Below are 69,651 nucleotides of genomic sequence, written 5' to 3'. Positions count from 1 at the left end.
GAGGCTCGCCTCCCCGCCAGCTGTTCACTCGGCTTCCAGGTGGGGGCGCTCTGCGCCTCCTGCAGGTCTTGGCTCAGGGGCTGCTTGCCCTGAGCTGGGGCTGTGGGCGGGAGCCCAGGCACGCAGGGGCAGGCCCCAACCAGCTGCACACGTCTCTGCTGGGGAGGAGAGCGCTAGGGAAGCTACGTGTGTGAGGCAGCTGCTGGGCGCCCAGGGAGTCAGCCTCCGGGTGTGCGGGGCTGCAGACCCCAGCCAGGGGCCCTGGGAGCCTGGTGCACTCCGTGCGGCGCTGAGCCTGGGCGGCCAAGCAACCGCTGGAGGAGCCCTGCACTGGCCCTTCCCTTCCCTCGCACAGAGCTCTTCCTGCTGGAGCCCTTGGCAGTGTGCAAGCCACCGGCCCCTAAGCCCTCCCCAAGGACGCCTGGGGCCTAGGTGCAAAGGCAAGGCAGGAGCGGAGCTGAGGCCAGGAAGGCGCCAGTGGCGTCTCCCAGCCTCGCGCAGCCTTCTCCTTCCTGGGCAGGAAGCCTAGCAGCGAGGCAAGTCTGGGCAAGGCTCGCCCAGGGCAGAGCAGCCTCGCGCCAGCAACTCTGCCAGATCGGGCCTCTGAGCAGAGCTGGAGCTCTGCCGTCCTGGAGGCGCACTCGGCTCCAGCCAAGTAGGGCTTGAGCCAAACGAGGCTGGGCTGCCTCTTCTTCCCTCGAGGAGGCTCGCCTCCCCGCCAGCTGTTCACTCGGCTTCCAGGTGGGGGCGCTCTGCGCCTTCTGCAGGTCTTGGCTAAGGGGCTGCTTGCCCTGAGCTGGGGCTGTGGGCGGGAGCCCAGGCACGCAGGGGCAGGCCCCAACCAGCTGCACACGTCTCTGCTGGGGAGGAGAGCTCTAGGGAAGCTACGTGTGTGAGGCAGCTGCTGGGCGCCCAGGGAGTCAGCCTCCGGGTGTGCGGGGCTGCAGACCCCAGCCAGGGGCCCTGGGAGCCTGGTGCACTCCGTGCGGCGCTGAGCCTGGGCGGCCAAGCAACCGCTGGAGGAGCCCTGCACTGGCCCTTCCCTTCCCTCGCACAGAGCTCTTCCTGCTGGAGCCCTTGGCAGTGTGCAAGCCACCGGCCCCTAAGCCCTCCCCAAGGACGCCTGGGGCCTAGGTGCAAAGGCAAGGCAGGAGAGGAGCTGAGGCCAGGAAGGCGCCAGTGGCGTCTCCCAGCCTCGCACAGCCTTCTCCTTCCTGGGCAGGAAGACTAGCAGCGAGGCAAGTCTGGGCAAGGCTCGCCCAGGGCAGAGCAGCCTCGCGCCAGCAACTCTGCCAGATCGGGCCTCTGAGCAGAGCTGGAGCTCTGCCGTCCTGGAGGCGCACTCGGCTCCAGCCAAGTAGGGGTTGAGCCAAACGAGGCTGGGCTGCCTCTTCTTCCCTCGAGGAGGCTCGCCTCCCCGCCAGCTGTTCACTCGGCTTCCAGGTGGGGGCGCTCTGCGCCTCCTGCAGGTCTTGGCTCAGGGGCTGCTTGCCCTGAGCTGGGGCTGTGGGCGGGAGCCCAGGCACGCAGGGGCAGGCCCCAACCAGCTGCACACGTCTCTGCTGGGGAGGAGAGCGCTAGGGAAGCTACGTGTGTGAGGCAGCTGCTGGGCGCCCAGGGAGTCAGCCTCCGGGTGTGCGGGGCTGCAGACCCCAGCCAGGGGCCCTGGGAGCCTGGTGCACTCCGTGCGGCGCTGAGCCTGGGCGGCCAAGCAACCGCTGGAGGAGCCCTGCACTGGCCCTTCCCTTCCCTCGCACAGAGCTCTTCCTGCTGGAGCCCTTGGCAGTGTGCAAGCCACCGGCCCCTAAGCCCTCCCCAAGGACGCCTGGGGCCTAGGTGCAAAGGCAAGGCAGGAGCGGAGCTGAGGCCAGGAAGGCGCCAGTGGCGTCTCCCAGCCTCGCGCAGCCGGCTCCTTCCTGGGCAGGAAGCCTAGCAGCGAGGCAAGTCTGGGCAAGGCTCGCCCAGGGCAGAGCAGCCTCGCGCCAGCAACTCTGCCAGAACGGGCCTCTCAGCAGAGCTGGAGCTCTGCCGTCCTGGAGGCGCACTCGGCTCCAGCCAAGTAGGGCTTGAGCCAAACGAGGCTGGGCTGCCTCTTCTTCCCTCGAGGAGGCTCGCCTCCCCGCCAGCTGTTCACTCGGCTTCCAGGTGGGGGCGCTCTGCGCCTCCTGCAGGTCTTGGCTCAGGGGCTGCTTGTCCTGAGCTGGGGCTGTGGGCGGGAGCCCAGGCACGCAGGGGCAGGCCCCAACCAGCTGCACACGTCTCTGTTGGGGAGGAGAGCGCTCGGGAAGCTACGTGTGTGAGGCAGCTGCTGGGGGCCCAGGGAGTCAGCCTCCGGGTGTGCGGGGCTGCAGACCCCAGCCAGGGGCCCTGGGAGCCTGGTGCACTCCGTGCGGCGCTGAGCCTGGGCGGCCAAGCAACCGCTGGAGGAGCCCTGCACTGGCCCTTCCCTTCCCTCGCACAGAGCTCTTCCTGCTGGAGCCCTTGGCAGTGTGCAAGCCACCGGCCCCTAAGCCCTCCCCAAGGACGCCTGGGGCCTAGGTGCAAAGGCAAGGCAGGAGCGGAGCTGAGGCCAGGAAGGCGCCAGTGGCGTCTCCCAGCCTCGCGCAGCCTGCTCCTTCCTGGGCAGGAAGCCTAGCAGCGAGGCAAGTCTGGGAAAGGCTCGCCCAGGGCAGAGCAGCCTCGCGCCAGCAACTCTGCCAGAACGGGCCTCTGAGCAGAGCTGGAGCTGTGCCGTCCTGGAGGCGCACTCGGCTCCAGCCAGGTAGGGCTTGAGCCAAACGAGGCTGGGCTGCCTCTTCTTCCCTCCAGGATGCTCGCCTCCCCGCCAGCTGTTCACTCGGCTTCCAGGTGGGGTCGCTCTGCGCCTCCTGCAGGTCTTGGCTCAGGGGCTGCTTGCCCTGAGCTGGGGCTGTGGGCGGGAGCCGAGGCATGCAGGGGCAGGCCCCAACCAGCTGCACACGTCTCTGCTGGGGAGGAGAGCGCTAGGGAAGCTACGTGTGTGAGGCAGCTGCTGGGCGCCCAGGGAGTCAGCCTCCGGGTGTGCGGGGCTGCAGACCCCAGCCAGGGGCCCTGGGAGCCTGGTGCACTCCGTGCGGCGCTGAGCCTGGGCGGCCAAGCAACCGCTGGAGGAGCCCTGCACTGGCCCTTCCCTTCCCTCGCACAGAGCTCTTCCTGCTGGAGCCCTTGGCAGTGTGCAAGCCACCGGCCCCTAAGCCCTCCCCAAGGACGCCTGGGGAATAGGTGCAAAGGCAAGGCAGGAGCGGAGCTGAGGCCAGGAAGGCGCCAGTGGCGTCTCCCAGCCTCGCGCAGCCTTCTCCTTCCTGGGCAGGAAGCCTAGCAGCGAGGCAAGTCTGGGCAAGGCTCGCCCAGGGCAGAGCAGCCTCGCGCCAGCAACTCTGCCAGATCGGGCCTCTGAGCAGAGCTGGAGCTCAGCCGTCCTGGAGGCGCACTCGGCTCCAGCCAAGTAGGGCTTGAGCCAAACGAGGCTGGGCTGCCTCTTCTTCCCTCGAGGAGGCTCGCCTCCCCGCCAGCTGTTCACTCGGCTTCCAGGTGGGGTCGCTCTGCGCCTTCTGCAGGTCTTGGCTCAGGGGCTGCTTGCCCTGAGCTGGGGCTGTGGGCGGGAGCCCAGGCACGCAGGGGCAGGCCCCAACCAGCTGCACACGTCTCTGCTGGGGAGGAGAGCGCTAGGGAAGCTACGTGTGTCAGGCAGCTGCTGGGTGCCCAGGGAGTCAGCCTCCAGGTGTGCGGGGCTGCAGACCCCAGCCAGGGGCCCTGGGAGCCTGGTGCACTCCGTGCGGCGCTGAATCTGGGCGGCCAAGCAACCGCTGGAGGAGCCCTGCACTGGCCCTTCCCTTCCCTCGCACAGAGCTCTTCCTGCTGGAGCCCTTGGCAGTGTGCAAGCCACCGGCCCCTAAGCCCTCCCCAAGGACGCCTGGGGCCTAGGTGCAAAGGCAAGGCAGGAGCGGAGCTGAGGCCAGGAAGGCGCCAGTGGCGTCTCCCAGCCTCGCGCAGCCTGCTCCTTCCTGGGCAGGAAGCCTAGCAGCGAGGCAAGTCTGGGCAAGGCTCGCCCAGGGCAGAGCAGCCTCGCACCAGCAACTCTGCCAGATCGGGCCTCTGAGCAGAGCTGGAGCTCTGCCGTCCTGGAGGCGCACTCGGCTCCAGCCAAGTAGGGCTTGAGCCAAACGAGGCTGGGCTGCCTCTTCTTCCCTCGAGGAGGCTCGCCTCCCCGCCAGCTGTTCACTCGGCTTCCAGGTGGGGGCGCTCTGCGCCTCCTGCAGGTCTTGGCTCAGGGGCTGCTTGCCCTGAGCTGGGGCTGTGGGCGGGAGCCCAGGCACGCAGGGGCAGGCCCCAACCAGCTGCACACGTCTCTGCTGGGGAGGAGAGCGCTAGGGAAGCTACGTGTGTGAGGCAGCTGCTGGGCGCCCAGGGAGTCAGCCTCCGGGTGTGCGGGGCTGCAGACCCCAGCCAGGGGCCCTGGGAGCCTGGTGCACTCCGTGCGGCGCTGAGCCTGGGTGGCCAAGCAACCGCTGGAGGAGCCCTGCACTGGCCCTTCCCTTCCCTCGCACAGAGCTCTTCCTGCTGGAGCCCTTGGTAGTGTGCAAGCCACCGGCCCCTAAGCCCTCCCCAAGGACGCCTGTGGCCTAGGTGCAAAGGCAAGGCAGGAGCGGAGCTGAGGCCAGGAAGGCGCCAGTGGCGTCTCCCAGCCTCGCGCAGCCTGCTCCTTCCTGGGCAGGAAGCCTAGCAGCGAGGCAAGTCTGGGCAAGGCTCGCCCAGGGCAGAGCAGCCTCGCGCCAGCAACTCTGCCAGAACGGGCCTCTGAGCAGAGCTGGAGCTCTGCCGTCCTGGAGGCGCACTCGGCTCCAGCCAAGTAGGGCTTGAGCCAAACGAGGCTGGGCTGCCTCTTCTTCCCTCGAGGAGGCTCGCCTCCCCGCCAGCTGTTCACTCGGCTTCCAGGTGGGGGCGCTCTGCGCCTCCTGCAGGTCTTGGCTCAGGGGCTGCTTGCCCTGAGCTGGTGCTGTGGGCGGGAGCCCAGGCACGCAGGGGCAGGCCCCAACCAGCTGCACACGTCTCTGCTGGGGAGGAGAGCGCTAGGGAAGCTACGTGTGTGAGGCAGCTGCTGGGCGCCCAGGGAGTCAACCTCCGGGTGTGCGGGGCTGCAGACCCCAGCCAGGGGCCCTGGGAGCCTGGTGCACTCCGTGCGGCGCTGAGCCTGGGCGGCCAAGCAACCGCTGGAGGAGCCCTGCACTGGCCCTTCCCTTCCCTCGCACAGAGCTCTTCCTGCTGGAGCCCTTGGCAGTGTGCAAGCCACCGGCCCCTAAGCCCTCCCCAAGGACGCCTGGGGCCTAGGTGCAAAGGCAAGGCAGGAGCGGAGCTGAGGCCAGGAAGGCGCCAGTGGCGTCTCCCAGCCTCGCGCATCCTTCTCCTTCCTGGGCAGGAAGCCTACCAGAGAGGCAAGTCTGGGCAAGGCTCGCCCAGGGCAGAGCAGCCTCGCGCCAGCAACTCTGCCAGATCGGGCCTCTGAGCAGAGCTGGAGCTCTGCCGTCCTGGAGGCGCACTCGGCTCCAGCCAAGTAGGGCTTGAGCCAAACGAGGCTGGGCTGCCTCTTCTTCCCTCGAGGAGGCTCGCCTCCCCGCCAGCTGTTCACTCGGCTTCCAGGTGGGGGCGCTCTGCGCCTTCTGCAGGTCTTGGCTCAGGGGCTGCTTGCCCTGAGCTGGGGCTGTGGGCGGGAGCCCAGGCACGCAGGGGCAGGCCCCAACCAGCTGCACACGTCTCTGCTGGGGAGGAGAGCGCTAGGGAAGCTACGTGTGTGAGGCAGCTGCTGGGCGCCCAGGGAGTCAGCCTCCGGGTGTGCGGGGCTGCAGACCCCAGCCAGGGGCCCTGGGAGCCTGGTGCACTCCGTGCGGCGCTGAATCTGGGCGGCCAAGCAACCGCTGGAGGAGCCCTGCACTGGCCCTTCCCTTCCCTCGCACAGAGCTCTTCCTGCTGGAGCCCTTGGCAGTGTGAAAGCCACCGGCCCCTAAGCCCTCCCCAAGGACGCCTGGGGCCTAGGTGCAAAGGCAAGGCAGGAGCGGAGCTGAGGCCAGGAAGGCGCCAGTGGCGTCTCCAAGCCTCGCGCAGCCTGCTCCTTCCTGGGCAGGAAGCCTAGCAGCGAGGCAAGTCTGGGCAAGGCTCGCCCAGGGCAGAGCAGCCTCGCACCAGCAACTCTGCCAGATCGGGCCTCTGAGCAGAGCTGGAGCTCTGCCGTCCTGGAGGCGCACTCGGCTCCAGCCAAGTAGGGCTTGAGCCAAACGAGGCTGGGCTGCCTCTTCTTCCCTCGAGGAGGCTCGCCTCCCCGCCAGCTGTTCACTCGGCTTCCAGGTGGGGGCGCTCTGCGCCTCCTGCAGGTCTTGGCTCAGGGGCTGCTTGCCCTGAGCTGGGGCTGTGGGCGGGAGCCCAGGCACGCAGGGGCAGGCCCCAACCAGCTGCACACGTCTCTGCTGGGGAGGAGAGCGCTAGGGAAGCTACGTGTGTGAGGCAGCTGCTGGGCGCCCAGGGAGTCAGCCTCCGGGTGTGCGGGGCTGCAGACCCCAGCCAGGGGCCCTGGGAGCCTGGTGCACTCCGTGCGGCGCTGAGCCTGGGCGGCCAAGCAACCGCTGGAGGAGCCCTGCACTGGCCCTTCCCTTCTCTCGCACAGAGCTCTTCCTGCTGGAACCCTTGGCAGTGTGCAAGCCACCGGCCCCTAAGCCCTCCCCAAGGAAGCCTGGGGCCTAGGTGCAAAGGCAAGGCAGGAGCGGAGCTGAGGCCAGGAAGGCGCCAGGGCGTCTCCCAGCCTCGCGCAGCCTGCTCCTTCCTGGGCAGGAAGCCTAGCAATGAGGCAAGTCTGGGCAAGGCTCGCCCAGGGCAGAGGAGCGTCGCGCCAGCAACTCTGCCAGAACGGGCCTCTCAGCAGAGCTGGAGCTCTGCCGTCCTGGAGGCGCACTCGGCTCCAGCCAAGTAGGGCTTGAGCCAAACGAGGCTGGGCTGCCTCTTCTTCCCTCGAGGAGGCTCGCCTCCCCGCCAGCTGTTCACTCGGCTTCCAGGTGGGGGCGCTCTGCGCCTCCTGCAGGTCTTGGCTCAGGGGCTGCTTGCCCTGAGCTGGGGCTGTGGGCGGGAGCCCAGGCACGCAGGGGCAGGCCCCAACCAGCTGCACACGTCTCTGCTGGGGAGGAGAGCGCTAGGGAAGCTACGTGTGTGAGGCAGCTGCTGGGCGCCCAGGGAGTCAGCCTCCGGGTGTGCGGGGCTGCAGACCCCAGCCAGGGGCCCTGGGAGCCTGGTGCACTCCGTGCGGCGCTGAGCCTGGGCGGCCAAGCAACCGCTGGAGGAGCCCTGCACTGGCCCTTCCCTTCCCTCGCACAGAGCTCTTCCTGCTGGAGCCCTTGGCAGTGTGCAAGCCACCGGCCCCTAAGCCCTCCCCAAGGACGCCTGGGGCCTAGGTGCAAAGGCAAGGCAGGAGCGGAGCTGAGGCCAGGAAGGCGCCAGTGGCGTCTCCCAGCCTCGCGCAGCCTGCTCCTTCCTGGGCAGGAAGCCTAGCAGCGAGGCAAGTCTGGGCAAGGCTCGCCCAGGGCAGAGCAGCCTCGCGCCAGCAACTCTGCCAGAACGGGCCTCTGAGCAGAGCTGGAGCTGTGCCGTCCTGGAGGCGCACTCGGCTCCAGCCAGGTAGGGCTTGAGCCAAACGAGGCTGGGCTGCCTCTTCTTCCCTCGAGGAGGCTCGCCTCCCCGCCAGCTGTTCACTCGGCTTCCAGGTGGGGTCGCTCTGCGCCTCCTGCAGGTCTTGGCTCAGGGGCTGCTTGCCCTGAGCTGGGGCTGTGGACGGGAGCCCAGGCATGCAGGGGCAGGCCCCAACCAGCTGCACACGTCTCTGCTGGGGAGGAGAGCGCTAGGGAAGCTACGTGTGTGAGGCAGCTGCTGGGCGCCCAGGGAGTCAGCCTCCGGGTGTGCGGGGCTGCAGACCCCAGCCAGGGGCCCTGGGAGCCTGGTGCACTCCGTGCGGCGCTGAGCCTGGGCGGCCAAGCAACCGCTGGAGGAGCCCTGCACTGGCCCTTCCCTTCCCTCGCACAGAGCTCTTCCTGCTGGAGCCCTTGGCAGTGTGCAAGCCACCGGCCCCTAAGCCCTCCCCAAGGACGCCTGGGGAATAAGTGCAAAGGCAAGGCAGGAGCGGAGCTGAGGCCAGGAAGGCGCCAGTGGCATCTCCCAGCCTCGCGCAGCCTTCTCCTTCCTGGGCAGGAAGCCTAGCAGCGAGGCAAGTCTGGGCAAGGCTCGCCCGGGGCAGAGCAGCCTCGCGCCAGCAACTCTACCAGATCGGGCCTCTGAGCAGAGCTGGAGCTCTGCCGTCCTGGAGGCGCACTCGGCTCCAGCCAAGTAGGGCTTGAGCCAAACGAGGCTGGGCTGCCTCTTCTTCCCTCGAGGAGGCTCGCCTCCCCGCCAGCTGTTCACTCGGCTTCCAGGTGGGGGCGCTCTGCGCCTTCTGCAGGTCTTGGCTCAGGGGCTGCTTGCCCTGAGCTGGGGCTGTGGGCGGGAGCCCAGGCACGCAGGGGCAGGCCCCAACCAGCTGCACACGTCTCTGCTGGGGAGGAGAGCGCTAGGGAAGCTACGTGTGTGAGGCAGCTGCTGGGCGCCCAGGGAGTCAGCCTCCGGGTGTGCGGGGCTGCAGACCCCAGCCAGGGGCCCTGGGAGCCTGGTGCACTCCGTGCGGCGCTGAATCTGGGCGGCCAAGCAACCGCTGGAGGAGCCCTGCACTGGCCCTTCCCTTCCCTCGCACAGAGCTCTTCCTGCTGGAGCCCTTGGCAGTGTGCAAGCCACCGGCCCCTAAGCCCTCCTCAAGGACGCCTGGGGCCTAGGTGCAAAGGCAAGGCAGGAGCGGAGCTGAGGCCAGGAAGGCGCCAGTGGCGTCTCCCAGCCTCGCGCAGCCTGCTCCTTCCTGGGCAGGAAGCCTAGCAGCGAGGCAAGTCTGGGCAAGGCTCGCCCAGGGCAGAGCAGCCTCGCACCAGCAACTCTGCCAGATCGGGCCTCTGAGCAGAGCTGGAGCTCTGCCGTCCTGGAGGCGCACTCGGCTCCAGCCAAGTAGGGCTTGAGCCAAACGAGGCTGGGCTGCCTCTTCTTCCCTCGAGGAGGCTCGCCTCCCCGCCAGCTGTTCACTCGGCTTCCAGGTGGGGGCGCTCTGCGCCTCCTGCAGGTCTTGGCTCAGGGGCTGCTTGCCCTGAGCTGGGGCTGTGGGCGGGAGCCCAGGCACGCAGGGGCAGGCCCCAACCAGCTGCACACGTCTCTGCTGGGGAGGAGAGCGCTAGGGAAGCTACGTGTGTGAGGCAGCTGCTGGGCGCCCAGGGAGTCAGCCTCCGGGTGTGCGGGACTGCAGACCCCAGCCAGGGGCCCTGGGAGCCTGGTGCACTCCGTGCGGCGCTGAGCCTGGGTGGCCAAGCAACCGCTGGAGGAGCCCTGCACTGGCCCTTCCCTTCCCTCGCACAGAGCTCTTCCTGCTGGAGCCCTTGGTAGTGTGCAAGCCACCGGCCCCTAACCCCTCCCCAAGGACGCCTGGGGCCTAGGTGCAAAGGCAAGGCAGGAGCGGAGCTGAGGCCAGGAAGGCGCCAGTGGCGTCTCCCAGCCTCGCGCAGCCTGCTCCTTCCTGGGCAGGAAGCCTAGCAGCGAGGCAAGTCTGGGCAAGGCTCGCCCAGGGCAGAGCAGCCTCGCGCCAGCAACTCTGCCAGAACGGGCCTCTGAGCAGAGCTGGAGCTCTGCCGTCCTGGAGGCGCACTCGGCTCCAGCCAAGTAGGGCTTGAGCCAAACGAGGCTGGGCTGCCTATTCCTCCCTCGAGGAGGCTCGCCTCCCCGCCAGCTGTTCACTCGGCTTCCAGGTGGGGGCGCTCTGCGCCTCCTGCAGGTCTTGGCTCAGGGGCTGCTTGCCCTGAGCTGGTGCTGTGGGCGGGAGCCCAGGCACGCAGGGGCAGGCCCCAACCAGCTGCACACGTCTCTGCTGGGGAGGAGAGCGCTAGGGAAGCTACGTGTGTGAGGCAGCTGCTGGGCGCCCAGGGAGTCAGCCTCCGGGTGTGCGGGGCTGCAGACCCCAGCCAGGGGCCCTGGGAGCCTGGTGCACTCCGTGCGGCGCTGAGCCTGGGCGGCCAAGCAACCGCTGGAGGAGCCCTGCACTGGCCCTTCCCTTCCCTCGCACAGAGCTCTTCCTGCTGGAGCCCTTGGCAGTGTGCAAGCCACCGGCCCCTAAGCCCTCCCCAAGGACGCCTGGGGCCTAGGTGCAAAGGCAAGGCAGGAGCGGAGCTGAGGCCAGGAAGGCGCCAGTGGCGTCTCCCAGCCTCGAGCAGCCTTCTCCTTCCTGGGCAGGAAGCCTACCAGAGAGGCAAGTCTGGGCAAGGCTCGCCCAGGGCAGAGCAGCCTCGCGCCAGCAACTCTGCCAGATCGGGCCTCTGAGCAGAGCTGGAGCTCTGCCGTCCTGGAGGCGCACTCGGCTCCAGCGAAGTAGGGCTTGAGCCAAACGAGGCTGGGCTGCCTCTTCTTCCCTCGAGGAGGCTCGCCTCCCCGCCAGCTGTTCACTCGGCTTCCAGGTGGGGGCGCTCTGCGCCTTCTGCAGGTCTTGGCTCAGGGGCTGCTTGCCCTGAGCTGGGGCTGTGGGCGGGAGCCCAGGCACGCAGGGGCAGGCCCCAACCAGCTGCACACGTCTCTGCTGGGGAGGAGAGCGCTAGGGAAGCTACGTGTGTGAGGCAGCTGCTGGGCGCCCAGGGAGTCAGCCTCCGGGTGTGCGGGGCTGCAGACCCCAGCCAGGGGCCCTGGGAGCCTGGTGCACTCCGTGCGGCGCTGAATCTGGGCGGCCAAGCAACCGCTGGAGGAGCCCTGCACTGGCCCTTCCCTTCCCTCGCACAGAGCTCTTCCTGCTGGAGCCCTTGGCAGTGTGCAAGCCACCGGCCCCTAAGCCCTCCCCAAGGACGCCTGGGGCCTAGGTGCAAAGGCAAGGCAGGAGCGGAGCTGAGGCCAGGAAGGCGCCAGTGGCGTCTCCCAGCCTCGCGCAGCCTGCTCCTTCCTGGGCAGGAAGCCTAGCAGCGAGGCAAGTCTGGGCAAGGCTCGCCCAGGGCAGAGCAGCCTCGCACCAGCAACTCTGCCAGATCGGGCCTCTGAGCAGAGCTGGAGCTCTGCCGTCCTGGAGGCGCACTCGGCTCCAGCCAAGTAGGGCTTGAGCCAAACGAGGCTGGGCTGCCTCTTCTTCCCTCGAGGAGGCTCGCCTCCCCGCCAGCTGTTCACTCGGCTTCCAGGTGGGGGCGCTCTGCGCCTCCTGCAGGTCTTGGCTCAGGGGCTGCTTGCCCTGAGCTGGGGCTGTGGGCGGGAGCCCAGGCACGCAGGGGCAGGCCCCAACCAGCTGCACACGTCTCTGCTGGGGAGGAGAGCGCTAGGGAAGCTACGTGTGTGAGGCAGCTGCTGGGCGCCCAGGGAGTCAGCCTCCGGGTGTGCGGGGCTGCAGACCCCAGCCAGGGGCCCTGGGAGCCTGGTGCACTCCGTGCGGCGCTGAGCCTGGGTGGCCAAGCAACCGCTGGAGGAGCCCTGCACTGGCCCTTCCCTTCCCTCGCACAGAGCTCTTCCTGCTGGAGCCCTTGGTAGTGTGCAAGCCACCGGCCCCTAAGCCCTCCCCAAGGACGCCTGGGGCCTAGGTGCAAAGGCAAGGCAGGAGCGGAGCTGAGGCCAGGAAGGCGCCAGTGGCGTCTCCCAGCCTCGCGCAGCCTGCTCCTTCCTGGGCAGGAAGCCTAGCAGCGAGGCAAGTCTGGGCAAGGCTCGCCCAGGGCAGAGCAGCCTCGCGCCAGCAACTCTGCCAGAACGGGCCTCTGAGCAGAGCTGGAGCTCTGCCGTCCTGGAGGCGCACTCGGCTCCAGCCAAGTAGGGCTTGAGCCAAACGAGGCTGGGCTGCCTCTTCTTCCCTCGAGGAGGCTCGCCTCCCCGCCAGCTGTTCACTCGGCTTCCAGGTGGGGGCGCTCTGCGCCTCCTGCAGGTCTTGGCTCAGGGGCTGCTTGCCCTGAGCTGGTGCTGTGGGCGGGAGCCCAGGCACGCAGGGGCAGGCCCCAACCAGCTGCACACGTCTCTGCTGGGGAGGAGAGCGCTAGGGAAGCTACGTGTGTGAGGCAGCTGCTGGGCGCCCAGGGAGTCAACCTCCGGGTGTGCGGGGCTGCAGACCCCAGCCAGGGGCCCTGGGAGCCTGGTGCACTCCGTGCGGCGCTGAGCCTGGGCGGCCAAGCAACCGCTGGAGGAGCCCTGCACTGGCCCTTCCCTTCCCTCGCACAGAGCTCTTCCTGCTGGAGCCCTTGGCAGTGTGCAAGCCAACGGCCCCTAAGCCCTCCCCAAGGACGCCTGGGGCCTAGGTGCAAAGGCAAGGCAGGAGCGGAGCTGAGGCCAGGAAGGCGCCAGTGGCGTCTCCCAGCCTCGCGCAGCCTTCTCCTTCCTGGGCAGGAAGCCTACCAGAGAGGCAAGTCTGGGCAAGGCTCGCCCAGGGCAGAGCAGCCTCGCGCCAGCAACTCTGCCAGATCGGGCCTCTGAGCAGAGCTGGAGCTCTGCCGTCCTGGAGGCGCACTCGGCTCCAGCCAAGTAGGGCTTGAGCCAAACGAGGCTGGGCTGCCTCTTCTTCCCTCGAGGAGGCTCGCCTCCCCGCCAGCTGTTCACTCGGCTTCCAGGTGGTGGCGCTCTGCGCCTTCTGCAGGTCTTGGCTCAGGGGCTGCTTGCCCTGAGCTGGGGCTGTGCGCGGGAGCCCAGGCACGCAGGGGCAGGCCCCAACCAGCTGCAGACGTCTCTGCTGGGGAGGAGAGCGCTAGGGAAGCTACGTGTTTGAGGCAGCTGCTGGGCGCCCAGGGAGTCAGCCTCCGGGTGTGCGGGGCTGCAGACCCCAGCCAGGGGCCCTGGGAGCCTGGTGCACTCCGTGCGGCGCTGAGCCTGGGCGGCCAAGCAACCGCTGGAGGAGCCCTGCACTGGCCCTTCCCTTCCCTCGCACAGAGCTCTTCCTGCTGGAGCCCTTGGCAGTGTGCAAGCCACCGGCCCCTAAGCCCTCCCCAAGGACGCCTGGGGCCTAGGTGCAAAGGCAAGGCAGGAGCGGAGCTGAGGCCAGGAAGGCGCCAGTGGCGTCTCCCAGCCTCGCGCAGCCTGCTCCTTCCTGGGCAGGAAGCCAAGCAGCGAGGCAAGTCTGGGTAAGGCTCGCCCAGGGCAGAGCAGCCTCGCGCCTGCAACTCTGCCAGATCGGGCCTCTGAGCAGAGCTGGAGCTCTGCCGTCCTGGAGGCGCACTCGGCTCCAGCCAAGTAGGGCTTGAGCCAAACGAGGCTGGGCTGCCTCTTCTTCCCTCCAGGAGGCTCGCCTCCCTGCCAGCTGTTCACTCGGCTTCCAGGTGGGGGCGCTCTGCGCCTCCTGCAGGTCTTGGCTCAGGGGCTGCTTGCCCTGAGCTGGGGCTGTGGGCGGGAGCCCAGGCACGCAGGGGCAGGCCCCAACCAGCTGCACACGTCTCTGCTGGGGAGGAGAGCGCTAGGGAAGCTACGTGTGTGAGGCAGCTGCTGGGCGCCCAGGGAGTCAGCCTCCGGGTGTGCGGGGCTGCAGACCCCAGCCAGGGGCCCTGGGAGCCTGGTGCACTCCGTGCGGCGCTGAGCCTGGGCGGCCAAGCAACCGCTGGTGGAGCCCTGCACTGGCCCTTTCCCTCGCACAGAGCTCTTCCTGCTGGAGCCCTTGGCAGTGTGCAAGCCACCGGCCCCTAAGCCCTCCCCAAGGACGCCTGGGGCCTAGGTGCAAAGGCAATGCAGGAGCGGAGCTGAGGCCAGGAAGTCGCCAGTGGCGTCTCCCAGCCTCGCGCAGCCTGCTCCTTCCTGGGCAGGAAGCCTAGCAGCGAGGCAAGTCTGGGCAAGGCTCGCTCAGGGCAGAGCAGCCTCGCGCCAGCAACTCTGCCAGATCGGGCCTCTGAGCATAGCTGGAGCTCTGCCGTCCTGGAGGCGCACTCGGCTCCAGCCAAGTAGGGCTTGAGCCAAACGAGGCTGGGCTGCCTCTTCTTCCCTCGAGGAGGCTCGCCTCCCCGCCAGCTGTTCACTCGGCTTCCAGGTGGTTGCGCTCTGCGCCTCCTGCAGGTCTTGGCTCAGGGGCTGCTTGCCCTGAGCTGGGGCTGTGGGCGGGAGCCCAGGCACGCAGGGGCAGGCCCCAACCAGCTGCACACGTCTCTGCTGGGGAGGAGAACGCTAGGGAAGCTACGTGTGTGAGGCAGCTGCTGGGCGCCCAGGGAGTCAGCCTCCGGGTGTGCGGGGCTGCAGACCCCAGCCAGGGGCCCTGGGAGCCTGGTGCACTCCGTGCGGCGCTGAGCCTGGGCGGCCAAGCAACCGCTGGAGGAGCCCTGCACTAGCCCTTCCCTTCCCTCGCACAGAGCTCTTCCTGCTGGAGCCCTTGGCAGTGTGCAAGCCACCGGCCCGTAAGCTCTCCCCAAGGACGCCTGGGGCCTAGGTGCAAAGGCAAGGCAGGATCGGAGCTGAGGCCAGGAAAGCGCCAGTGGCGTCTCCCAGCCTCGTGCAGCCTGCTCCTTCCTGGGCAGGAAGCCTAGCAGCGAGGCAAGTCTGGGCAAGGCTCGCCCAGGGTAGAGCAGCCTCGCGCCAGCAACTCAGCCAGATCGGGCCTCTGAGCAGAGCTGGAGCTCTGCCGTCCTGGAGGCGCACTCGGATCCAGCCAAGTAGGGCTTGAGCCAAACGAGGCTGGGCTGCCTCTTCTTCCCTCGAGGAGGCTCCCCTCCCTGCCAGCTGTTCACTCGGCTTCCAGGTGGGGGCACTCTGCGCCTCCTGCAGGTCTTGGCTCAGGGGCTGCTTGCCCTGAGCTGGGGCTGTGGGCGGGAGCCCAGGCACGCAGGGGCAGGCCCCAACCAGCTGCACACGTCTCTGCTGGGGAGGAGAGCGCTAGGGAAGCTACGTGTGTGAGGCAGCTGCTGGGCGCCCAGGGAGTCAGCCTCCGGGTGTGCGGGGCTGCAGACCCCAGCCAGGGTCCCTGGGAGCCTGGTGCACTCCGTGCGGCGCTGAGCCTGGGCGGCCAAGCAACCGCTGGAGGAGCCCTGCACTGGCCCTTCCCTTCCCTCGCACAGAGCTCTTCCTGCTGGAGCCCTTGGCAGTGTGCAAGCCACCGGCCCCTAAGCCCTCCCCAAGGACGCCTGGGGCCTAGGTGCAAAGGCACGGCAGGAGCGGAGCTGAGGCCAGGAAGGCGCCAGTGGCGTCTCCCAGCCTCGCGCAGCCTGCTCCTTCCTGGGCAGGAAGCCTAGCAGCGAGGCAAGTCTGGGCAAGGCTCGCCCAGGGCAGAGCAGCCTCGCGCCAGCAACTCTGCCAGATCGGGCCTCTGAGCAGAGCTGGAGCTCTGCCGTCCTGGAGGCGCACTCGGCTCCAGCCAAGTAGGGGTTGAGCCAAACGAGGCTGGGCTGCCTCTTCTTCCCTCGAGGAGGCTCGCCTCCCCGCCAGCTGTTCACTCGGCTTCCAGGTGGGGGCGCTCTGCGCCTCCTGCAGGTCTTGGCTCAGGGGCTGCTTGCCCTGAGCTGGGGCTGTGGGCGGGAGCCCAGGCACGCAGGGGCAGGCCCCAACCAGCTGCACACGTCTCTGCTTGGGAGGAGAGAGCTAGGGAAGCTACGTGTGTGAGGCAGCTGCTGGGCGCCCAGGGAGTCAGCCTCCGGGTGTGCGGGGCTCCAGACCGCAGCGACGGGCCCTGGAAGGCTGCTGGACTCCGTTCGGCGCTGAGTCTGGGTGGCCAAGCATCCGCTGGAGTTGCCCTGCACTTGCCTTTCCCTCCCTCTCACAGAGCTCTCCCTGCTGGAACCCTTGGCAGTGTGCAAGCCACCGGCCCCTAAGCCCTCCCCAAGGAGGCCTGGGGCCTAGGTGCAAAGGCAAGGCAGGAGCGGAGCTGAGGCCAGGAAGGCGCCAGTGGCGTCTCCCAGCCTCGCGCAGCCTGCTCCTTCCTGGGCAGGAAGCCTAGCAGCGAGGCAAGTCCTGGCAAGGCTCGCCCAGGGCAGAGCAGCCTCGCGCCAGCAACTCTGCCAGATCGGGCCTCTGAGCAGAGCTGGAACTCTGCCGTCCTGGAGGCGCACTCGGCTCCAGCCAAGTAGGGCTTGAGCCAAACGAGGCTGGGCTGCCTCTTCTTCCCTCTAGGAGGCTCGCCTCCCCGCCAGCTCTTCACTCGGCTTCCAGGTGGGGGCGCTCTGCGCCTCCTGCAGGTCTTGGCTCAGGGGCTGCTTGCCCTGAGCTGGGGCTGTGGGCGGGAGTGCAGGCACGCAGGGGCAGGCCCCCAACCAGCTGCACACGTCTCTGCTGGGGAGGAGAGCGCTAGGGAAACTAAGTGTGTAAGGCTGCTGCTGGGCACCCAGGGAATCAGCTTCCGGGTGTGCGGGGCTGCAGTCCCCAGCCAGGGGCCCTGGGAGCCTGGTGCACTCCGTGCGGCTCTGAGTCTGGGCGGCCAAGCAACAGCTGGAGGAACCCTGCACTTGCCCTTCCCTTCCCTCTCACAGAGCTCTCCCTGCTGGAGCCCTTGGCAGTGTTCAAGCCACCGGCCCCTAAGCCCTCCCCAAGGACGCCTGGGGCCAAGGTGCAAAGGCAAGGCAGGAGCGGAGCTGAGGCCAGAAAGTCGCCAATAGCGTCTCCTAGCTTCGCGCAGCCTGCTTTTACTGCTAGAGCCCTTGCCTCTGCAGCACTCAGTAGCCCCTAATCGCGACTCCAATCCCCGAACTCCACCCTGACTTCAAATCCTTATATCCCAAACCCGTAAACTGAATGCCTAGCTCGAATCCCCAAACAATGAACCTGAAAGCTGATACCTTAACCCTACCCCGACCTCAAACCAAAACACCTACCAGTTAATCCCAAACCCAAACTCCAATCTCCAAACCGAAACCCCAAACCGCAAACCTCTAACCCCGAAGCCAAACCCCATACCCCAAACCCCAAGCCCCTAATCAGAACAAGAACCCCCAAACTCCGAACCCCAAACCCCTAACTCGAACACCATACCATGAGCCCCAACCCATTTCCCGAATCCAAATCTCTAACCCCAAGCACCAAACTCCCAACCTGATCCCAAATCCCCTAACCCAATCCCCTACCTGAACCCTTTACCATAACCCGAAAACGAAACACCAAACCCCTAACCCATAACCTGAACTGCAACCCCCTACCCTAAAACAGAAGCCTCTGTCACTAACCCCTAACCAGAACAGCGAACCCCTTAACCGAACCTCAAACGCCGAACCCCACACCCCTAACCCGATCCGTGAACCCCTAACTCGAACCCGAACCCCTAACCCGAGCCCCAAACCCAAACCCCACCCCCAAACCCCATACCACAAACCCCGAACCATGTAGCCCAAACCCCGAATCCATAACTCAAATCCCGAACCCCAAATCTGGAATCCGAACCCCCAACCCCAAACCGGTAACACGAACCCCAAACCCAGACCACACACCCCTAATGCCTTACCGGAAACGCAAACCCATAAACTGAACCCCAAACCCTGAACCCAAACCCCTAACCCGTACCCCACACCCCACACCCCCAACCCAAACCCCAAACCCCTAACCCAAACTGCGAACACCTAAACCGAATTCTAAACCCCGAAACCCAAACCCCAAAACCCAACCCTCAAACCCAAACTCCAAACCCCTGATCCGAACCCCAAACCCCAAACCCCTAGCCGGAACCCCAAACCTCAAACCCCAAACCGCACACCCCAAACCCCTAAGCCGAACCCCGAACTCCCAACCCCTAACTCCTAACCTGAACAGCAAAACTCGAAACTGCACCTCACACCCCCATCCCCAAACCCTGAACCCAAACCCCCGAACCCCAAACCCCAAACCTCAAATCTTGACCCCCGAACCACAAACCTCACTTACTGAACCTCTAATCGGAACCCCCAACCCCAATCCTCGAACCCCAATTCCCGAACCCCAACCCCAAACCCCAAACCCCTAATCCGTAACCCAAACTGCAAACCCAAAAACCGAACCCCAAACCCCCAACCCACAACCCTGAACCCAAACCCCAAACCCATAACTGGAACCCCAAACCACGAACCCCTGACCCAAATCCCAGACTCCAAACCCCAAATCCCTAACCCCTAACCAAATCCGCAAACCCCTATCCCAAACCGCGAACCCCAAACCCCAACCCTCAACCCCTAACCTGAAACGCGAACCCCAAACCTCGAACTCCAAACCCCAAACCCGAACCCCGAACCCCGAACCCAAACCCCAAACCCAAACCCAAACCGCGAACCCCAAAACCCAAACCCATAACCCGAATCCCAAACCCAAAACCCCTAACCCGAATCCCAAACCTCCAACCCAAACCGCGAACCCCAAACCCCAAACCCTTCACCCTAACCTCAAACCCAAACCCGAACTGTGAACCCCTAACCCAATCCGAGAGCCCCTAACCTGATCCCCAAACCCCAAACCCAAACCTCAAACCACAAACCCAAACCGCGAACCCCAAACCCTTTACCTGAACCTCAAACCCCAAACCCGAACTGCGAACCCCGAACCTGAACTGAGAACCCATAACCTGATCCCCAAATCTGAAACGTGAACCCCTAACCCGAACCCCAAACCCAAACTGCGAACCCCTAACCCCAACCCCGAACCCCTAAGCTGAACCTTGAACCCCTAATCGGAACCCCAAACTTCAAACTAGAACCGCGAACCCCTAATCCCAAACGCTGAACCCCAAACCACAAACACGAACCCTGAACCCGAACCCTAAGTAGAGAGGGGATTCCCCGCACCCGAACTCTGAACCTGAACCCTAACAAGTTGGGGGGATGCCAGAACCCTAAACCTAACCCTAACAATAAAACTCTAACATAAACATAAACTTTTCTGGCCTAAGCCCCGCCCCTTGCTGTCCCTCACCCCCTAAAAGCAAACGAGGCAAAACTGGGACTTGAATGCCTGACCTACAGAGTCAAGTTGGATGTTTAACTGGTTGTCAGCCTAACCGCTTCGCTAGGGAGGATTACTGGGTTTTGTCTTGCTCCCAGGCGCTCTTCCAGCCTCACGCCGCCACTGCAGGCTAATAAAGAACTATGGACCCTATTAGCGCTCACTTTAGCTGTAACCCTAGAGCGAATGCCAACCCTAACTGTAACCCGAACCCTGACCCTGACCTGAACCCTAACCCAAACCCGAACTCTAAGAAGAGGGGGGGTCCCCGAATTCTAACCTGAACCCGAACCCTAACAAGTGGGGGGTTTGCCCGAACCCTAACCCTAAGCTTAACAATAAACCTCTAAAATAAAAAAATTTTCTGGTCTAAGCCCTGGCTCTTGCAGTCCCCTGCCCCTTAAAAGCAAAAAGGTCAGACTGGAGACTTGAACTCCTGACTTACAGGCCAGAGTCTGCCTGCCTAGTGGCCCACCTAACCCCTATGCTACAGAGGCTTGCTGCTTTCAGCAGGGCTCCCGAACCCTCTTCAAGCCTCGGCCCGCCAGGGCAGGCTAATAAAGAACTATGAGCCCTATTAGGGCTCACTTTAAGCTGTAACCCCAACACTAATGCTAACCCTAACCGTAACCCGAACCCTGACCCTGACATGAACCCTAACCCAAACCCGAACTCTAAGAAGAGGGGGGTCCCCGAATTCTAACCTGAACCCGAACCCTAACAAGTGGGGGGGTTGCCCGAACCCTAACCCTAAGCTTAACAATAAACCTCTAAAATAAAAAAATTTTCTGGTCTAAGCCCTGGCTCTTGCAGTCCCCTGCCCCTTAAAAGCAAAAAGGTCAGACTGAAGACTTGAACTCCTGATTTACAGGCCATAGTCTGCCTGCCTAGTGGCCTGCCTAACCCCTATGCTACAGAGGCTTGCTGCTTTCAGCAGGGCTCCCGAACCCTCTTCAAGCCTCGGCCCGCCAGGGCAGGCTAATAAAGAACTATGGGCCCTATTAGGGCTCACTTTAAGCTGTAACCCCAACACTAATGCTAACCCTAACCGTAACCCGAACCCTGACCCTGACATGAACCCTAACCCAAACCCGAACTCTTAGAAGAGGGGGGATCCCCAAATTCTAACCCTAACCCTGAACCCGAACCTGAACAAGTTGGGGGGTTGCCCGAACCCTAACCCTAAGCTTAACAATAAACCTCTAAAATAAAAATAAACGTTTCTGGTCTAAGTCCCGCCTGTTGTTGTCCCCCGCTCCCTAAGAGCAAAAGAGCTAAGCTGCGGATTTGAACTCTTGACTTACAGACCATAGTCTGCCTGCTTACCAGCGCACCTAACCGCTACGCTACAGAGGCTTGCTGCTCTGACAGAGCTCCCGGACCCTCTTCAAGCCTCTGCCCGCCAGGGTCTGGCTCTATAGAATATCATGGCTGTCCTAGGTCATCTTTGCTTTCTATAGTCATAGTTTTATCCCTAAATCATAGACAGATCAGCTGAGAAAAAGCTTGGATTGTCTCGGTGGGGTGGATTTGCTTGTCCTTGTGTTTCACCTGGAGGCAGTCGCGGTCCCGCGGGCCTGTCCTGGAAGGGGGCGTGGGGGTGGGGCGCACCGTGAGCGCGTCGGGGGCGGGGCCAACCTGGGCGGCTGGTCAGGAGCGCGGCTCACGTGAGCGGGTCTGGGGCGGGATGAACATGGCGGCGCGTCGGGGGCCAGGGCTCTCAGGGCTCGCCATTGCAGCTGGGAATGCTCGTTTTGTGGGCTCCTGGGTCCCCGTCGATTGGCATCCAGCGAGCAGAGCGCAGGGCTGTGGGCCACAGGTAAGGGAACTCAGACTGGGCGGAGCAGGGAACCATGTATTCTGCCCTCTTTGTTTGCAGTCTCGGAGCCGACTAAAATGGCGGTCGCAGAAAAGCCTCGCCTTTGGGGCCAAGGGTTTTACCGCTTTACCCCTTTGCATAAAGCTCAGACCCGCGCGGTTTTCCCAAGCAGCCTAGTGTATTGCTTCCTACAGGCCTGGAGAGGATAACAGGCAGGAAGGCCAGGGGTCTCCAGACAGAGAAAATAGACTGCAAGTGTCAGACGTTTTTTCCTCTCTCTTAAGAGGCCGGAGGAGACAAAAGAGTGCTGCATTTTTTTTCCTCCATCTTGATACAAATTTAAAAGGAGGTTTCTCAGAAAATTCTGTGTTGCCATGACCACTCCTGGCTCCACCTGAATTTAACTTTCCTCAAACCTTGAACTAAGCAATGCATTTTTCTTATGGAAATGTTTGTCTTAAGGTATGCTAATGTACTATGTATTTACCCAAGGCTCTGTCTTCAGGTCAGTTTCCCCTAAAGGCTCAGAAAAAACTTGACAAACCGGTATGTTTTACTCATACCTTGTTCTCTTAATCTATGTGAATGAAACTATATATTTGCTTGGAAATCTGCCTTTCTTCAAGATTCATGTCCATCATTTTATGGCCTGGGATGACTCATCTGCTGCCAATGTTATCTCAATGCATGCTGTGGGTGAGGGGCCTGGTGCCATTCTCTGACACATTGTCTTTCTTTCATTAGCAGACTGCTAGTGGCTCTATAACATCTGGCTAAAGACTAGCAGGGGGTACTCTTTCTTCCCCCTTTTACTGTCTATGTCAGCAGCTCTCTCGATCTCTTTTATATTTTAATAAAACTTTTTAACAGAAAACCTCTGAGCCATCAAGCTTCGTCACTTGCCCTGGATTGAATTCTCCTCTGGAGTCCAAGAATGCTGGCATCTTTTGTGGTTTAGCAACCACCTTTCAGCCTTTTGTAATTCATATTGAATCTTCATTTCAGATTGAAGATGCATTCCATGGTATTGCCAACTGAAGCCTTTTCATCGCTATGGAGTATCTGTCCATGTCTTTAAGGTATTTTTCAGCAATCAAGTATCATTTCCAGTGTGCCAGTCTTGTTATCCTCATTCTGTCCATAGCAAAATCTTTTATTAATGTTGACATGACTGAAAGGGAATCGTTTGTTTAAATTCCTTTTCAGATTGTTATTTGCTGGTGTATACAGATAACACTGTGTCATCATCCATTTGTATCAGTTTGGACAGCTTGATAGTTGTCTTTAGTTTCTTTAATTTCTCATAATTTAAGATGACCCTGGCTCATATATTTACAGTCTCACCCCTAGTCTCAGTCATTTCTTCAAAGAACTGTCCCTTTTTTTAACATTACATTATTTTTGACTGTGCTGGGTCTTTATTGCTCGTTTGTCTAGTTGTAGTGAGCAGAGGCTACCCTCTAGTTGCTGTGCCATGGCTTCTCATTGCAGTGCTTTCTCTGTTTGCAGAACTTGGGCTCTGGAGCATGCAAACTTCTAGAGTTGTTCAAGGGCTTCGTTGCCCCTGGGCATGTTGGATCTCCTACACAGGAATTGAACCCGTGTTCCCTGCATCGGTAGGCAGATTCTTTACCACCGGGCCATCGGAGATGTTTCCTGTTCCCTTTTATTAGAGAATGATATTTAAAACATACATGTAGGAGCTCAATATGCTCAGCTGACAAATACATGGATATATATATACATGTATTCCAGCTCACCTTTGAACATATTCAGTTAAAGGTAATTTGTGATGTCTCCAACCTGATCCACCACGACATGGACATTGTAACGTTTCCTTTTGTTTATCTGTAACTTTGCATTCCAATGGTAAGATACCTGGCTTCCACCGCTTGTCATACACAGAATTCAGTGCTTGTCCCACGTGGTTACTGAAAAAAAACTGTCAGATTGTCTTTCAAAGGGGGCTCTGCATGCATTGCACCAGTATCTTGAGTATGTTTTTGTATGATAGTTTACTATCAGTATACCCTCAGTGGCCAGGTGTCTATTTCAGTCGCTACCAATTATGAATGGGCTTGTTTGCTCTAGTGTTCTTGGACAATTCGAATACAGTTTCTTTGTCAGATATGCATTGTTTTAGGAAAACAGTTTTACTGATTGTTGGCTGTGTTGCATCTTTGTGTGTGGGCTTTTCTCTAGTTTTGGTGAGCATGGGCCATAACTAGTGGTTTGCAGGCTTCTCACTGCAGTGTCTCCTCTTGTTGAGGGGCACAGGCTCACGGGCTTCAGTGGCTGCAGCATGTGAACTCGGCATCGTGGCTTCCAGGATCTAGAGCACAGGCTCGGCAGTTGTGGCACACGGGCTCCATAGGATGTGGGATCTTCCCATCCTAGGGATCGCACATGCATCTCCAGCACCGGGGGGTGGATTCTTTACTATGGAACCACCAGGGCATATTTTAGATTCTAGTTTTCCACACATGTATCTAGTGAAAGAGGCCAGGATCAAGAGGCATGGCAGCTGGGAATCCTCAGCCCCAGCTCTGGTGTGCTATCCAAAGCTCTGGGGCCTTTGGTGAGCAGCTCAGCTTCCCTGGGACTGTTTCCTCCCATCAGAAATGCCCTGCTTTTGGACTGTAGCCCACCAAGCTCCTCTGTCCCTGGGATTTCTGAGACCAGAGTACTGCAGGTGGTGCCATTTCCTTCTCTGCTGCTGCTGCTGCTGCTGCGTCGCTTCAGTCGTGCCTGACTCTGCGCGACCCCATAGACAGCAGCCTACCAGGCTCCTCTGTCCCTGGGATTCTCCAGGCAAGAACACTGGAGTGGGTTGCCATGTCCTTCTCCAGTGCATGAAAGTGAAAAGTGAAAGTGAAGCCACTCAGTGAAGTCGTGTCCGTCTCTTAGTGACCCCGGGGTTGCAGCCTACCAGGCTCCTCTGTCCGTGGGATTCTCCAGGCAATGGTACTGGAGTGGGCTGCCATTGCCTTCTCTGATTTCCTTCTCTGCAAGATAGCGTTTTGAAGATATTTTCTCCTGGATATTGCTTTTGATGAAGGAAGAGGGATCCCTTCCAGGGCTTGAGAGTGAGTTCTTGTCTGACACTGGGCAATGAGTTGTCTGAGGAGAGGAGTGCTGTCCAAGCGAGAGGCTTTATTGGGAAGGGCTGCCGGGGTGGAGGGCAGGAGGGTGAGGGAAACGGAGAGAACCACTCTGTCATGTGGCTCACAGTCTCAGGTTTTATGGTCATCGGGTTAATTTCTGGTTTGTCTCTTGCCAGGCATTCTGAATTGGGATCTCTCTTGGGGGCACACACATCACTCAGCTGAGATGGATTCCAGCGAAGTGGATCCTGGGAGGTTGGTAGGACCTCTGAACTGGAGCCTCCCATCACCTGACCTCTCCAGAATTCTGGTTGGTGGTAGCTTGTTCGTTCCTTGTTCCTTCCCAGGCCCTCCTGTTGTAAGATGACTCCTGCAAGTGTTTTCTTTTCTCTGTTGCCTGGCCGGGGTGGGTGGTCCGTGGTTCATTTAACAGTTTGTTTTTGGTTCTCTCGAGTAAGGTCCTCCACAGGGTAAATGTATGAAATGATAAAAGGCAATGTTTTAACTAATTTGTATTCATAATTTGGTAAGTTGGCTTGTTTTGTGTATGTTAGACCTGATCACCAGACCGAAGGTCATGTAGAACTTTAGTAGTTTTCTAAAATTCTATAGTTTTTAAAATGGAGTTACCTTGTTGCAAAGTTTGTGTTTATGTTCATATTTTTTTAAACAGTTATTTCTTTTTAGTTGATTGATCATTGCTTTACAATATTGGTTTGATTTGTCATACATCCACATGAATTAACCATAGGTGTACCTATGTCCTCTTACTCTTGAATCTCCCTCCCATTTCACACCCATTCCCACCACTCCGGGTTACTACTGAGCCCCAGTTTGAGTTCCCTGAATCATACAGCAAATTCCCATTGGTTGTCTATTTACAAATGTAGGTGTACCTGCACCCATGCTGCTCTCTCCATTCATCTCACCCTCTCCCTCTTGTTCTCCACCCTCGTCTGTAAGTCTGTTCTCTATGTCTGCACCTCCATTGCTGCTCTGTGAACAGACTCGTCAGTACCATCCTTCTAGATTACATGTTTTTCTCTCTTTGACTGACTTCCCTCCCCTTTATTAGAACAAACTCAAATGTGTTCCTTTTTATGGCTGCATTCCATGCAGGCTCTGATTGTTCCTTAGCCATGTTTTGCGGAGGGTCATGGAGCTATTCTGCTCCATTTCAGTTTGGGCTTCCAGTCTGAGTGCTCGCAGCAGAGCTGCTTCTGGGTGAGCCCTCTGAGGTCTGTGAGCACCGGGCTGCCCGCTCTTCTCTTGTGGCCCGCAGGGGGCGCCAAAGCCCCCTCTGACCCGCGGGCGCAGGACGCTTTGCCTTTAGACTCTGCTCCGTGAGCAGCTGGCGGGAGCTTTGTCTCCTCAGGACCATCAGGGCTCAGGCTTCTGGATAACAGGGCTGCATCCAGGCTGAGAGGAGCAGGGTTGCCTCAGTGCCCACCAGCAGGGAGGCGCTGCAAGAGCGGAAAATGAGGATGGAGTGGACGTTTCCTGTGTCCAGCTGAGGGCTGACTGGAGGTCCATCTCAGAGGACTCAGGGGGAAAGAGCTCCGTGTGCAAAGCGGTGGGTTTTCAGTTAGATTTGCGTTAGATGATGTAGAGGATGAACACTGATGTTCTTCCGTGTAGGTGGCCATTTTCCTGTCACTGTTTCTTGAGAAGACTGTCCTTTCCTCTTCGCTCGTTCCTGGTTTGATTTTCAGGAACTGACCATGTACGGGTGGGTTCGTTTCTGGGCTCTCTATTCTCTCCTGGAGTCCATGTGTCTGTGTTCCTGCCAGTTCCTCACTGTGGTGGTCACTACAGCTCCGTGATGTAGTTTGAAGAGGGATAGGAAGATGCCTCCAGCTGTGTTCCTCTTTCTCAGAGTCTTTTTGGCCGTTTAAGGTCCTGTTCAACAGTAGCAGTCTAATATGAGGAATACTTCTATTTCTGTGAAAAATGCCATTGAATATTATTTTGTGATTGCAGTCCGTGTATTTGTTGATGACTTTGGTTGGAATGGACCTTTTAATTCCTCATTGTTCCAGTGCATGAGCGTGGAACAGTTTTCTGTGTATTTGTGTTTTCTTTGGTTTCTTTATCAGTGCTTTCTAGTTTTCTGACTACTGGTCTTTTATGTTCTTGATTAAGTTTGTTGCTAGATGTTTTATTTAAGTGGAATTTTCTTAATATTTTTTTCTGATTGTTATTAGTGTGTAGAAATGCAAGTGATTTCTGGACTGTAAATGGTAGTATTTTATATGATTGTAAATTGATCCGAAATGATTCCGCTTTACTGAATGTAGCCTAACAACTTTTTGTGAAGTGATGTGGAACATTTTATCTGTAAGATCTGTTTCTCCTGCAGTAGGTCATCCAGAGGACCCAAGACATGGTGGTTACTAATAGACTTCCCACACTACTTCTTCATTCCACGTGGACTCCTTCACGGGCAGTGAGCATCGCAGCTTCCCTTGAACTTCATCTGGGTAAGTCTTGGCCTGTATCAGAAAGTTTCCTGCCTGTCTGCTCTAAATTTCTTTTGTGGTATTGACATGGTTGTTTTGAAACCTAGTATACTTTCCAGTCATTTAAAATGTACAGAAAATGCCTAGCAATGGGAACAAGTGCTAGCATTTGCCACATCATCTAAAATACTCTATGTGTTTTATCCAAAATGGGTGCCTTCTTCAGAACCAGCACATAATCTCCAAAATCAGGAAATCATATGGTATCTACATTATAATGTAGTCCACCACCCCACTTCCACTTTTAGCAATTGTTCAAATGTATGAATATATCTTTTGTTTCCATCTTCATCCTGTTTTCTTTATTTAGAGTGTTACTGAGATTTTCAGTTATTTGGACAAACTTGATGGATTGAAAGCAGACATGGTGAATAAGGGTTCTGGGTGGCCTTTCCTATGTGGATTTTTTTTTTCACTGAAGATGGTTTTAATATTTATTCATGTTGTAACATGTATGAATCCTGCATTCTTTCTCCCCCCATAGTAATTAAAAATAAATAATATGCCATTTACCGTTTAGATATTTGTAAGCATACAGTGTTGTAGCAGACAACCTTTTCTTGTTTTGCAAACCAGTTTAATAATGTGCACCTTATGCGTGCTTTGGAGAAACTCAGGAAACTGAGTCAGTGACTGAAATGGCCCAAGATATCACCTTAGATTCCATCTTCATCTGAAAACAAAACAGGCACTTCCTGGTGGTCCAGTGGCTGAGACTGGACACTCCCAAAGAAGGAGGCCCAGGTTCATTCCCTGATCCAAGAACTAGATCTCCCATGCCACAACGGAGAATTTGCATGTTGTAGCTAGGTATCTGGCTTGCCTCAATGAAGGTCGACCTGGCACAGCCAAATTAAAAAAGAAACAAATATTAAAAAAAAAATACAACCAAAGGAAAGGAAGGGTATGGTGGTTGTGCAGATTTACGGCTTAGCTTTCCCTATCGATAGAAAAGAAAAAAGAGTTTCAAAAGACTGTGTCTCATCCTTCTATCTGGCATATAGAGAGGATTCCTTTGAAATGAGATTTCTCTGGTAAATGTGACTCACAGAAGAGCTGTCTTGAACTTGGGTTTCAGAGATGATCATGTGTCCTCTAAAAAAATAAAAGTTAATTGGGTCCAACTAATCCTCATGCTGAGGTGGTATATTTTGTGGTAGCATTTGCTCCCCTTCACTTTGGATGTATCCCCATTTGTTTACACTGTCATCTACTGAAGACATCCTGATATTTGAAAGTTTTTAGTTATTACAAGTAGAGCTGTTGTATATAATCATGCGATACTTTTTTGTCTGGACATGTTTTCAAAGCTGTTTAGTAAGTGCTAGCCATGTAGTATTCAGGTCACAGGAGAGCCTTGTTTAGCTGTGGAAACATCCAGCTATGTTTCTCTGTGGCTTGTGGGATCTTCTGGGGTAACAGATCGAACTAGAGTGTCTTGCATTGTCAGGCAGATTCTTTACCACTGAGCCACTCGAGAAGCTGTGCCCTACCCCCTTTTTTTGAGTTTACTGGATCTAATAGGTGTGCAGTGCTACCTCACTGTTATTTTAGTTTGTAATTTCCTAATGATATGTGATTTTGAGTCTTTTTGATAGGCTTATTTACTATCTTTATATTTTTGTAGGCCAGATGTTTAGGTGTATACATTTTTTATGAGATTGTTCTAGATTTTTTGGTATATTTGGAGTACAATCCTTTATCAGATATATATTTTATAAATATATTTTCCTTTGGCTTGTGTTTAAGTTTTGTGAATAAGGTTTTTCACAGTTTAAATTTCTAATTTTTAAAGTTGATGTTATATATGTTTTATGTCCGTTTTTGGATAGACTTTAGTGTGTTGTTGTTGTTGTTAAATTTTATAAGCAGAAGTGAGGTACCGTAGATACAGTTTTAAGTTAAGCTGAGGTACCATAGATACAGTTTTGCCTTTTGTCTGTTGAGAAGTTTGAGTGAGTTTGGTGTACACTGTAACATTATGTCTACATTCATTTGACTGGATATAGCTTCCAATTATTTGTCTAATTGGTTTTGGAGATATCATGGGAAGTCAGTTTTTCCAAGGGAAACTGAGGTCCATGAAACATGAACTCTTTTCGATCGGTCGGAATCACTCTCTGCTATTTCTGACAGATTTGACTTGTTTGGATATCTCATATGAGTGGAATCACAGCACGTTTGTCTTTTTTTGGTCTGGTTTATTTCATTTAATCTAATGACCATAAGGTTTGTCCACATTGTCGCATTGTCAGAATTACTGACTCTGAAGGGCCGAATCAGATTCCATTGTGTGTATACCACAGTTTGTTTATGGAATTGGCTGCCATGGACACTTAGATTGCTTCTGTTTGTTTGCCAGTGTTGAATCATGCTGTTGTGAGTATGACGGAAGAAGTATCCATTTTTTCAGCCCCCTTTCCCAATCCTTTTGGGTACATAGCATGAATTGGAATCAAACTATGTATTTATTCCACGTGTTCGTTTTGGAGTCATTTCTGTAATGTCTTGCAGAGTGACAGCACCATTTAATGTACTTTTTCGTATGGTGGAATACCGTTCAAGCTTCTGAATATACCTTGTGTTGCATATTCAGTCTCCCACCAACGGACACTTGAATGAGTTCTACCTTTGAGCTATCGTGAATGTCACTATGAATATTTGTGTACCAGTTTTTGTTTGAATTATTAACAAATACATTACTATATATAAAAGAAGCCACAAGGACCTACTGTACAGTTTAGGAAACTATTAAATATCTTATGATAATGTATAATGGAAGAGAATCTCAAAAGGAATATATGAAAAGCACATAATAACCATGATATTTATTGTGCCAACACTATGAGTTATCATAGCACTACTCAACGTGTATTTATACATGTCACTAAAACATTCACATCTGTAAGGATATTATAAAAAATTATATAAAAAATCAAGAATTCAAACAGAGAATAAATAAACTTCCTGTCATTGCTCGTCATCATTTATACACTCATACTACCTGCAACACTCATTTTATAAGTGCTGGACTAGCAATTGACATTCTTGTAAACCAAGAGATTGTGAAGGTGTAAGGAAATATAACTTATTGAATTCCTTAATGAAGGATTATAGAACTCTATGTCCATGAAGTGAATGAAATTCCATTTTATTGAGCCACATTCTTACTAGAGTGATGAGCCTCCACCCCACCCAACGTTAGTTCACAATGAAATCCTGCAGTCCTCTGGCCTCAATGTCTGCTTCCTGCTACCGAGAAAGAAAAGATGAGGAAGTCCTGACAAAACCGATGCTATTTTTCTTTTTCTGATTTGTATTTTATCTCAGGGCTTGGCAAAAAGAGGGCCCAACGTGTTTTTAGAGTTCTATCCCAAGGGTTCCTCCAGCATGTTCCCTATGTTGACAAACTGCTGATTATTTTCAACAAAGGACAATGATCTGCACTTCACTATCTGTTGCTTGAGCTGGAATAGCGGGCATCCCTTGAAGTGCAGTCCTTCATGCGGAAGTAGGCATCCCTGAAGCAGTAGTATAAGAGGAACACATTTATCATGTAGACATCGCATCCCATGCAGTTGTAATAATTTTTCAGTTATACCCGTCATCATCGGAGGAACTGACTTGTCCCAGTAATAACGAGAGTACCCAGGATCACAGTTCCTTGACTTATGAGTACTTCCTATGAGTACCCTTATGAGTACTTCTTCCAATGTTGTTTCTCCTACTTTGGTCATGAACAGTAGAAGCTGATGGCAGTGGTCCTTGAAATGTATGTCGATTCCCAGGTGGCACAGTCAGTAAATAATCTGCCTACCAGTGCAGGAGGTGGAAGTGATGTGGGTTTGATCCCTGGTTCAGGAAGATACCAATTCATACGCATGTTTTATGTGAACCAGTTTGATACTCATGAGTTTTTTCTTCTGTATACAGAAAAGCAAATGCTGTTCAAGGACACTGAAAGAACCCTGATTTCGAAAATCAGATCTGTATTGTGAACAATGCTTAGATATCCGTGAATCGAAGCATAGTATTATGCCTATCATCCTTGTATTTCCCTCAGTGAAATATGTTGAGGAAAACTCTTCATTCAGGGTCTAGATTCACGAAGAAGCTAAATAGCATTCATCCTTTACGTTGACAACTGTGAATTTAAATCTCCTGTGAATCCTATGTGACAACCACACATACCAACATGAGTTATTAGTATTATATCAATATTTTTAGTCCTATTGTATGTCAACTAAAAAAATCAATATATAATTGTACATGAAGTCAAGACATAAAGTCAGTGCAAATACAAAATGTTCCATCCTTTGAGAAAGGGAGAAAAACATCTCTGTGCTTAGCCTATTGCATTTTATGTATTAGATCCTTAAGTAGTTTATTTACCACACCCTATGAATGATTCACAAATCTTCAGAGAAGAAAGGGTCATTTCTCTTAAACAATGAGTAGTTCAACTCTTCTCAAAGCAAAGTCATAAGTGAGTCTAATTTTGCGTGAGACCATGAAAACTCAGTGTTTTCATTATGCTTGTGCTTATGATGGGAGGAGGTCTGAGAAGGCACTTCTGAAGGATTATTCATACCAGTCGTTCTCATATGTATTGAGTCTTTAAAGGTCGAATCACCGAGGTGTTGCTTCTACACTTGTACTAGGCTGAGCAGCAACATTCCCTTTCTCCCTAAGTGCAGTAGACGTCTGTCTTCTGTCCTCTGGAGTATGTATTGCTTGAGCTCACCACAGCCTAGTAGATGGAAATCGTCAGGATATTCTGGAAACCCTTTTTATTTCAGTCTGCTCAGGAGGTTACCACTGCTGCAAACCTCTGGATTTTACCAAGCGCTTTTAACAACCTCAGATGAAGGATACAAGTCAACACTCGTGACAGCCACGGGCTTCCATGGCCTATCCATGATTGTTGGCTTTGCTTTCATAATCATCCTGTTTCTTATACCAACTAAACTGTCACTGTATTTTTTAATTACCATTTTATCTTTGATGGTTTTTAGATCTATTATGGATTTTCCTATATATCTTCACTCATCGGTGAGGGTCTTATGTTAGTAGTAGTTACGACAACTGACTTCCAGTCAGTTAGCTCTGGCAGAATAGAAAAAAGAATTACCCATTGTATATTATTAATATTATGTATCAATATATTATTCGTTTTATTGTTTGCAGTCATCCACTTCCAAGTTTCCGAAATAAACTTTCAGAAAAATCACATCCTTTTGAATGTCCGTTTGACTGAATAGGAGCACGGAAATGCTATTCCATAAAATTGTTTACAGTTTCCATTCCGTTCCTCCTGTTTGATGTAGATATCGGCCTTTGGTTCTATCACTAGCTTTGCAAGTAAAAAAAAATTAGAGCTCGTATGGTAATTTTACTGTTAGCAATAAGTTTAGCATAAAATGAACACAGAAGAGGTTACAGTAGACCAAATATGAAAGTCAGTTTAAAAGAAAACATAGTGTTGAATGTTTACAGTAGGAATATAGTTATGAAGTTCCTTTATTATTATTCTATCCTTTCCGTTTCTTTTGCAGGGGTGTTAATGTACAGATTCCAGTACTATGGCTAGAGTGAATAATAGTATCATTATTCTTGAGAGCAACTCTACTAAGTCTTCACGCTCATGTCACTCAAGGTTTTTTAATACCTATTATGTTAGTCGTGTTTGTAGTTTGTGAAGTCACATAAGTTGCATTCATTCAAGCAATAGTATCAAACAGCAATAGCATCAATTATAGATGTGAATCGATATCGAATGTGAATCCATTTCACTGTGACAAGTTATTATTGTAGATATTCTATTCATGCCAGTAACAAAGCTGTGCAGAAATAATACAATGTTTATTAAAAAAATAAGATTTACTAATTTGTTTTTTTATTCTATTTCTTTTAAACAGATTGAATGACAACAGGCTCAACTTTTCATTCACTTGTATGACTATGAGCAGTTTGACCAAGTTGAAGAAGATGACTCGTTTGTAGTCTTCCTCATCAGCTCATTCCATCTACTGGCTTTAAAATCATTTAGTACAGAGCTCACCGTCTAGGTGTTCATCCAGTGTTTTGTTTGCTTATCATGCAGGATCATTTTAAAAGGAAAAGTATGTGTGTATGAGTTAGAGCTCTGATCCCAAGAGTCCATGTAGAAGCTTCCCCTGAGAAATGTATCGTTTTTGCACCAATGCTACTGAAATGTGTGAATGTGGTATACCACGCGTCCCAATAAGTGTAAACAGCTTCACAGGCTACTTATTTGAAATGACCAGTACTCATGACATTCCATTCAACTGAGGACTAAATATAGCCAACGTAGGCTGTGTTTGCCAAATAGACTTTGAAGTATTCTTCACACAGTCCTTCATCGACGCCAGTTTTCAGATCGAAGAAACCCTTGCTCCATGAAGTTTGTGAACACATATACTCATGTTTTGTTTGAGATTTTAAAGTCATTCTTCAGTTTTGTTGGAGGAATGGTTCTGTATATGCCCCGTGGATCCCCAAATCCACTGATGTTCATGTGTCTTGGGGCTTCCCAGGTGGTTCTAGTGGTAAAGAACATGCAGAACATACCCATGCAGGAGACATGGGAGGTATGGATTCCATCCCTGGGGCAGGAAGATCTCCTGAGGGAGAGCATGGCAACCCCCTCCAGTATCTTTGCCTAGAGAATCTCATGGAGAGAGGAGCCTGGTGGGGCCTAGTCCATATGATCCCAAGGAGTTGGACACAATGTAAGTGACTTCGCACAGCACATGATTCGTTGTCATAGCTAATATAATGGAGATGACATAAAAAGAAGCACCAGCGGGCGAAAGTCAATATCCATCACTTTTAAACTTTGGAATGTATTGTGATATTTTACATCCATATTTGTATGACTTGATAGTTGGAGAATCGATGCATGTGAAGGCCTGGTTGTGTTATATGTATGTTGAGGGAAGATATATTTTTATGTGGTTTGACATATGGGTCCCATTTCATTCGTAGACATATGCATACTCATCACTTATCATCATTTTTTTTGAAAAGACCATTGTTTGGAAAGGTTGTTGTCTAACCATGAAAGATGCTTGAAGTCTTGGGCTCCTTAGAGGAAGAATTCAACCCAGGGCCAGTGATGAGGCTTGATCAGTCAGAGCTTTTGTGTCCCAACGTTTTATTAAAGTATAAAAGAGAGAAAGCTTCTGACATAGACATCAGAAGGGGGCAGAAAGAGTGCCCCCTACTCATCTTTGGCTGGATGTTATCTAGCTACTAGCAGTCTACTCATTAGAGAAAGGAATGGCAGCAGACCCCTCACCCACAAGATATATGGAGATGACCGTGGCACCAGGTGAGTCATCCTGGGCCATAAAACGATTGATATGAGCAAATGGATAGCTTCATTCACATAGATCAGGAGAGCCATGTATGAGTAACGCATATTGGTTTGTCAAGTCAGTTCTGAGCCTTTAGGCAGAACCTACTTGAAGATAGAGTCTAGGCTAAATACATAGTACATTCACATAGCTTAAGGCAAACCTTTCCATAAGAAAAATGCCTTGGTCAGCTCAAAGTATGAGAAAAGTGAAGTTCAGGCGGAACCAGGTGTCATTATAGCAACACAGAATTGTAAGAGAAAACCTCTTTTTAAATTTGTATCAAGAAGGGGAAAAAAGATAACAGCTTGTTTCCTCCTGCCTCGGAAGCGACAGATAACAACTGTCTGACACTTGCACCCCATTTCCTCCCTTTGGAGACCCCTGGCCTTCCTGGCTGTTACCCTCTCAGTTTCATTCATTGAGCGTTTTCTGCCTTGTGAAACATTGGGCATAGAAGTATGTGTTTATTTAGGGGTATTTCATCCAATTTCATTTAAATGCATATGTGAATTAGAAAGTTTGACATGCTGTTGCTTTGTATACCGATTGGGAAATGTGAGCCTCCAAGCTTAATTTAGTTTTTCATGTTCATTTTTCTTTTTAGGGGTACAAAGAAAAATAATATGACTGTTAAGATCAGCTTTTGTATTTTTTGCCAAATATGAATTGGGATCACATCGATCAGAGATGAGTCTGTGCATGAAAGCCCTAATAACTAATGCTAATTGACTTCACTACCATGGGATGTTTTCATATCTACCGAGGATTTACTTCATGTATTTCGATTTTAACTTTCTGTCTTACAGCCTTGTTTATAGATCAAAGCTATTTGAAATTGTCATCTGGTTTCAAATGGCTTGTGAGGTTATTCATGAGTGGTTTATAAAACCGAATGGATTGTACGTAGCCATACTTTGTTGTCATTCTATGAATTTGAAGAATGTCTGAAGAATGTCTGCAGTTATGCCTTAAAGATTCATACAATTGATGTCCAATATTTATCTCAATAGACTTGCTTTCAATTTGTAGTTTCCTATGCATATGTCTTTCTTTATGGATTTGGGTAGAACTTGTATTGGAACACTGAAAAATCTGTGATATCAACCCTGCTGACCTTCTTTCTGGTGGTCATCATTAAGATTTTCACGCTCACTGTCACTTTGTGCAATGCTATGGATCCTAGAGGAAACAGGTGCTGTTCATCCTACTTTTGTGAAGATTGAACTCATCGTAGAAAGTGGAATTTGTTGAAATATTTATGGTATAAATAAATCTTTTCTATATAATTACCCAGAGTCCTGGTGCGTATTTGATTGCTAAGTTATAAAATGTGTGAGATAGATGTGATCCATCAATGGCGACTGGATAAGTGGTGGAGAGGTATTTTGGTGATGCAAGAGATTTAAATGATGTGATCACAGTATTTATATCCCTTTTATGTGGATAATGGGTCTTGGATCCATGTTTCAAACCTTACAACCTCGTCTTTTGTTATGCATGGGAAGTGTCAAAAATGAAGAAGATGCGGGTAGGTACTTCAAGGGTAAGTATAGGGCTGAGGGCATGACTATGATGTGGGTTAGGGTTAGGATGTGGATAGGGGGTCAGGTTAGGGTAGGGTAAAGGTTAGAGTTCGTGGAACAGCCCTCCAAACTTGTTAGGGTGAGGTGTGAGGGTTCAGGATGAGGGTGAGGGTAAGGATTCAGGGTGAGGATTCAGGATGAGGGTGAGGGTTCAGGGAGAGGGTGAGGGTGAGGGTTCAGGGTGAAGGTCAGGGTTAGGGTTCGGGGTGAGCGTTCAGGGTGAAGGTGTGGGCCTCACATCTGATACAGGATTGTACTCCAAATATACCCATCCCTTCCCTTGAACAGACCTCTCCCTATGGGAGCCCTTGGCAGTGTGGAACCCACCGGCCTATAAGCCCTCCAAAAGGACGACTGGGGCCTAGGTGCAAAGGCAATGCAGGAGTGGAGCTGAGGCCAGGAAGGCGCCAGTGGTGTCTGCCAACTTTGCAAAGGCTGCTCCTTCCTGGGTAGGAAGCCTAGCAGCGAGGCAAGTGTGGCCAAGGTTCGCCCAGGGCAGAGCAGCCTCGCGCCAGGAACTCTGCCAGATCGGGCCTCTGAGCAGAGCTGGAGCTCTGCCATCCTGGGGGCGCACTCGGCTCCGCCCAAGCCCTAAGGCGGCTGGGCTGCTTCATCTTCCCCCTGGGAAGCTAGATTCCCAAATGCTGTTCACTCGGCTTCCAGGCGCCGGCTCCCTGCCCCTCCGTCCGGTCTAGGATCAGGGGCTGCTTCCCCTGACCTGGGGCTGTGGGCGGGAGCCCAGACACACAGGGGCAGGACCCAACCACCTGCACACGTCTCTGCTCCGAGGAGCCCAGACACACAGGGGCAGGACCCAACCACCTGCACACGTCTCTGCTCCGAGGAGAGCGCTAGGGAACCTACCTGTGTGAGGCAGCTGCTCGGCGCCCACGGAGTCAGCCTCCGGGTGTGCGGGGCTGCAGACCCCAGCCAGGGGCCCTGGGAGCCTGGTGCTCTCTGTGAGGCGCTCAGTCTGGGCGTCCAAGCAACCGATGGAGGAGCCCTGCAGTTGCCCTTTCCTTCCCTCTGACAGAGCTCTCCCTGCTAGAGCCCTGGGCAGTGTGCAAGACACCGGCCCCTAAGCCCTCCCCAAGGACGCCTGGGGCTTAGGTGCAAAGGCAAGGCAGGAGCGGAGCTGAGGCCAGGAAGGCGCCAGTGGCTTGTCCCAGCTTTGCGCAGCCTGCTCCTTCCTGGGCAGGAAGCCTAGCAGGGAGGCAAGTCTGGGTAAGGCTCGCCCAGGGCAGAGCAGCCTCACGCCAGGAACTCTGACAGATCGGGCCTCTGAGCAGAGCTGGAGCTCTGCCCTACTGGAGGCGCACTTGGCTCTGGCCAAGCAGGGCTTTAGCCGCCCGCGGCTGGGCTGCATCTGCTTCCCCTGGGGAAGCTCGCTTCCCCACATACTATTCACTCGGCTTCAAGGCGGAGGCGCGCTGCGCCTCCTGCCGGTCTCGGCAGCTTCACCTGAGCTGGGGTGGGAGGTGGAGGCCACACACGCAGGGGCAGGCCCCAACCAGCTGCACATGTCTCTGCTGGGGAGGAGAGCGCCAGGGAACCTCCGTGTGTGAGTCAACTGCTGGGTGCCCACGGAGTCAGCCTCCAGGTGTGCGGGGCTGCAGACCCCAGCCAGGGGCCCTGGGAGCCTGTTATCTCCGTGCTGCTCTGAGTCTGGGCGGCCAAGAACGGCTGAAGGTGCCCTGCAGTTGCCCTTCCCTTCCCTCTCGCAGAGCTCTCCCTGCTGGAGCCCTTGGCAGTGTGCAACCCACCGTCCCCTAAGCCATCCACAAAGATGTCTGGGGCCTAGATGCAAAGGCAGTGCTTGAGCAGAGCTGAGTCCAGGAAGGCGCCAGTGGTGTCTCCCAGCCTCGCGCAGCCTGCTCCTTCCTGGGCAGGAAGCCTAGCAGCGAGGCAAGTCAGGGCAATGCTGGTCCAGGGCAAAGCTGCCTCGCGCCAGGAACTCTGCCAGATCGGGACTCTGAGCAGAGCTGGAGCTGTGCCGTACTGGAAGCGCACTCGGATCCGCCCAAGCATGGTTTGTAGCCGCACGCGGCTGGGCTGCCTCTGCTTTCCCCGAGCACCTCCTGCAGGTCTTGGGTCAGGGGCTGCTCCCCTGAGCTGGGGCTCTGGGCATGAGCCCAGACACGTAGGGGCAGGCCCCAGCCACCTGCACACGTCTCTGCTCCGAGGAGAGCGCTAGGGAACCTACGTGTGTGAGGCAGCTGCTGGGCGCCCACGGAGTCAGCCTCTGGGTGTGCGGGGCTGCAGACGCCAGCCAGGGGCCCTGGGAGCCTGGTGCTCTCCGTGTGGTGCGGAGTCTGGGCGGCCAAGCAACCTCTGGAGGAGCCCTGCACTTGTCCTTCTCGTTCCTCTGACGGAGTTCTCCCTGCTGGAACTCTTGGCACTGTACCAGCCACTGGCCCCAAGCCCTCCTCAAGGACGCCTGGGGCCTTGGTGGAAAGGCAAGGCATGAGCGTAGCTAAGGCCAGGAAGGCGCCAGTGGCTTGTACCAGCCTCGCGCAGCCTGCTCCTTCCTGGGCAGGAAGCCTAGCAGCGAGGCAAGTCTGGGCAAGGCTCGCCCAGGGCAGAGCGGCCTCACGCCAGGAACTCTGCCAGATCGGGCCTCTGAGCAGAGCTGGAGCTCTGCCGGACTGGAGGCGCACTCAGCTCTGCCCAAGCAGGCTTTAGCTGCACGCGGCAGAGCTGCCTCTGCTTCCCCCAAGGAGGCTCGCTTCCCCGCATGCTGTTCACTCGGCTTCCAGGCGGGGGCGCTCTGCGCCTCCTGCAGGTCTTGGCTCAGGGGCTGCTCCCCTGAGCTGGGGCTCTGGGCGTGAGCCCAGACACGTAGGGGCAGGCCCCAGCCACCTGAACACGTCTCTGCTCCGAGGAGAGCGCTAGGGAACCTCCGTGTGTGAGGCAGCTGCTGGGCGCCCACGGAGTCAGCCTCCGGGTGTGCGTTGCGGCAGACCCCAGCAAGGTGCCCTGGGAGCCTTCTGCTCTCCATGCGGCTCTGAGTCTGGGCAGCCAAGCCACCGCTGGAGGAGCACTGCACTTGTCCTTCTCTTCACTCTGACGGAGCTCTCCCTGCTGGAGCTCTTGGTAGTGTGCAAGCCACTGGCCCCAAGCCCTCCCCAAGGACGCCTGCGGCCTTGGTGCAAAGGCAAGGCAGGAGGGGAGCTGAGGCCAGGAAGGCGCCAGTGGCTTGTCCCAGCCTCGCGCAGCCTGCTCCTTCCTGGGCAGGAAGACTAGTAGCGAGGCAAGTCTGGGCAAGGCTCGCCCAAGTCAGAGCAGCCTCACGCCAGGAACTCTGCCAGATCGGGCCTCTGAGCAGAGCTGGAGCTCTGCCGTACTGGAGGCGCACTCGGCTCTGCCCAAGCAGGCTTTAGCCGCATGGGGCTGACCTGCCTCTGCTTCCCCCGAGGAGTCTCGCTTCCCCGCCTGCTGTTCACTCGGCTTCCAGCCGAGGGCGCTTTGCGCCTCCTGCAGCTCTTGGCTCAGGGGCTGCTTGCCGTGAGCTGGGGCTGTGGGCGGGAGCCGAGACACGCAGGGGCAGCCCCCAACCAGCTGCACACATCTCTGCTGGGGAGGAGAGCGCCAGGGAACCTCCGTGTGTGAGTCAACTGCTGGGTGCCCACGGAGTCAGGCTCCAGGTGTGCGGGGCTGCAGACCCCAGTCAGGGGCCCTGGGAGCCTGTTATCTCCGTGCTGCTCTGAGTCTGGGCGGCCAAGAACCGCTGAAGATGCCCTGCAGTAGCCCTTCCCTTCCCTCTCACAGAGCTCTCCCTGCTGGAGCCCTTGGCAGTGTGCAACCCACCGTCCCCTAAGCCATCCACAAAGATGTCTGGGGCCTAGATGCAAAGGCAGTGCTTGAGCAGAGCTGAGTCCAGGAAGGCGCCAGTGGTGTCTCCCAGCCTCGCGCAGCCTGCTCCTTCCTGGGCAAGAGGCCTAGCAGCGAGGCAAAATCTGGCATGGCTCGCCCAGGGCAGAGCAGTCTCGCGCCAGCAACTCTGCAGATCGGGCCTCTGAGCAGAGATGGAGCTCTGCCATATTGGAGGCGCACTCGGATCCGCCCAAGCAGGGGTTGCAACTGCACCCGGCTCGGCTGCCACGTATTCCCTCAAGGAGGCTCGCTTCCCCGCATGCTGTTCACTCGGCTTCCAGGCGGAGGCGCTCTGCGCCTGCTGCAGGTCTTGGCTCAGGGGCTACTTTCCCTGAGCTGCGGCTGTGAGCGGGAGCCTAGACACGCAGGGGCAAACCCCAACCAGCTGCACACGTCTCTGCTGGGTAGGAGAGCGCTAAGGAACCTCCGTGTGTGAGGCAGCTGTTGGGCGCCCATGAAATCAGTCTCCGGCTGTGCGGGGCTGCAGACCCCAGCCAGGGGCCCTGGGAGCCTGGTGCTCTCTGTGAGGCGCTCAGTCTGGGCGTCCAAGCAACCGATGGAGGAGCCCTGCAGTTGCCCTTTCCTTCCCTCTGACAGAGCTCTCCCTGCTGGAGTCCTTGGCAGTGGGCAAGACACCGGCCCCTAAGCCCTCCCCAAGGACGCCTGGGGCCTAGGTGCAAAGGCAAGGCAGGAGCGGAGCTGAGGCCAGGAAGGCGCCAGTGGCTTGTCCCAGCTTCTCGCAGCCTGCTCCTTCCTGGGCAGGAAGCCTAGCAGGGAGGCAAGTCTGGGTAAGGCTCGCCCAGGGCAGAGCAGCCTCACGCCAGGAACTCTGACAGATCGGGCCTCTGAGCAGAGCTGGAGCTCTGCCCTACTGGAGGCGCACTTGGCTCTGGCCAAGCAGGGCTTTAGCTGCCCGCGGCTGGGCTGCATCTGCTTCCCCCTGAGGAAGCTCGCTTCCCCACATGCTATACACTCGGCTTCAAGGCGGAGGCGCGCTGCGCCTCCTGCCGGTCTCGGCAGCTTCACCTGAGCTGGGGTGGGAGGTGGAGGCCACAAACGCAGGGGCAGGCCCCAACCAGCTGCACATGTCTCTGCTGGTGAGGAGAGCGCTAGGGAAACTCCGTGTGTGAGACAGCTGCTGGGCGCCCACGGAGTAAGCCTCCGGGTGTGCAGGGCTGCAGTCCCCATCCACGGACCCTGGGAGCCAGGTGCTCTCCGGGCGGCGCTGAGTCTGGGCGGCCAAGCAACCTCTGGAGGAGCCCTGCATATGTCCTTCTCGTTCCTCTGTCGGAGTTCTCCCTGCTGGAACGCTTGGCACTGTGCCAGCCACTGGCCCCAAGACCTCCCCTAGGACGCCTGGAGCCTTGGTGCAAAGGCAATGCAGGAGTGGAGCTGAGGCCAGGAAGGCGCCAGTGGTGTCTGCCAACTTTGCAAAGGCTGCTCCTTCCTGGGTAGGAAGCCTAGCAGCGAGGCAAGTGTGGCCAAGGTTCGCCCAGGGCAGAGCAGCCTCGCGCCAGGAACTCTGCCAGATCGGGCCTCTGAGCAGAGCTGGAGCTCTGCCATCCTGGGGGCGCACTCGGCTCCGCCCAAGCCCTAAGGCGGCTGGGCTGCTTCATCTTCCCCCTGGGAAGCTAGATTCCCAAATGCTGTTCACTCGGCTTCCAGGCGCCGGCTCCCTGCCCCTCCGTCCGGTCTAGGATCAGGGGCTGCTTCCCCTGACCTGGGGCTGTGGGCGGGAGCCCAGACACACAGGGGCAGGACCCAACCACCTGCACACGTCTCTGCTCCGAGGAGAGCGCTAGGGAACCTACCTGTGTGAGGCAGCTGCTCGGCGCCCACGGAGTCAGCCTCCGGGTGTGCGGGGCTGCAGACCCCAGCCAGGGGCCCTGGGAGCCTGGTGCTCTCTGTGAGGCGCTCAGTCTGGGCGTCCAAGCAACCGATGGAGGAGCCCTGCAGTTGCCCTTTCCTTCCCTCTGACAGAGCTCTCCCTGCTAGAGCCCTGGGCAGTGTGCAAGACACCGGCCCCTAAGCCCTCCCCAAGGACGCCTGGGGCTTAGGTGCAAAGGCAAGGCAGGAGCGGAGCTGAGGCCAGGAAGGCGCCAGTGGCTTGTCCCAGCTTTGCGCAGCCTGCTCCTTCCTGGGCAGGAAGCCTAGCAGGGAGGCAAGTCTGGGTAAGGCTCGCCCAGGGCAGAGCAGCCTCACGCCAGGAACTCTGACAGATCGGGCCTCTGAGCAGAGCTGGAGCTCTGCCCTACTGGAGGCGCACTTGGCTCTGGCCAAGCAGGGCTTTAGCCGCCCGCGGCTGGGCTGCATCTGCTTCCCCTGGGGAAGCTCGCTTCCCCACATACTATTCACTCGGCTTCAAGGCGGAGGCGCGCTGCGCCTCCTGCCGGTCTCGGCAGCTTCACCTGAGCTGGGGTGGGAGGTGGAGGCCACACACGCAGGGGCAGGCCCCAACCAGCTGCACATGTCTCTGCTGGGGAGGAGAGCGCCAGGGAACCTCCGTGTGTGAGTCAACTGCTGGGTGCCCACGGAGTCAGCCTCCAGGTGTGCGGGGCTGCAGACCCCAGCCAGGGGCCCTGGGAGCCTGTTATCTCCGTGCTGCTCTGAGTCTGGGCGGCCAAGAACGGCTGAAGGTGCCCTGCAGTTGCCCTTCCCTTCCCTCTCGCAGAGCTCTCCCTGCTGGAGCCCTTGGCAGTGTGCAACCCACCGTCCCCTAAGCCATCCACAAAGATGTCTGGGGCCTAGATGCAAAGGCAGTGCTTGAGCAGAGCTGAGTCCAGGAAGGCGCCAGTGGTGTCTCCCAGCCTCGCGCAGCCTGCTCCTTCCTGGGCAGGAAGCCTAGCAGCGAGGCAAGTCAGGGCAATGCTGGTCCAGGGCAAAGCTGCCTCGCGCCAGGAACTCTGCCAGATCGGGACTCTGAGCAGAGCTGGAGCTGTGCCGTACTGGAAGCGCACTCGGATCCGCCCAAGCATGGTTTGTAGCCGCACGCGGCTGGGCTGCCTCTGCTTTCCCCGAGCACCTCCTGCAGGTCTTGGGTCAGGGGCTGCTCCCCTGAGCTGGGGCTCTGGGCATGAGCCCAGACACGTAGGGGCAGGCCCCAGCCACCTGCACACGTCTCTGCTCCGAGGAGAGCGCTAGGGAACCTACGTGTGTGAGGCAGCTGCTGGGCGCCCACGGAGTCAGCCTCTGGGTGTGCGGGGCTGCAGACGCCAGCCAGGGGCCCTGGGAGCCTGGTGCTCTCCGTGTGGTGCGGAGTCTGGGCGGCCAAGCAACCTCTGGAGGAGCCCTGCACTTGTCCTTCTCGTTCCTCTGACGGAGTTCTCCCTGCTGGAACTCTTGGCACTGTACCAGCCACTGGCCCCAAGCCCTCCTCAAGGACGCCTGGGGCCTTGGTGGAAAGGCAAGGCATGAGCGTAGCTAAGGCCAGGAAGGCGCCAGTGGCTTGTACCAGCCTCGCGCAGCCTGCTCCTTCCTGGGCAGGAAGCCTAGCAGCGAGGCAAGTCTGGGCAAGGCTCGCCCAGGGCAGAGCGGCCTCACGCCAGGAACTCTGCCAGATCGGGCCTCTGAGCAGAGCTGGAGCTCTGCCGGACTGGAGGCGCACTCAGCTCTGCCCAAGCAGGCTTTAGCTGCACGCGGCAGAGCTGCCTCTGCTTCCCCCAAGGAGGCTCGCTTCCCCGCATGCTGTTCACTCGGCTTCCAGGCGGGGGCGCTCTGCGCCTCCTGCAGGTCTTGGCTCAGGGGCTGCTCCCCTGAGCTGGGGCTCTGGGCGTGAGCCCAGACACGTAGGGGCAGGCCCCAGCCACCTGAACACGTCTCTGCTCCGAGGAGAGCGCTAGGGAACCTCCGTGTGTGAGGCAGCTGCTGGGCGCCCACGGAGTCAGCCTCCGGGTGTGCGTTGCGGCAGACCCCAGCAAGGTGCCCTGGGAGCCTTCTGCTCTCCATGCGGCTCTGAGTCTGGGCAGCCAAGCCACCGCTGGAGGAGCACTGCACTTGTCCTTCTCTTCACTCTGACGGAGCTCTCCCTGCTGGAGCTCTTGGTAGTGTGCAAGCCACTGGCCCCAAGCCCTCCCCAAGGACGCCTGCGGCCTTGGTGCAAAGGCAAGGCAGGAGGGGAGCTGAGGCCAGGAAGGCGCCAGTGGCTTGTCCCAGCCTCGCGCAGCCTGCTCCTTCCTGGGCAGGAAGACTAGTAGCGAGGCAAGTCTGGGCAAGGCTCGCCCAAGTCAGAGCAGCCTCACGCCAGGAACTCTGCCAGATCGGGCCTCTGAGCAGAGCTGGAGCTCTGCCGTACTGGAGGCGCACTCGGCTCTGCCCAAGCAGGCTTTAGCCGCATGGGGCTGACCTGCCTCTGCTTCCCCCGAGGAGTCTCGCTTCCCCGCCTGCTGTTCACTCGGCTTCCAGCCGAGGGCGCTTTGCGCCTCCTGCAGCTCTTGGCTCAGGGGCTGCTTGCCGTGAGCTGGGGCTGTGGGCGGGAGCCGAGACACGCAGGGGCAGCCCCCAACCAGCTGCACACATCTCTGCTGGGGAGGAGAGCGCCAGGGAACCTCCGTGTGTGAGTCAACTGCTGGGTGCCCACGGAGTCAGGCTCCAGGTGTGCGGGGCTGCAGACCCCAGTCAGGGGCCCTGGGAGCCTGTTATCTCCGTGCTGCTCTGAGTCTGGGCGGCCAAGAACCGCTGAAGATGCCCTGCAGTAGCCCTTCCCTTCCCTCTCACAGAGCTCTCCCTGCTGGAGCCCTTGGCAGTGTGCAACCCACCGTCCCCTAAGCCATCCACAAAGATGTCTGGGGCCTAGATGCAAAGGCAGTGCTTGAGCAGAGCTGAGTCCAGGAAGGCGCCAGTGGTGTCTCCCAGCCTCGCGCAGCCTGCTCCTTCCTGGGCAAGAGGCCTAGCAGCGAGGCAAAATCTGGCATGGCTCGCCCAGGGCAGAGCAGTCTCGCGCCAGCAACTCTGCAGATCGGGCCTCTGAGCAGAGATGGAGCTCTGCCATATTGGAGGCGCACTCGGATCCGCCCAAGCAGGGGTTGCAACTGCACCCGGCTCGGCTGCCACGTATTCCCTCAAGGAGGCTCGCTTCCCCGCATGCTGTTCACTCGGCTTCCAGGCGGAGGCGCTCTGCGCCTGCTGCAGGTCTTGGCTCAGGGGCTACTTTCCCTGAGCTGCGGCTGTGAGCGGGAGCCTAGACACGCAGGGGCAAACCCCAACCAGCTGCACACGTCTCTGCTGGGTAGGAGAGCGCTAAGGAACCTCCGTGTGTGAGGCAGCTGTTGGGCGCCCATGAAATCAGTCTCCGGCTGTGCGGGGCTGCAGACCCCAGCCAGGGGCCCTGGGAGCCTGGTGCTCTCTGTGAGGCGCTCAGTCTGGGCGTCCAAGCAACCGATGGAGGAGCCCTGCAGTTGCCCTTTCCTTCCCTCTGACAGAGCTCTCCCTGCTGGAGTCCTTGGCAGTGGGCAAGACACCGGCCCCTAAGCCCTCCCCAAGGACGCCTGGGGCCTAGGTGCAAAGGCAAGGCAGGAGCGGAGCTGAGGCCAGGAAGGCGCCAGTGGCTTGTCCCAGCTTCTCGCAGCCTGCTCCTTCCTGGGCAGGAAGCCTAGCAGGGAGGCAAGTCTGGGTAAGGCTCGCCCAGGGCAGAGCAGCCTCACGCCAGGAACTCTGACAGATCGGGCCTCTGAGCAGAGCTGGAGCTCTGCCCTACTGGAGGCGCACTTGGCTCTGGCCAAGCAGGGCTTTAGCTGCCCGCGGCTGGGCTGCATCTGCTTCCCCCTGAGGAAGCTCGCTTCCCCACATGCTATACACTCGGCTTCAAGGCGGAGGCGCGCTGCGCCTCCTGCCGGTCTCGGCAGCTTCACCTGAGCTGGGGTGGGAGGTGGAGGCCACAAACGCAGGGGCAGGCCCCAACCAGCTGCACATGTCTCTGCTGGTGAGGAGAGCGCTAGGGAAACTCCGTGTGTGAGACAGCTGCTGGGCGCCCACGGAGTAAGCCTCCGGGTGTGCAGGGCTGCAGTCCCCATCCACGGACCCTGGGAGCCAGGTGCTCTCCGGGCGGCGCTGAGTCTGGGCGGCCAAGCAACCTCTGGAGGAGCCCTGCATATGTCCTTCTCGTTCCTCTGTCGGAGTTCTCCCTGCTGGAACGCTTGGCACTGTGCCAGCCACTGGCCCCAAGACCTCCCCTAGGACGCCTGGAGCCTTGGTGCAAAGGCAATGCAGGAGTGGAGCTGAGGCCAGGAAGGCGCCAGTGGTGTCTGCCAACTTTGCAAAGGCTGCTCCTTCCTGGGTAGGAAGCCTAGCAGCGAGGCAAGTGTGGCCAAGGTTCGCCCAGGGCAGAGCAGCCTCGCGCCAGGAACTCTGCCAGATCGGGCCTCTGAGCAGAGCTGGAGCTCTGCCATCCTGGGGGCGCACTCGGCTCCGCCCAAGCCCTAAGGCGGCTGGGCTGCTTCATCTTCCCCCTGGGAAGCTAGATTCCCAAATGCTGTTCACTCGGCTTCCAGGCGCCGGCTCCCTGCCCCTCCGTCCGGTCTAGGATCAGGGGCTGCTTCCCCTGACCTGGGGCTGTGGGCGGGAGCCCAGACACACAGGGGCAGGACCCAACCACCTGCACACGTCTCTGCTCCGAGGAGAGCGCTAGGGAACCTACCTGTGTGAGGCAGCTGCTCGGCGCCCACGGAGTCAGCCTCCGGGTGTGCGGGGCTGCAGACCCCAGCCAGGGGCCCTGGGAGCCTGGTGCTCTCTGTGAGGCGCTCAGTCTGGGCGTCCAAGCAACCGATGGAGGAGCCCTGCAGTTGCCCTTTCCTTCCCTCTGACAGAGCTCTCCCTGCTAGAGCCCTGGGCAGTGTGCAAGACACCGGCCCCTAAGCCCTCCCCAAGGACGCCTGGGGCTTAGGTGCAAAGGCAAGGCAGGAGCGGAGCTGAGGCCAGGAAGGCGCCAGTGGCTTGTCCCAGCTTTGCGCAGCCTGCTCCTTCCTGGGCAGGAAGCCTAGCAGGGAGGCAAGTCTGGGTAAGGCTCGCCCAGGGCAGAGCAGCCTCACGCCAGGAACTCTGACAGATCGGGCCTCTGAGCAGAGCTGGAGCTCTGCCCTACTGGAGGCGCACTTGGCTCTGGCCAAGCAGGGCTTTAGCCGCCCGCGGCTGGGCTGCATCTGCTTCCCCTGGGGAAGCTCGCTTCCCCACATACTATTCACTCGGCTTCAAGGCGGAGGCGCGCTGCGCCTCCTGCCGGTCTCGGCAGCTTCACCTGAGCTGGGGTGGGAGGTGGAGGCCACACACGCAGGGGCAGGCCCCAACCAGCTGCACATGTCTCTGCTGGGGAGGAGAGCGCCAGGGAACCTCCGTGTGTGAGTCAACTGCTGGGTGCCCACGGAGTCAGCCTCCAGGTGTGCGGGGCTGCAGACCCCAGCCAGGGGCCCTGGGAGCCTGTTATCTCCGTGCTGCTCTGAGTCTGGGCGGCCAAGAACGGCTGAAGGTGCCCTGCAGTTGCCCTTCCCTTCCCTCTCGCAGAGCTCTCCCTGCTGGAGCCCTTGGCAGTGTGCAACCCACCGTCCCCTAAGCCATCCACAAAGATGTCTGGGGCCTAGATGCAAAGGCAGTGCTTGAGCAGAGCTGAGTCCAGGAAGGCGCCAGTGGTGTCTCCCAGCCTCGCGCAGCCTGCTCCTTCCTGGGCAGGAAGCCTAGCAGCGAGGCAAGTCAGGGCAATGCTGGTCCAGGGCAAAGCTGCCTCGCGCCAGGAACTCTGCCAGATCGGGACTCTGAGCAGAGCTGGAGCTGTGCCGTACTGGAAGCGCACTCGGATCCGCCCAAGCATGGTTTGTAGCCGCACGCGGCTGGGCTGCCTCTGCTTTCCCCGAGCACCTCCTGCAGGTCTTGGGTCAGGGGCTGCTCCCCTGAGCTGGGGCTCTGGGCATGAGCCCAGACACGTAGGGGCAGGCCCCAGCCACCTGCACACGTCTCTGCTCCGAGGAGAGCGCTAGGGAACCTACGTGTGTGAGGCAGCTGCTGGGCGCCCACGGAGTCAGCCTCTGGGTGTGCGGGGCTGCAGACGCCAGCCAGGGGCCCTGGGAGCCTGGTGCTCTCCGTGTGGTGCGGAGTCTGGGCGGCCAAGCAACCTCTGGAGGAGCCCTGCACTTGTCCTTCTCGTTCCTCTGACGGAGTTCTCCCTGCTGGAACTCTTGGCACTGTACCAGCCACTGGCCCCAAGCCCTCCTCAAGGACGCCTGGGGCCTTGGTGGAAAGGCAAGGCATGAGCGTAGCTAAGGCCAGGAAGGCGCCAGTGGCTTGTACCAGCCTCGCGCAGCCTGCTCCTTCCTGGGCAGGAAGCCTAGCAGCGAGGCAAGTCTGGGCAAGGCTCGCCCAGGGCAGAGCGGCCTCACGCCAGGAACTCTGCCAGATCGGGCCTCTGAGCAGAGCTGGAGCTCTGCCGGACTGGAGGCGCACTCAGCTCTGCCCAAGCAGGCTTTAGCTGCACGCGGCAGAGCTGCCTCTGCTTCCCCCAAGGAGGCTCGCTTCCCCGCATGCTGTTCACTCGGCTTCCAGGCGGGGGCGCTCTGCGCCTCCTGCAGGTCTTGGCTCAGGGGCTGCTCCCCTGAGCTGGGGCTCTGGGCGTGAGCCCAGACACGTAGGGGCAGGCCCCAGCCACCTGAACACGTCTCTGCTCCGAGGAGAGCGCTAGGGAACCTCCGTGTGTGAGGCAGCTGCTGGGCGCCCACGGAGTCAGCCTCCGGGTGTGCGTTGCGGCAGACCCCAGCAAGGTGCCCTGGGAGCCTTCTGCTCTCCATGCGGCTCTGAGTCTGGGCAGCCAAGCCACCGCTGGAGGAGCACTGCACTTGTCCTTCTCTTCACTCTGACGGAGCTCTCCCTGCTGGAGCTCTTGGTAGTGTGCAAGCCACTGGCCCCAAGCCCTCCCCAAGGACGCCTGCGGCCTTGGTGCAAAGGCAAGGCAGGAGGGGAGCTGAGGCCAGGAAGGCGCCAGTGGCTTGTCCCAGCCTCGCGCAGCCTGCTCCTTCCTGGGCAGGAAGACTAGTAGCGAGGCAAGTCTGGGCAAGGCTCGCCCAAGTCAGAGCAGCCTCACGCCAGGAACTCTGCCAGATCGGGCCTCTGAGCAGAGCTGGAGCTCTGCCGTACTGGAGGCGCACTCGGCTCTGCCCAAGCAGGCTTTAGCCGCATGGGGCTGACCTGCCTCTGCTTCCCCCGAGGAGTCTCGCTTCCCCGCCTGCTGTTCACTCGGCTTCCAGCCGAGGGCGCTTTGCGCCTCCTGCAGCTCTTGGCTCAGGGGCTGCTTGCCGTGAGCTGGGGCTGTGGGCGGGAGCCGAGACACGCAGGGGCAGCCCCCAACCAGCTGCACACATCTCTGCTGGGGAGGAGAGCGCCAGGGAACCTCCGTGTGTGAGTCAACTGCTGGGTGCCCACGGAGTCAGGCTCCAGGTGTGCGGGGCTGCAGACCCCAGTCAGGGGCCCTGGGAGCCTGTTATCTCCGTGCTGCTCTGAGTCTGGGCGGCCAAGAACCGCTGAAGATGCCCTGCAGTAGCCCTTCCCTTCCCTCTCACAGAGCTCTCCCTGCTGGAGCCCTTGGCAGTGTGCAACCCACCGTCCCCTAAGCCATCCACAAAGATGTCTGGGGCCTAGATGCAAAGGCAGTGCTTGAGCAGAGCTGAGTCCAGGAAGGCGCCAGTGGTGTCTCCCAGCCTCGCGCAGCCTGCTCCTTCCTGGGCAAGAGGCCTAGCAGCGAGGCAAAATCTGGCATGGCTCGCCCAGGGCAGAGCAGTCTCGCGCCAGCAACTCTGCAGATCGGGCCTCTGAGCAGAGATGGAGCTCTGCCATATTGGAGGCGCACTCGGATCCGCCCAAGCAGGGGTTGCAACTGCACCCGGCTCGGCTGCCACGTATTCCCTCAAGGAGGCTCGCTTCCCCGCATGCTGTTCACTCGGCTTCCAGGCGGAGGCGCTCTGCGCCTGCTGCAGGTCTTGGCTCAGGGGCTACTTTCCCTGAGCTGCGGCTGTGAGCGGGAGCCTAGACACGCAGGGGCAAACCCCAACCAGCTGCACACGTCTCTGCTGGGTAGGAGAGCGCTAAGGAACCTCCGTGTGTGAGGCAGCTGTTGGGCGCCCATGAAATCAGTCTCCGGCTGTGCGGGGCTGCAGACCCCAGCCAGGGGCCCTGGGAGCCTGGTGCTCTCTGTGAGGCGCTCAGTCTGGGCGTCCAAGCAACCGATGGAGGAGCCCTGCAGTTGCCCTTTCCTTCCCTCTGACAGAGCTCTCCCTGCTGGAGTCCTTGGCAGTGGGCAAGACACCGGCCCCTAAGCCCTCCCCAAGGACGCCTGGGGCCTAGGTGCAAAGGCAAGGCAGGAGCGGAGCTGAGGCCAGGAAGGCGCCAGTGGCTTGTCCCAGCTTCTCGCAGCCTGCTCCTTCCTGGGCAGGAAGCCTAGCAGGGAGGCAAGTCTGGGTAAGGCTCGCCCAGGGCAGAGCAGCCTCACGCCAGGAACTCTGACAGATCGGGCCTCTGAGCAGAGCTGGAGCTCTGCCCTACTGGAGGCGCACTTGGCTCTGGCCAAGCAGGGCTTTAGCTGCCCGCGGCTGGGCTGCATCTGCTTCCCCCTGAGGAAGCTCGCTTCCCCACATGCTATACACTCGGCTTCAAGGCGGAGGCGCGCTGCGCCTCCTGCCGGTCTCGGCAGCTTCACCTGAGCTGGGGTGGGAGGTGGAGGCCACAAACGCAGGGGCAGGCCCCAACCAGCTGCACATGTCTCTGCTGGTGAGGAGAGCGCTAGGGAAACTCCGTGTGTGAGACAGCTGCTGGGCGCCCACGGAGTAAGCCTCCGGGTGTGCAGGGCTGCAGTCCCCATCCACGGACCCTGGGAGCCAGGTGCTCTCCGGGCGGCGCTGAGTCTGGGCGGCCAAGCAACCTCTGGAGGAGCCCTGCATATGTCCTTCTCGTTCCTCTGTCGGAGTTCTCCCTGCTGGAACGCTTGGCACTGTGCCAGCCACTGGCCCCAAGACCTCCCCTAGGACGCCTGGAGCCTTGGTGCAAAGGCAAGGCAGGAGCGGAGGTGAGGTCAGGAAGGCGCCGTGGCTTGTCCCAGCCTCGCGCAGCCTGCTCCTTCCTGGGCAGGAAGCCTAGCAGTGAGGCAATTCTGGGCAAAGCTCGCCCAGGGCAGAGCGGCCTCACGCCAGGAACTCTGCCAGATCGGGCCTCTGAGCAGAGCTGGAGCTCTGCCGGACTGGAGGCTCACTCAGCTCTGCCCAAGCAGGCTTTAGCTGCACGCGGCTGAGCTGCCTCTGCTTCCCCCAAGGAGGCTCATTTCCCCGCATGCTGTTCACTCGGCTTCCAGGCGGGGGCGATCTGCGCCTCCTGCAGGTCTTGGCTCAGGGGCTGCTTGCCCTGAGCTGGGGCTGTGGGCGGGAGCCCAGGCACGCATGGGCAGGCCCCAACCAGCTGCACACGTCTCTGCTGTGGAGGAGAGCACCAGGGAAACTCCGTGTGTGAGACAGCTGCTGGGCGCCCATGAAATCAGCCTCCCGGTGTACGGGGTTGCAGACCCCAGCCAGGTGCCCTGGGCGCCTGGTGCTCTCTGTGTGGCGCTCAGTTTGGGCGTCCAAGCAACCGATGAAGCAGCCCTGCAGTTGCCCTTCCCTTCCCTCTCACAGAGCTCTCCCTGCTGGTGCCCTTGGCAGGGTGCAAGACACCGACCCTAAGCCCTCCCCAAGGCCGCCTGGGGCCTAGGTGCAAAGGCAAGGCAGGAGCGGAGCTGAGGCCAGGAAGGCGCCAGTGGCGTCTCCCAGCCTCGCGCAGCCTGCTCCTTCCTGGGCAGGAAGCCTAGCAGCGAGGCAAGTCTGGGCAAGGCTCGCCCAGTGCAGAGAAGCCTCGCGCCAGCTACTCTGCCAGAACGGGCCTCTGAGCAGAGCTGGAGCTCTGCCGTCCTGGAGGCTCACTCGGCTCCAGCCAAGTAGGGCTTGAGCCAAACGAGGCTGGGCTGCCTCTTCTTCCCTCGAGCAGGCTCGCCTCCAGGCCAGCGGGTCAGTCGGCTTCCAGGTGGGGGCGCTCTGCGCCTCCTGCAGGTCTTGGCTCAGGGGCTGCTTGCCCTGAGCTGGGGCTGTGGGCGGGAGCCCAGGCACGCAGGGGCAGGCCCCAACCAGCTGCACACGTCTCTGCTGGGGAGGAGAGCGCTAGGGAAGCTACGTGTGTGAGGCAGCTGCTGGGCGCCCAGGGAGTCAGCCTCCGGGTGTGCGGGGCTGCAGACCCCAGCCAGGGGCCCTGGGAGCCTGGTGCACTCGGTTTGGCGCTGAGTCTGGGCGGCCAAGCAACCGCTTGAGGAGCCCTGCACTGGCCCTTCCCTTCCCTCGCACAGAGCTCTTCCTGCTGGAGCCCTTGGCAGTGTGCAAGCCACCGGCCCCTAAGCCCTCCCCAAGGACGCCTGGGGCCTAGGTGCAAAGGCAAGGCAGGAGCGGAGCTGAGGCCAGGAAGGCGCCAGTGGCATCTCCCAGCCTCGCGCAGCCTGCTCCTTCCTGGGCAGGAAGCCTAGCAGCGAGGCAAGTCAGGGCAAGGCTCGCCCAGGGCAGAGCAGCCTCCCACCAACAACTCAGCCAGATAGGGCCTCTGAGCAGAGCTGGAGCTCTGCCGTCCTGGAGGCTCACTCGGCTCCAGCCAAGTATGGCTTGAGCCAAACGAGGCTAGGCTGCCTCTTCTTTCCTCGAGGAGGCTCGCTTCCCCGCATGCTGTTCCCTCGGCTACCAGGCGGGGGCGCTCTACGCCTCCTGCAGCTCTTGGCTCAGGGGCTGCTTGCCCTGAGCTGGGGCTGTGGGTGGGAGCCCAGGCACGCAGGGGCAGGCCCCAACCAGCTGCACACGTCTCTGCTGGGGAGGAAAGCGCTAGGGAAGCTACGTGTGTAAGGCAGCTGCTGGGCGCCCAGGGAATCAGCCTCCGGGTGTGCGGGGCTGCAGACCCCAGCCAGGGGCCCTGGGAGCCTGGTGCTCTCCGTGCGGCGCTGAGTCTCGGCGGCCAAGCAACAGCTGGAAGAGCCCTGCACTTGCCCTTCCCTTCCCTCTCACGGAGCTCTCCCTGCTGGAGCCCTTGGCAGTGAGCAAGCCACCGGCCCCTAAGCCCTCCCCAAGGACGCCTGGGGCCTAGGTGCAGAGGTAAGGCAGGAGCGGAGCTGAGGCCAGAAATGCGCCAGTGGCGTCTCCCAGCTTCGCGTAGCGTGCTTTTACTCCTGGAGCCCTTGCCTGTGCGGCACTCAGTAGCCCCTAATCGTGACTCCAAACCCCGAACTCCACCCTGACCTCAAAACCCTATTATCCGAACCCGTAAACTGAATGCCTAGCTCGAATCCCCAAACAATGAACCTTAAACCTGATACCTTAACCCTAACCCAACCTCAAACCAAAACACCTACCACTTAATCCCAAACCCAAACTCCAATCTCCAAACCGAAACCCCAAACCGCAAACCTCTAACCCCGAAGCCAAACCCCATACCCCAAACCCCAAGCCCCTAATCAGAACAAGAACCCCCAAACTCCGAACCCCAAACCCCTAACTCGAACACCATACCATGAACCCCAACCCATTTCCCGAATCCAAATCTCTAACCCCAAGCACCGAACTCCAAACCTGAACCCCAATCCCCTAACCCAATCCCCTACCTGAACCCTTTACCATAACCCGAAAACGAAAGACCAAACCCCTAACCCATAACCTGAACTGCGACCCCCTACCCTAAAACAGAAGCCCCTGTCACTAACCCCTAACCAGAACAGCGAACCCCTTAACCGAACCTCAAACGCTGAACCCCAAACCCCTAACCCGATCCGTGAACCCCTAACTCGAACCCGAACCCCCAACCCGAGCCCCAAACCCAAGCCCCGACCCCCAAACCCCATACCACAAACCCCGAACCACCTAGCCCAAACCCCGAATCCATAACTCAAACCCCGAACCCCAAATCTGGAACCCGAACCCCCAACCCCAAACCGCTAACACGAACCCCAAACCCAAACCGCACACCCCTAATGCCTTACCGGAAACGCAAACCCATAAACTGAACCCCAAACCCTGAACCCAAACCCCTAACCCGTACCCCACACCCCACACCCCCAACCCAAACCCCAAACCCCTAACCCAAACTGCGAACACCTAACCCGAATTCTAAACCCCGAAACCCAAACCCCAAAACCCAACCCTCAAACCCAAACTCCAAACCCCTGATCCGAACCCCAAACCCCAAACCCCTAACCGGAACCCCAAACCTCAAACCCCAAACCGCACACCCCAAACCCCTAAGCCGAACCTCGAACTCCCAACCCCTAACTCCTAACCTGAACAGCGAAACTCAAAACTGCACCTCACACCCCCATCCCCAAACCCTGAACCCAAACCCCCGAAGCCCAAACCCCAAACCTCAAATCTTGACCCCCGAACCACAAATCTCACTTACTGAACCTCTAATCGGAACCCCCAACCCCAATCCTCGAACCCCAATTCCCGAACCCCAAACCCAAACCCCAAACCCCTAATCCGTAACCCAAACTGCAAACCCAAAAACCGAACCCCAAACCCCCAAACCACAACCCTGAACCCAAAGCCCAAACCCATAACTGGAACCCCAAACCGCGAACCCCTGACCCAAATCCCAGACTCCAAACCCCAAATCCCTAACCCCTAACCAAATCCGTGAACCCCTATCCCAAACCGCGAACCCCAAACCCCAACCCTCAACCCCTAACCTGAAAAGCGAACCCCAAACCTCGAACTCCAAACCCCAAACCCAAACCCAAACCGCGAACCCCAAAACCCAAACCCATAACCCGAATCCCAAACCCAAAACCCCTAACCTGAATCCCAAACCTCCAACCCAAGCCGTGAACCCCAAACCCCAAACCCTTCATCCTAACCTCAAACCCAAACCCGAACTGTGAACCCCTAACCCAATCCGAGAGCCCCTAACCTGATCCCCAAACCCCAAACCCAAACCTCAAACCACAAACCCAAACCGCGAACCCCAAACCCTTTACCTGAACCTCAAACCCCAAACCCGAACTGCGAACCCGGAACCTGAACTGAGAACCCATAACCTGATCCCCAAATCTGAAACGCGAACCCCTAATCCGAACCCCAAACCCCAAACCCAAACTGCGAACCCCTAACCCAAACCCCGAACCCCTAAACTGAACCTTGAACCCCTAATTGGAACCCCAAACTTCAAACTAGAACCGCGAACCCCTAACCCCAAACGCTGAACCCCAAACCACAAACACGAACCCTGAACCCGAACCCTAAGTAGAGAGGGGATTCCTCGCACCCGAACTCTGAACCTGAACCCTAACAAGTTGGGGGGATGCCGGAACCCTAAACCTAACCCTAACAATAAAACTCTAACATAAACATAAACTTTTCTGGCCTAAGCCCCGCCCCTTGCTGTCCCTCACCCCCTAAAAGCAAACGAGGCAAAACTGGGACTTGAATGCCTGACCTACAGAGCCAAGTTGGATGTTTAACTGGTTGTCAGCCTAACCGCTTCGCTAGGGAGGATTACTGGGTTTTGTCTTGCTCCCAGGCTCTCTTCAAGCCTCACCCCGCCACGGCAGGCTAATAAAGAACTATGGACCCTATTAGCGCTCACTTTAAGCTGTAACCCCAACACTAATGCCAACCCTAACCGTAACCCAAACCCTGACCCTGACCTGAACCCTAACCCAAACCCGAACTCTAAGAAGAGGGGGGTCCCCGAATTCTAACCTGAACCCGAACCCTAACAAGTGGGGGGGTTGCCCGAACCCTAACCCTAAGCTTAACAATAAACCTCTAAAATAAAAAAATTTTCTGGTCTAAGCCCTGGCTCTTGCAGTCCCCTGCCCCTTAAAAGAAAAAGGTCAGACTGGAGACTTGAACTCCTGACTTACAGGCCATAGTCTGCCTGCCTAGTGGCCTCCCTAACCCCTATGCTACAGAGGCTTGCTGCTTTCAGCAGGGCTCCCGAACCCTCTTCAAGCCTCGGCCCGCCAGGGCAGGCTAATAAAGAACTATGAGCCCTATTAGGGCTCACTTTAAGCTGTAACCCCAACACTAATGCTAACCCTAACCGTAACCTGAACCCTGACCCTGACATGAACCCTAACCCAAACCCGAACTCTTAGAAGAGGGGGGTTCCCCAAATTCTAACCCTAACCCTGAACCCGAACCTGAACAAGTTGGGGGGTTGCCCGGACCCTAACCCTAAGCTTAACAATAAACCTCTAAAATAAAAATAAACGTTTCTGGTCTAAGCCCCGCCTCTTGCTGTCCCCCGCCCCCTAAGAGCAAAAGAGCTAAGCTGCGGACTTGAACTCCTGACTTACAGACCATAGTCTGCCTGCTTACCAGCGCACCTAACCTCTATGCTACAGAGGCCTGCTGCCCTGACAGAGCTCCCGGACCCTCTTCAAGCCTCTGCCCGCCAGGGTCTGGCTCTATAGAATATCATGGCTGTCCTAGGTCATCTTTGCTTTCTATAGTCATAGTTTTATCCCTAAATCATAGACAGATCAGCTGAGAAAAAGCTTGGATTGTCTCGGTGGGGTGGATTTGCTTGTCCTTGTGTTTCACCTGGAGGCAGTCGCGGTCCCGCGGGCCTGTCCTGGAAGGGGGCGTGGGGGTGGGGCGCACCGTGAGCGCGTCGGGGGCGGGGCCAACCTGGGCGGCTGGTCAGGAGCGCGGCTCACGTGAGCGGGTCTGGGGCGGGATGAACATGGCGGCGCGTCGGGGGCCAGGGCTCTCAGGGCTCGCCATTGCAGCTGGGAATGCTCGTTTCGTGGGCTCCTGGGTCCCCGTCGATTGGCATCCAGCGAGCAGAGCGCAGGGCTGTGGGCCACAGGTAAGGGAACTCAGACTGGGCGGAGCAGGGAACCATGTATTCTGCCCTCTTTGTTTGCAGTCTCGGAGCCGACTAAAATGGCGGTCGCAGAAAAGCCTCGCCTTTGGGGCCAAGGGTTTTACCGCTTTACCCCTTTGCATAAAGCTCAGACCCGCGCGGTTTTCCCAAGCAGCCTAGTGTATTGCTTCCTACAGGCCTGGAGAGGATAACAGGCAGGAAGGCCAGGGGTCTCCAGACAGAGAAAATAGACTGCAAGTGTCAGACGTTTTTTCCTCTCTCTTAAGAGGCCGGAGGAGACAAAAGAGTGCTGCATTTTTTTTCCTCCATCTTGATACAAATTTAAAAGGAGGTTTCTCAGAAAATTCTGTGTTGCCATGACCACTCCTGGCTCCACCTGAATTTAACTTTCCTCAAACCTTGAACTAAGCAATGCATTTTTCTTATGGAAATGTTTGTCTTAAGGTATGCTAATGTACTATGTATTTACCCAAGGCTCTGTCTTCAGGTCAGTTTCCCCTAAAGGCTCAGAAAAAACTTGACAAACCGGTATGTTTTACTCATACCTTGTTCTCTTAATCTATGTGAATGAAACTATATATTTGCTTGGAAATCTGCCTTTCTTCAAGATTCATGTCCATCATTTTATGGCCTGGGATGACTCATCTGCTGCCAATGTTATCTCAATGCATGCTGTGGGTGAGGGGCCTGGTGCCATTCTCTGACACATTGTCTTTCTTTCATTAGCAGACTGCTAGTGGCTCTATAACATCTGGCTAAAGACTAGCAGGGGGTACTCTTTCTTCCCCCTTTTACTGTCTATGTCAGCAGCTCTCTCGATCTCTTTTATATTTTAATAAAACTTTTTAACAGAAAACCTCTGAGCCATCAAGCTTCGTCACTTGCCCTGGATTGAATTCTCCTCTGGAGTCCAAGAATGCTGGCATCTTTTGTGGTTTAGCAACCACCTTTCAGCCTTTTGTAATTCATATTGAATCTTCATTTCAGATTGAAGATGCATTCCATGGTATTGCCAACTGAAGCCTTTTCATCGCTATGGAGTATCTGTCCATGTCTTTAAGGTATTTTTCAGCAATCATGTATCATTTCCAGTGTGCCAGTCTTGTTATCCTCATTCTGTCCATAGCAAAGTCTTTTATTAATGTTGACATGACTGAAAGGGAATCGTTTGTTTAAATTCCTTTTCAGATTGTTATTTGCTGGTGTATACAGATAGCACTGTGTCATCACCCATTTGTATCAGTTTGGACAGCTTGATAGTTGTCTTTAGTTTCTTTAATTTCTCATAATTTAAGATGACCCTGGCTCATATATTTACAGTCTCACCCCTAGTCTCAGTCATTTCTTCAAAGAACTGTCCCTTTTTTTAACATTACATTATTTTTGACTGTGCTGGGTCTTTATTGCTCGTTTGTCTAGTTGTAGTGAGCAGAGGCTACCCTCTAGTTGCTGTGCCATGGCTTCTCATTGCAGTGCTTTCTCTGTTTGCAGAACTTGGGCTCTGGAGCATGCAAACTTCTAGAGTTGTTCAAGGGCTTCGTTGCCCCTGGGCGTGTGGGATCTCCTACACAGGAATTGAACCCGTGTTCCCTGCATCGGTAGGCAGATTCTTTACCACCGGGCCATCGGAGATGTTTCCTGTTCCCTTTTATTGGAGAATGATATTTAAAACATACATGTAGGAGCTCAATATGCTCAGCTGACAAATACATGGATATATATATACATGTATTCCAGCTCACCTTTGAACATATTCAGTTAAAGGTAATTTGTGATGTCTCCAACCTGATCCACCACGACATGGACATTGTAACGTTTCCTTTTGTTTATCTGTAACTTTGCATTCCAATGGTAAGATACCTGGCTTCCACCGCTTGTCATACACAGAATTCAGTGCTTGTCCCACGTGGTTACTGAAAAAAAACTGTCAGATTGTCTTTCAAAGGGGGCTCTGCATGCATTGCACCAGTATCTTGAGTATGTTTTTGTATGATAGTTTACTATCAGTATACCCTCAGTGGCCAGGTGTCTATTTCAGTCGCTACCAATTATGAATGGGCTTGTTTGCTCTAGTGTTCTTGGACAATTCGAATACAGTTTCTTTGTCAGATATGCATTTTTTTTAGGAAAACAGTTTTACTGATTGTTGGCTGTGTTGCATCTTTGTGTGTGGGCTTTTCTCTAGTTTTGGTGAGCATGGGCCATAACTAGTGGTTTGCAGGCTTCTCACTGCAGTGTCTCCTCTTGTTGAGGGGCACAGGCTCATGGGCTTCAGTGGCTGCAGCATGTGAACTCGGCATCGTGGCTTCCAGGATCTAGAGCACAGGCTCGGCAGTTGTGGCACACGGGCTCCATAGGATGTGGGATCTTCCCATCCTAGGGATCGCACATGCATCTCCAGCACCAGGGGGTGGATTCTTTGGAATCTATGGAACTACCAGGGCATATTTTAGATTCTAGTTTTCCACACATGTATCTAGTGAAAGAGGCCAGGATCAAGAGGCATGGCAGCTGGGAATCCTCAGCCCCAGCTCTGGTGTGCTATCCAAAGCTCTGGGGCCTCTGGTGAGCAGCTCAGCTTCCCTGGGACTGTTTCCTCCAGTCAGAAATGCCCTGCTTTTGGACTGTAGCCCACCAAGCTCCTCTGTCCCTGGGATTTCTGAGACCAGAGTACTGCAGGTGGTGCCATTTCCTTCTCTGCTGCTGCTGCTGCGTCACTTCAGTCGTGCCTGACTCTGCGCGACCCCATAGACAGCAGCCTACCAGGCTCCTCTGTCCCTGGGATTCTCCAGGCAAGAACACTGGAGTGGGTTGCCATGTGCTTCTCCAGTGCATGAAAGTGAAAAGTGAAAGTGAAGTCACTCAGTGAAGTCGTGTCCATCTCTTAGTGACCCCGGGGTTGCAGCCTACCAGGCTCCTCTGTCCGTGGGATTCTCCAGGCAATGGTACTGGAGTGGGCTGCCATTGCCTTCTCTGATTTCCTTCTCTGCAAGATAGCGTTTTGAAGATATTTTCTCCTGGATATTGCTTTTGATGAAGGAAGGGGGATCCCTTCCAGGGCTTGAGAGTGAGTTCTTGTCTGACACTGGGCAATGAGTTGTCTGAGGAGAGGAGTGCTGTCCAAGCGAGAGGCTTTATTGGGAAGGGCTGCCGGGGTGGAGGGCAGGAGGGTGAGGGAAACGGAGAGAGCCACTCTGTCATGTGGCTCACAGTCTCAGGTTTTATGGTCATCGGGTTAATTTCTGGTTTGTCTCTTGCCAGGCATTCTGAATTGGGATCTCTCTTGGGGGCACACACATCACTCAGCTGAGATGGATTCCAGCGAAGTGGATCCTGGGAGGTTGGTAGGACCTCTGAACTGGAGCCTCCCATCACCTGACCTCTCCAGAATTCTGGTTGGTGGTAGCTTGTTCGTTCCTTGTTCCTTCCCAGGCCCTCCTGTTGTAAGATGACTCCTGCAAGTGTTTTCTTTTCTCTGTTGCCTGGCCAGGGTGGGTGGTCGGTGGTTCATTTAATAGTTTGTTTTTGGTTCTCTCGAGTAAGGTCCTCCACAGGGTAAATGTATGAAATGATAAAAGGCAATGTTTTAACTAATTTGTATTCATAATTTGGTAAGTTGGCTTGTTTTGTGTATGTTAGACCTGATCACCAGACCAACGGTCATGTAGAACTTTAGTAGTTTTCTAAAATTCTATAGTTTTTAAAATGGAGTTACCTTGTTGCAAAGTTTGTGTTTATGTTCATATTTTTTTAAACAGTTATTTCTTTTTAGTTGATTGATCATTGCTTTACAATATTGGTTTGATTTGTCATACATCCACATGAATTAACCATAGGTGTACCTATGTCCTCTTGCTCTTGAATCTCCCTCCCACCTCGCACGCATTCCCACCTCTCCAGGTTAATACTGAGCCCCAGTTTGAGTTCCCTGAATCATACAGCAAATTCCCATTGGTTTACATATTTACAAATGTAGGTGTACCTGCACCCATGCTGCTCTCTCCATTCATCTCACCCTCTCCCTCTTGTTCTCCACCCTCGTCTGTAAGTCTGTTCTCTATGTCTGCACCTCCATTGCTGCTCTGTGAACAGACTCATCAGTACCATCCTTCTAGATTACATGTTTTTCTCTCTTTGACTGACTTCCCTCCCCTTTATTAGAACAAACTCAAATGTGTTCCTTTTTATGGCTGCATTCCATACAGGCTCTGTTTGTTCCTTAGCCATGTTTTGCAGAGGGTCATGGAGCTATTCTGCTCCATTTCAGTTTGGGCTTCCAGTCTGAGTGCTCGCAGCAGAGCTGCTTCTGGGTGAGCCCTCTGAGGTCTGTGAGCGCCGGGCTGCCCGCTCTTCTCCTGTGGCCCGAAGGGGGCGCCAAAGGCCCCTCTGACCCGCGGGCGCAGGACGCTTTGCCTTTAGACTCTGCTCCGTGAGCAGCTGGCGGGAGCTTTGTCTCCTCAGGACCATCAGGGCTCAGGCTTCTGGATAACAGGGCTGCATCCAGGCTGAGAGGAGCAGGGTTGCCTCAGTGCCCACCAGCAGGGAGGCGCTGCAAGAGCGGAAAATGAGGACGGAGTAGACGTTTCCTGTGTCCAGCTGAGGGCTGACTGGGGGTCCATCTCAGAGGACTCAGGGGGAAAGAGCTCCGTGTGCAAAGCGGTGGGTTTTCAGTTAGATTTGCGTTAGATGATGTAGAGGATGAACACTGATGTTCTTCCGTGTAGGTGGCCATTTTCCTGTCACTGTTTCTTGAGAAGACTGTCCTTTCCTCTTCGCTCGTTCCTGGTTTGATTTTCAGGAACTGACCATGTACAGGTGGGTTCGTTTCTGGGCTCTCTATTCTCTCCTGGAGTCCATGTGTCTGTGTTCCTGCCAGTTCCTCACTGTGGTGGTCACTACAGCTCCATGATGTAGTTTGAAGAGGGATAGGAAGATGCCTCCAGCTGTGTTCCTCTTTCTCAGAGTCTTTTTGGCTGTTTAAGGTCCTGTTCAACAGTAGCAGTCTAATATGAGGAATACTTCTATTTCTGTGAAAAATGCCATTGAATATTATTTTGTGATTGCAGTCCGTGTATTTGTTGATGACTTTGGTTGGAATGGACCTTTTAATTCCTCATTGTTCCAGTGCATGAGCGTGGAACAGTTTTCTGTGTATTTGTGTTTTCTTTGGTTTCTTTATCAGTGCTTTCTAGTTTTCTGACTACTGGTCTTTTATGTTCTTGATTAAGTTTGTTGCTAGATGTTTTATTTAAGTGGGATTTTCTTAATATTTTTTTCTGATTGTTATTAGTGTGTAGAAATGCAAGTGATTTCTGGACTGTAAATGGTAGTATTTTATATGATTGTAAATTGATCCGAAATGATTCCGCTTTACTGAATGTAGCCTAACAACTTTTTGTGAAGTGATGTGGATCATTTTATCTGTAAGATCTGTTTCTCCTGCAGTAGGTCATCCAGAGGACCCAAGACATGGTGGTTACTAATAGACTTCCCACAGTACTTCTTCATTCCACGTGGACTCCTTCACGGGCAGTGAGCATCGCAGCTTCCCTTGAACTTCATCTGGGTAAGTCTTGGCCTGTATCAGAAAGTTTCCTGCCTGTCTGCTCTAAATTTCTTTTGTGGTATCGACATGGTTGTTTTGAAACCTAGTATACTTTCCAGTCATTTAAAATGTACAGAAAATGCCTAGCAATGGGAACAAGTGCTAGCATTTGCCACATCATCTAAAATACTCTATGTGTTTTATCCAAAATGGGTTCCTTCTTCAGAACCAGCACATAATCTCCAAAATCAGGAAATCATATGGTATCTACATTATAATGTAGTCCACCACCCCACTTCCACTTTTAGCAATTGTTCAAATGTATGAATATATCTTTTGTTTCCATCTTCATCCTGTTTTCTTTATTTAGAGTGTTACTGAGATTTTCAGTTATTTGGACAAACTTGATGGATTGAAAGCAGACATGGTGAATAAGGGTTCTGGGTGGCCTTTCCTATGTGGATTTTTTTTTTCACTGAAGATGGTTTTAATATTTATTCATGTTGTAACATGTATGAATCCTGCATTCTTTCTCCCCCCATAGCAATTAAAAATAAATAATATGCCATTTACCGTTTAGATATTTGTAAGCATACAGTGTTGTAGCAGACAACCTTTTCTTGTTTTGCAAACCAGTTTAATAATGTGCACCTTATGCGTGCTTTGGAGAAACTCAGGAAACTGAGTCAGTGACTGAAATGGCCCAAGATATCACCTTAGATTCCATCTTCATCTGAAAACAAAACAGGCACTTCCTGGTGGTCCAGTGGCTGAGACTGGACACTCCCAAAGAAGGAGGCCCAGGTTCATTCCCTGATCCAAGAACTAGATCTCCCATGCCACAACGGAGAATTTGCATGTTGTAGCTAAGTATCTGGCTTGCCTCAATGAAGGTCAACCTGGCACAGCCAGGTTAAAAAAGAGACAAATATTAAAAAAAATACAACCAAAGGAAAGGAAGGGTATGGTGGTTGTGCAGATTTACGGCTTAGCTTTCCCTATCGATAGAAAAGAAAAAAGAGTTTCAAAAGACTGTGTCTCATCCTTCTATCTGGCATATAGAGAGGATTCCTTTGAAATGAGATTTCTCTGGTAAATGTGACTCACAGAAGAGCTGTCTTGAACTTGGGTTTCAGAGATGATCATGTGTCCTCTAAAAAAATAAAAGTTAATTGGGTCCAACTGATTCTCATGCTGAGGTGGTATATTTTGTGGTAGCATTTGCTCCCCTTCACTTTGGATGTATCCCCATTTGTTTACACTGTCATCTACTGAAGACATCCTGATATTTGAAAGTTTTTAGTTATTACAAGTAGAGCTGTTGTATATAATCATGCGATACTTTTTGTCTGGATGTTTTCAAAGCTTTTTAGTAAGTGCTAGCCATGTAGTATTCAGGTCACAGGAGAGCCTTGTTTAGCTGTGGAAACATCCAGCTATGTTTCTCTGTGGCATGTGGGATCTTCTGGGGTAACGGATCGAACTAGAGTGTCTTGCATTGTCAGGCAGATTCTTTACCACTGAGCCACCAGAGAAGTTGTGCCCTACCCCCTTTTTTTGAGTTTACTGAATCTAATAGGTGTGCAGTGCTACCTCACTGTTATTTTAGTTTGTAATTTCCTAATGATATGTGATTTTGAGTCTTTTTGATAGGCTTATTTACTATCTTTATATTTTTGTAGGCCAGGTGTTTAGGTTTATACATTTTTTATGAGATTGTTCCAGATTTTTTGGTATGTTTATAGTACAATCCTTTATCAGATATGTATTTTATAAATATATTTTCCTGTGGCTTGTGTTTAAGTTTTGTGAATAAGGTTTTCCACAGTTTAAATTTCCAATTTTTTAAAGTTAATGTTATATATGTTTTATATCCTTTTTTTGGATAGACTTTAGTGTGTTGTTGTTGTTGTTAAATTTTATAAGCAGAAGTGAGGTACTGTAGATACAGTTTTAAGCTAAGATGAGGTACCATAGATACAGTTTTGCCTTTTGTCTGTTAAGAAGTTTGAGTGAGTTTGGTGTACACTGTATGTAACATTATGTCTACATTCATTTGACTGGATATAGCTTCCAATTATTTGTCTAATTGGTTTTGGAGATATCACGGGAAGTCAGTTTTTCCAAGGGAAACTGAGGTCCATGAAACATGAACTCTTTTCGATCGGTCGGAATCACTCTCTGCTATTTCTGACAGATTTGACTTGTTTGGATATCTCATATGAGTGGAATCACAGCACGTTTGTCTTTTCTTGGTCTGGTTTATTTCACTTAATCTAATGACCATAAGGTTTGTCCACATTGTCGCATTGTCAGAATTACTGACTTTGAAGGGCCGAATCAGATTCCATTGTGTGTATACCACAGTTTGTTTATGGAATTGGCTGCCATGGACACTTAGATCACTTCTGTTTGTTTGCCAGTGTGAATCATGCTGTTGTGAGTATGACGGAAGAAGTATCCATTTTTTCAGCCCCCTTTCCTAATCCTTTTGGGTACATAGCTTGAATTGGAATCGAACTATGTATTTATTCCATGTGTTTGTTTTGGAGTCATTTCTGTAATGTCTTGCAGAGTGACAGCACCATTTAATGTACTTTTCTGTATGGTGGAATACCGTTCAAGCTTCTGAATATACCTTGTGTTGCATATTCAGTCTCCCACCAATGGACACTTGAATGAGTTCTACCTTTGAGCTATCGTGAATGTCACTATGAATATTTGTGTACCAGTTTTTGTTTGAATTATTAACAAATACATTACTATATATAAAAGAAGCCACAAGGACCTACTGTACAGTTTAGGAAACTATTAAATATCTTATGATAATGTATAATGGAAGAGAATCTCAAAAGGAATATATGAAAAGCACATAATAACCATGATATTTATTGTGCCAACACTATGAGTTATCATAGCACTACTCAACGTGTATTTATACATGTCACTAAAATATTCACATCTGTAAGGATATTATAAAAAATTATATAAAAAATCAAGAATTCAAACAGAGAATAAATAAACTTCCTGTCATTGCTCATCATCATTTATACACTAATACTACCTGTAACACTCATTGTATAAGTGCTGGACTAGCAATTGACATTCTCGTAAACCAAGAGATTGTGAAGGTGTAAGGAAATATAGCTTATTGAATTCCTTAATGAAGGATTATAGAACTCTATGTCCATGAAGTGAATGAAATTCCGTTTTATTGAGCCACATTCTTACTAGAGTGATGAGCTTCCACCCCACCCAACATTAGTTCACAATGAAATCCTGCAGTCCTCTGGCCTCAATGTCTGCTTCCTGCTACCGAGAAAGAAAAGATGAGGAAGTCCTGACAAAACCGATGCTATTTTTCTTTTTCTGATTTGTAGTTTATCGCAGGGCTTGGCAAAAAGAGGGCCCAACCTGTTTTTAGAGTTCCATCCCAAGGGTTCCTCCGGCATGTTCCCTATGTTGACAAACTGCTGATTATTTTCAACAAAGGACAATGATCTGCACTTCACTATCTGTTGCTTGAGCTGGAATAGCAGGCATCCCTTGAAGTGCAGTCCTTCATGTGGAAGTAGGCATCCCTGAAGCAATAGTATAAGAGGAACACATTTATCATGTAGACATCGCAGCCCATGCATTTGTAATAATTTTTCAGTTATACCCGTCATCATCAGAGGAACTGACTTGTCCCAGTAATAACGAGAGTACCCAGTATAACAGTTCCTTGACTTATGAGTACTTCCTATGAGTACCCTTATGAGTACTTCTTCCAATGTTGTTTCTCCTACTTTGGTCATGAACAGTAGAAGCTGATGGCAGTGGTCCTTGAAATGTATGTCGATTCCCAGGTGGCACAGTCAGTAAATAATCTGCCTACCAGTGCAGGAGGTGGAAGTGATGTGGGTTTGATCTCTGGTTCAGGAAGATAACAATTCATACACATGTTTTATGTGAACCAGTTTGATACTCATGAGTTTTTTTCTTCTGTATACAGAAAAACAAATGCTGTTCAAGGACACTGAAAGAACCCTGATTTCGAAAATCAGATATGTATTGTGAGCAATGCTTAGATATCCATGAGTCGAAGCATAGTATTATGCCTATCATCCTTGTATTTCCCTCAGTGAAATATGTTGAGGAAAACTCTTCATTCATGGTCTAGATTCACGAAGAAGCTAAATAGCATTCATCCTTTACGTTGACAACTGTGAATTTAAATCTCCTGTGAATCCTATGTGACAACCACACATACCAACATGAGTTATTAGTATAATATCAATATTTTTAGTCCTATTGTATGTCAACTAAAAAAATCAATATGTAATTGTACATGAAGTCAAGACAAAATCAGTGTAGAGACAAAATCAGTGTAAATACAAAATGTTCCATCCTTTGAGAAAGGGAGAAAAACATCTCTGTGCTTAGCCTATTGCATTTTTATGTATTGGATCCTTAAGTAGTTTATTCACCACACCCTTTGAATGATTCACAAATCTTCAGAGAAGAAAGGATCATTTCTCTTTAACAATGAGTAGTTCAACTCTTCTCAAAGCAAAGTCATAAGTGAGTCTAATTTTGTGTGAGACCATGAAAACTCAGTGTTTTCATTATGCTTGTGCTTATGATGGGAGGAGGTCTGAGAACGCACTTGTGAAGGATTATTCATACCAGTCGTTCTCATACGTATCTATTCTTTAAAGGTCGAATCACCGAGGTGTTGCTTCTACACTTGTACTAGGCTGAGTAGCAACATTCCCTTTCTCCCTAAGTGCAGTAGACGTGTTCCCAACCTGTCTGTCTTCTGTCCTCTGGAGTATGTATTGCTTGAGCTCACCACAGCCTAGTAGATGGAAATCATCAGGATATTCTGGAAACCCTTTTTATTTCAGTCTGTTCAGGAGGTTACCACTGCTGCAAACCTCTGGATTTTACCAAGCACTTTTAACAACCTCAGATGAAGGATACAAGTCAACACTCGTGACAGCCACGGGCTTCCATGGCCTATCCGTGATTGTTGGCTTTGCTTTCATAATCATCCTGTTTCTTATACCAACTAAACTGTCACTGTATTTTTTAATTACCATTTTATCTTTGATGGTTTTTAGATCTATTATGGATTTTCCTATATATCTTCACTTATCGGTGAGGGTCTTATGTTAGTAGTAGTTACGACAACTGACTTCCTGTCTGTTAGCTGTGGCAGAATAAAAAAAAGAATGACCCACTGTATATTTTTAATATTATGTATCAATATATTATTAGTGTTATTGTTTGCAGTCATCCAATTCCAAGTTTCTGAAATAAACTTTGAGAAAAATCACATCCTTTTGAATGTCCATTTGACTGAATAGGAGCACAGAAATGTTCTTCCATAAAATTGTTTACAGTTTCCATTCCGTTTCTCCTGTTTGATGTAGATATCGGCCTTTGGTTCTATCATTAGCTTTGCAAGTAAAAAAAAAATAATTAGAGCTCGTATGGTAATTTTACTGTTAGCAATAAGTTTAGCATAAAATGAACACAGAAGAGGTTACAGTAGACCAAATATGAAAGTCAGTTTAAAAGAAAACATAGTGTTGAATGTTTACAGTAGGAATATAGTTATGAAGTTCCTTTATTATTATTCTATCCTTTCCATTTCTTTTGCAGGGGTGTTAATGTACAGATTCCAGTACTATGGCTAGAGTGAATAATAGTATCATTATTCTTGAGAGCAACTCTACTAAGTCTTCACGCTCATGTCACTCAAGGTTTTTTAATACCTATTATGTTAGTCGTGTTTGTAGTTTGTGAAGTCACATAAGTTGCATTCATTCAAGCAATAGTATCAAACAGCTATGGCATCAATTATAGATGTGAATCGATATCGAATGTGAATCCATTTCATTATTATTACAATAATAATCTACACGTTATTATTGTAGATATTCTATTTATGCCAGTAACAAAGCCGTGCAGAAATAATACAACGTTTATTAAGAAAATAAGATTTACTAATTTGTTTTATTATTCTATTTCTTTAAAACAGATTGAATGACAACAGGCTTAACTTTTCATTCACTTGTATGACTATGAGCAGTTTGACCAAGCTGAAGAAGATGACTTGTTTGTAGTCTTCCTCATCAGCTCATTCCATCTACTGGCTTTAAAATCATTTAGTACAGAGCTCACCGTCTAGGTGTTCATCCAGTGTTTTGTTTGCTTATCATGCAGGATCATTTTAAAAGGAAAAGTATGTGTGTATGAGTTAGAGCTCTGATCCCAAGAGTCCATGTAGAAGTTTCCCCTGAGAAATGTATCGTTTTTGCACCAATGCTACTGACATGTGTGAATGTGGTATACCACACATCCCAATAAGTGTAAACAGCTTCACATGCTACTTATTTGAAACGACCAGTACTCATGACATTCTCATTCATTTGAGGACTAAATATAGCCAACGTAGGCTGTGTTTGCCAAATAGACTTTGAAGTATTCTTCACACAGTCCTTCATCGACGCCAGTTTTCAGATCGAAGAAACCCTTGCTCCATGAAGTTTGTGAACACATATACTCATGTTTTGTTTGAGATTTTAAAGTCATTCTTCAGTTTTGTTGGAGGAATGGTTCTGTATATGCCCTGTCGGGCTTCCCAGGTGGTTCTAGTGGTAAGGAACATGCAGAACATACCCATGCAGGAGACATAGGAGATATGGATACGATCCCTGGGGCAGGAAGATCTCCTGAGGGAGAGCATGGCAACCCACTCCAGTATCCTTGCCTAGAGAATCTCATGGAGAGGAACCTGGTGGGGCCTAGTCCATATGATCCCAAAGAGTTGGACACAATGTAAGTGACTTAGCACAGCACATGATTCGTTGTCATAGCTAATATAATGGAGATGACATAAAAAAGAAGTGCCAGCAGGCGAAAGTCAATATCCATCACTTTGGAATGTATTGTGATATTTTACATCCATATTTGTATGACTTGATAGTTGGAGAATCGATGCATCTGAAGGCCTGATTGTGTTATATGTATGTTGAGGGAAGATATATTTTTATGTGGTTTGACATATGGGTCCCATTTGATTCGTAGGCATATGCATACTCATCACTTATCCTTATTTTTTTTGAAAAGACCATTGTTTGGAAAGGTTGTTGTCTAACCATGAAAGATGCTTGAAGTCTTGGGCTCCTTGGAGGAAGAATTCAACCCAGGGTCAGTGATGAGGCTTGATCAGTCAGAGCTTTTGTGTCCCAACGTTTTATTAAAGTATAAAAGAGAGAAAGCTTCTGACATAGACATCAGAAGGGGGCAGAAAGAGTGCCCCCCTACTCATCTTTAGCTGGATGTCATCTAGCTACTAGCAGACTACTCATTAGAGAAAGGAATGGCAGCAGACCCCTCACCCACAAGATATATGGAGATGACTGTGGCACCAGGTGAGTCATCCTGGGCCATAAAACGATTGATATGAGCAAATAGATAGCTTCATTTACATAGATCAGGAGAAGCATGTATGCGTAACGCATATTGGTTTGTCAAGTCAGTTCTGAGCCTTTAGGCAGAACCTACTTGAAGATAGAGTCTAGGGTAAATACATAGTACATTCACATAGCTTAAGGCAAACCTTTCCATAAGAAAAATGCCTTGGTCAGCTCAAAGTATGAGAAAAGTGAAGTTCAGGTGGAACCAGGTGTCATTATAGCAACACAGAATTGTAAGAGAAAACCTCTTTTTAAATTTGTATCGAGAAGGGAAAACAAGATAACAGCTTGTTTCCTCCTGCCTCGGAAGTGACAGATAACTGTCTGACACTTGCACCCCATTTCCTCCCTTTGGAGACCCCTGGCCTTCCTGGCTCTTACCCTCTCAGTTTCATTCTTTGAATGTTATCTGCCTTGTGAAACATTGAGCATAGCAGTATGTGTTTATTTAGGGGTATTTCATCCAATTTCATTTAAATGCATATGTGAATTAGAAAGTTTGACATGCTGTTGCTTTGTATACCGATTGGGAAATGTGAGTCTCCAAGTTTGATTTAGTTTTTCTTGTTCGTTTTTCATTTTAGG

At 54.9% G+C, this 69,651-nt stretch overlaps 1 long non-coding RNA gene across 1 annotated transcript; it reads left to right on the top strand.

The window, feature by feature from the left end:
• The first annotated feature begins 55,855 nt into the window (after positions 1-55,855).
• On the top strand, positions 55,856-64,640 carry LOC138438749 (uncharacterized). The gene is made up of 5 exons (XR_011256453.1): positions 55,856-56,034; positions 57,040-57,113; positions 57,544-57,650; positions 59,314-59,447; positions 61,498-64,640. It is a non-coding gene; the product is annotated as an uncharacterized lncRNA (long non-coding RNA).
• The last annotated feature ends 5,011 nt before the right edge of the window (positions 64,641-69,651 follow it).

The sequence above is a fragment of the Ovis canadensis genome, chromosome 4 (assembly GCF_042477335.2).
Source record: "Ovis canadensis isolate MfBH-ARS-UI-01 breed Bighorn chromosome 4, ARS-UI_OviCan_v2, whole genome shotgun sequence".
NCBI classification, from domain to species: Eukaryota; Metazoa; Chordata; class Mammalia; order Artiodactyla; family Bovidae; genus Ovis; species Ovis canadensis.
The sequence above is the reverse complement of the archived record's forward strand: the minus strand, read 5'-3'. Positions and strand labels throughout refer to the sequence as shown.